The following is a 60,948-nucleotide window of genomic DNA, read 5'->3' as shown; positions in this document are numbered from 1 at the left end:
TGCAAAGTGCCTTGTCTGTGCCTGCATAATACCTTGTCTTTACCTGCATAGTGCCTTGTCTGTGCCTGCATAGTGCCTTGCCTGTGCCTGCATAGTGCTTTGTCTGTGCCTGCATAGTGCCTTGCCTGTGCCTGCATAGTGTTTTGTCTGTGTCTGCATAATGCCTTATGTGCCTTGTCTGTGCCTGCATAGTGCCTTGTCTGTGACTGCATAGTGCTTTGTCTGTGCCTGCATAGTGCCTTGTATGTGCCTGCATAGTGTTTTGTCTGTGTCTGCATAATGCCTTATGTGCCTTGTCTGTGCCTGCATAGTGCCTTGTCTGTGCCTGCATAGTGCCTTGTCTGTGTCTGCATAGTGTCTTGTCTGTGTCTGCATAGTGCCTTGCCTGTGCCTGCATAGTGCCTTGCCTGTGCCTGCATAGTGTTTTCTCTGTGTCTGCATAATGCCTTATGTGCCTTGTTTGTGCCTGCATAGTGCCTTGTCTGTGCCTGCATAGTGCCTTGTCTGTGCCTGCATACTGCCTTGTCTGTGTCTGCATAGTGCCTTGTCTGTGTCTGCATAGTGCCTTGTCTGTGCCTGCATTGTGCCTTGTCTGTGTCTGCATAGTGCCTTGTGACGCTTGTCTGTGCCTGCATAGTGCCTTGCCTGTGCCTGCATAGTGCCTTGCCTGTGCCTGCATAGTGCCTTGCCTGTGCCTGCATAGTGTTTTGTCTGTGACTGCATAATGCCTTATGTGCCTTGTCTGTGACTGCATAATGCCATATGTGCCTGTATAATGCCTTGTCTGTGTGTGCATAGTGCCTTGTCTGTGCAAACTTCAGCTTGTCAACAATGCACCATCTTGCTCTGCAAACCTTTGCACCCCAGTGGAAATCTAGGTGAAAATAAAGATAAATTATAACGCTGCATTTGAGCTGCAAAGCTGCAGATTTGTGCTTCATCATGGCCTGCTCTGACTCCATTTCCCATTGACATCTAATGTCTTCTTTGCACATTGCCTACTTGTCTCACTTATCTCTGCTTTTCCAGTTGTTACTTCATATGTACCTTTTGCCCCTGCCCCCCCCCCCCCATATCATACCTTACCACATGTTGGTCAGCCATTACTTTTCCTGAAACTCTGGAGGCAAATGGCTTCTCCACATCACTGCCTGACAGCTGCCCCTTCCTGCACTTACCTCTTTATTTTGTCTCACCTGCCTGGGCTGTTATGTTGCTTTGGTGGCAGAATGTAGTATTGCAGTAGAGATCTTTCATAATCACTCTTCCAGGAGCATTGTATGATATCATCATTTCACAGCTTACTGCATTCCTGCCGCCACAGTATCCCACCAGCCCAGGCATGTTTGACTGGGCTATAGCAGAGCGGTAAGAAGACCTTCAAACAAGCAGAACAATATACAATATAAAGCAATAGAGTAATCCTTCCTTAAGTCTCTGAGTATGACTAATATTTCTACAGGTCCAGCACACAGTCCAAGAATTAGCCAGCCCACAATAGTGCATTGTATGGTAGAGTATGTCATGGTTCTGGTTGCTCCCAGGAGAGAACCATTTGACACACAGCGTCCAGCCAAGCTGCTTAGTTCTGAGAGGACAGATCATGAGGCATTAAACTGACATCAATGGTTGGAGAAAGCAGAATCGTGAGGGATAAAGCTGAAGTTGATGGGCTGGAGAAGGTAGAATGGTGACTGGCAAAGCTGAAGTCAATTGGTTGGAGGCGGTAGAATCGGCAGGGATGAAGCTGAAGTCCATGGGCTGAAAAGGTAGACTCTTGAGGGATGAAGCAGACGTTGATGGGCTTGAGAAGGTAGAATCAGGAGTGATAAAGCAAAAGTCGGTGAGCTGCAGAAGGTAGAATGGTGAGGGGCAAAGCTGAAGTCAATGGGTTGGAGGCGGTAGACTCTTGAGGGATGAAGCTGAAGTTGATGGGCAGAAGAAAGTAGAATCTTGAGGGATAAACCAGGACTTGATAGGCTGGAGAAGGTAGAATCATGAGGGATGAAGCATAATTCGATGAGCCGCAGAAGGAAGAATCGGGAGGGGCAAAGCTGAAGTCAATGGGTTGGAGGCGGTAGACTCACGAGGGACGAAACTGAAGTCAATGAACAGGCAAACAAACATCAACAAGGAAATGCAAATTCAAACTTTGCTTAGACAAAACTTGGTAGGAGTGAGGTCTTTATAACAGGTACATACTGGTGAGGTCTCTTACTCCTGATGGGTCTTGACCTTTAGCAGAAGTGCTGAATGTACAGTAATTGTTATATAAGATTGTAGCATCATCCAGTATGCTTTTGCTGTATAAAGTTATGATGCCGCAGTTGTCTGTGCTGATGGCACTGCCACCTGTTGTCCATAGCTGGTATTGCAGCAGTTCCTCACTGATGATCCACTTCTTCTGGAGATGGACAGGGCCACCAAATTTAGGTTCCTAGTGGACCAGAAACCTGGGATTCTGCCAATGGATAAGGTATCTCTGCATGGGCACTGAACAAGCAGACACTATACTGTTCCAGTGTTACACACAGATATGGTATTGTCAACTCACAATATATAAATTACTTCTGAGTAAAGAGAGCTGCTAAATTTCAAAGAAATAAATGATTGTATAAGGAGTCTTTATCCTGTACTACAACATATCTGTCAAACAGTCCCGATATCTGAAGGACTGTCCTAATTCTGTGATACTAAAGAGGAGTGAACTATCATAATACAGATGTGGCTTTGCCCAAAAGTAGTGTAATTTGGACATATTAAGCCATGGTCTAATTTATCCCAAGTTTCCAATTGGGAATGGTGGAAGGAATATATGGGTTTTTAAGACTTAATTTTTCTTTAAATAAGAAGCCATAAATCATGCTGATCGTCAGGATGTATGCTACATAAATAAACTGAGAGAGAGGAAGTGGCTATTTTAAGAATGTAATTTTGGGAATAAAAACCAAATCACACAGTGAGTTCATACTGCTGAATATAAAATCTCTTGTGTTATTATGTGACTGCCTGACAGTGAAATATTTTGCTTTTTGTATGAACTCTATTTGGGCTAAAAATATGTTGGCTTATTTTAAGGCTTTTTTATCTGGTCCATAGAAATCCAGAAAGTTTTAAAATATTATTAACATGTATTTATTTATATTTTACGCACTTTGAACACTTTTAGCAGATTTCAGACATATAACAAATCATATTCCATGCACTATATATTTAGGGCGCTCATGTGCCATGGTTTTCCAGGGACTGTCATTTGCTCCCCATTATTTGGGACCTATAGGAATCCTAATGTAAGGCCACATGATTGTCCCGTTTCTTCATTTAAAATATATATTCACAATATATATTATATATATATATATATATATATATATATATATATATATATATATATATATATATAATGTAATATTATATATATACCGTATATACTCGTGTATAAGCCGAGTTTTTCAGCACATTTTTTGTGCTGAAAAAGCCCTCCTCGGCTTATACACGAGTGAACTTCTGTTCTCCCGTCCAAATGCCGAACTTCCTGTCAGTGGAACGCACATACGTTTCACTGCGGAGGTAAGTAAAAGGCTGAACACCGCTAATTTCATTTGTTTAAAAGGTTATTTCCAGGGGGGTTAATTGTCCTCTTGTAAATATAATAGTTAAATATCTCAACTGATAATCCAAGGTATCTATCTGCACGAGGAGGAATAGAGATTCCCAGATTAATAACTGCTGTGCTTCTAAACCTACTGCCTCTAATGCATGCAATACAATATGCGGGGGTTAAAAAATCCACTACCTCCTATTTGTGACAGACTGTCTTGGAATTGAAGGAGCTGCACATACTAATATACCGGTAGGTATATTATCTGTAGCTGTTATGCTATAAGTATCTATTTAGTCTTGAAAAAGGCCTTGAAAAAGCATAGCGAAACACTTAACAGATTTTAATAAATGTAACTGTTATGAAGATTGACTCTGCTAGTTTTCAATTCCTCTTAATATCGTCTGTGTTTTCTCTCCCCCATCTCTTCTCTCTCCCTCCTTTTTCTCTCCTTCTCCCTTCCTCTTCCTGCATTTCCCACCCTAGGCTTATATTCGAGTCAATAAGTTTTCCCAGTTTTTTGTGGTAAAATTAGGTGCCTCGGCTTATATTCGGGTCGACTTATACTCGAGTATATACGGTATATATATATATATATATATATATATATATATATATATATAAATGCTCAGTCAATAATATCCAGGAGGGCCATATTTAGGCGAAGCACAAAAAATACAATATTCCCTGACCATCTTTTCTTCATTTCTCATCCGGTTATTCTCTTCTTTCTTTACCTCTTTTGTTTTAATTTCAATACCTGCTTATGACTTATTGGATATTGTTACAGTGTACTGAATAATATATATGTTGTCATATAACTATATATGATACATACTCATGTATGGCTTAAAATGAAAAGGATATTTAAAAAAAAATAGATTATATCCAAAAGTGGGATACAAATTGGACATCCAGGTCTGAAACCATTTCATGAGGGCATCCATGCAGTCTAAAGAGCTCCTTAATAAAAATAAGAGCTAACTGAGAAGCAGTAGGAAGGCCGGACAGAGGGACAAAGTGTGCCATCTTAGAAAATATGTCCACGACCATACAAATAGCTGTAAAGCCATTACCAGTGGGAAGGTCCGTGATAAAGTCCATAGAATACTATGCCAAGGAGCGTCAGGAATGGGAAGAGGATGAAGGAGTCCCAGGGATGAATGTCTGCAATTTTTATGCTGGGCACTGACTACACAAGCTGCCACAAAGTTACGATATCAGCATAAAGAGTAGGCCACCAATAATGCTGACAAAGGAAGGCGTAGGTCTTCTTCAACCAAAATATGCGATGGTATATATCATCGCATATTTTGGTTGTTATATTTACATTTTTTGGGGTGCAGATCCCCAGCGCTGGTACCGTGTCTGAGCAGTCATCTTCAGTGCCGGAATAAGTTATATTTATTTGTAGGTCTTCACACTGGTGTTCCCAGCAAATTTTGACGACTGTGCACATTGTAGAGCTTTGACTCGTAAATGTGGCTCCAGGAACGAGCAACCCAAGTGTCTTGGTCAGAGCCACAATGCTGGCAGGATCCAATACGGAACGAGGTTCGGGTGGAACAGAACGGTCAGAATTATCGAAGGAGCAGAATAGGGCATCGGCTCTAAAATTCTTGGACCCTGGGCAGTAAGTAAGGATGAGGTTAAAACGAGCAAAGAAGGATGCCCACCAGGCTTGGTTGGGGTTCAAGCATTGAGTTTCTCAAATAAAAATGAGATTCTTGTGGTCTGTATAAACCGTGACTGGATAAAGAGAGCCTCTTCAAGGAGATGACGCTATTCTTCTAAATCCAATTTAATGACAAGGAGCTGTGAGGACCCCAGGAGATGACCTGAGCCTGAACCCAGTCAAACTGGGGGGTGTGGATTCGAAACCAAAGTAGGCCCAAAATAAGATAATTAATTGAATGGAGCAGAACTAGAAACTGGATCTACTCTTCATGTAAGGCTCCTACAGATAATCGCATCAGAGAAGTGATTCTGGAGAACGATCCGTTGCTAACTTGATTGCCATCAACCGTGGTAAGAGTAAGTGGCTGAGGCAAGGTCTGAGTAGACAAATGGAGCTGCTGGGCAAGAGTGGCCACAATAAAGTTTTCAGCAGAGCGCGAATCCACGAAGGCCACAGTCAGGAAGGGGCCAATCTGAGCCTGGTCCACCTCTTGTTGTTGAACACGGCGGGCAAGGTGCATAAGGAGGTCACGGGCGGAAGGTTCATCTGATCCTTCAGTAGACAAAGCTAGAGGATACTTTGTATCCTTATGTCATAATACATACCCCTCCGCGTTCCCCCTCTGCTCCGTCGGACCCGGAAACCGCACTTCCGGGTTCAGCGGTCACGTGACCGCTACCTAGGGCGGTCACATGATCGCTACCTAGGGCGGGGAATTCAAATGGGACACTGTATAAAAACATAGCTCTGACACTTGGTGAGTGTCAGAGCAACTTACCAGTTCCTGGCTCCTGATTCCTGTGTCCTCCTTGTTCCTGCTTCCTGTGTGTTTGACCTCCAGTGTACCGACCCGGCTTGTTCACCCTTCTGGATTCCGTTGTCCTCTGTGTACCAACCTGGCTTGCTGACCTTCCTTATTGCCTGTGCTCCTGACCCGGATTGCCTCACGCTCCTTTCTCTATACATTTATCTGCCTTCCTGTGTACCGACCCGGCTAGCTAACCACGCATCTGTTCTGGTGACCCGTGTACCGACCCGGTTTGATTGTCTCCGAGATTGCCTCCTGATTCTGTCTGCATTGCCTGCCTGTGTACCGACCCAGCCTGTCCGACTATTCTCATCTTGCTCCTACTCCGCTGTACTACATCTTGGGGCAAACCTGAGGACCGCGACCTGCGACTCCTGGCAGCAAAGCCCATCCCGCCTTGCGGCGGTTCTTGGAGATCGTTAGACTCCGCACCTCAGGTAAGCCAGCGTTAATCAAGATTAGTAGTGTATCCAGTAAATCCGTTACACCTTAAAAGGTTTACCTTCCGCCTGTTCCCTGGCTCAACTCTTTATAAATGAGATTTTTCATTTACATGGATGCCCAAGTGAAATAATGTCTGATCGGGGTACCCAATTTGTAGCTAAATCCTGGAGGGCCTTCTGTCATCTATGTGAAATCAAGTTAAACTTCTCCTCTGCCTATCACCCCCAGACTAATGGTCTCAGGGAAAGGACCAATCAGGACTTGGAAAAGTTTCTAAGATGTTATATTTCACCATCTCATGATAATTGGGTTGACTTATTACCCTGGGATGAATTCGCTCATAATAATTTATCTCAGGAGTCCACTTCTGTTTCACTCTTCTGTGCACTCCAAGAATTTCACCCAAAGCTTCCTCTATTTGCAGACCTTCTCCCCTCTGGAGTTCTGGCAGTTGATTCCCTGTTTCAAGATTTCTCCTCCCATTGGTCTTTCATCAAACAAAATTTAACTCAAGTTTCTCTCTCCAGTAAGAAGTTCTTTGATAAAAGAAGAAACCCTACACCCTTACTCTGTCCTGGAGATAAAGTTTGGCTGTCTACACGGAATCTCCGACTCCAAGTCCCTACCAGGAAGTTTTCACCCTGGTTTTTTGGTCCATTGAGAATCTTGCAAGTCATAAATCCTGTAGCCTTTAGATTGAAACTCCCCCCCACCTTGAAAATTCCTAATGTCTTCCATGTCTCCCTATTTAAACCTGTGGTTATTAATAAGTTTCTTCCTGTACCAAAGATCCTCCTGTCCTTTCTGTGCAAAACCAGGAATTTGAAGTTAGTGAGATCCTCAATTCTCTTATCTCCAGAGGAATCCTTCACTTTTTAGTCAATTGGAAAGGTTATGGTCCAGAGGAACGCTCCTGGGTTCTGGCCCGAGATCTTCATGCTCTTAATCTCCTTAAACGTTTCCACTAAAAATTTCCTGACAAACCTTTTAGGGTGTCTAGAGTCCACCCCTAAAGGGGGAAGGTACCTTCTCCTCGCTCCTGTCGGCCGCGCGGCACTTCCGGGTGCGCAGCGGGGCTCTGGTCACGATTCCTCTGCGAGGATTTTGAACTCCTTCTTCCTCCTGTATAAAAGGAACACTCTGACGTTAACCTATGTCAGAGAAACAGGTTAGTATATCGCCTGACTCCGGGGCAGTCTGCTTGCCTTTGTAGTACTTCTGCCTGCTGATTTACCCTCTGTGTACCAGAGACGACTTGTTTGCAGATTCTTCCTCGGATCATCCCTGTGTAAGGTCAGACATCTGAACTGTGTACCACAACCGGCTGTTTACTGACTATTCCCTCTGGATCACCTCGCTGCCAGATTGACTTTTGAACTGTGTAGCAAATCTACTCCTGGATCTCTTTCAGGTACTGCCTTTTGTTATATTGTTCACTGGTGCCACTTCTCCTATCTGTCATTCACGTCTACGGGCCGAACAAAGGGCCGGAAACCTGCAGTCTCCCAACAGCTAAACCCATCCTGCCTTGCAGCGGTTCTTGGAGAAGACCAGGAGGCTGTTAGACTCCGTGCCAATCTAGATTGAAGGAATACCTGTGAGCGTAACATCTACAGTAAGATGCAGCATCTAACGCACCTCCGGTCTTCTCCAGGAACCCCCGCAAGGGAGTTTGGGTAGGTCACGGGAGACGCGCAGGCCGCGGTCCTAAAAGAAAGTTACCAATGAAGCAACGGATGGTAAGGAAGGTCAGGCAATCCGGGTCAAGCCGTGTAGACAGAAACAATACAGGAGTAATCCAAAAGCGAGGTCAGGCACGCAGAGACAAACACAGGAGTCCGTAAAACACCAGTAGGGAAAGGCAGAAGTGAGGTCACAAGGAAGCCGAGGTCAATCACTGGAACATAATAGACAGCGCTGGAGTAGTGGTACCCAATACTCTGGCACCCTAATGGGGTGTCTCCCCATTACCTGGCAACAGGACGCGCATGCGTGGAAGCCCCTGCTCGGTGGCCAGGATCTATGCGTCTGTTTGCTGACCAACCAGACACGGTCGAATCACAGGGAGCAGGCGCCCATCCCTGTGCGGAAGCAGAGGCACAGTGTCTGATACACGCCTCCCTCAGCCACATCACGCCACCCCAAACCAAATTCCACCCTCCCAAGTCACATCATGCCTTCCCCTGCCACATCACGTTACCCCCCAGCCCCATCACACCAAACTGAGTAATTTAACATCATTCCCCAACCAAATCACACCACTCCCCCCATACACATCACAATACCCCCTCAACACATCATCACAACCCCCCCGACACATCACGACACCCCTGCCCCAGACATATTATGACACCCGCACCCTACGCTGGGAGAACTTCCCTACGCTGTGTTGGTGTCGCTGACATTCATCAGAGTGGAAATGTTCTGTAGAGTGAGCAGAGAAGATCTTAGTCTCGCAAAATTACCTAATCTCGTAAGATATAGTGCTCCTCGGCTCGCTCTGCGCGCTGTGTCTGACAGTGTGATGTCACACAATGTCCGGGACTGGGAGCAGCTAGCAACTGAAGTACTAGGCTGTCTGTTCACTCCTCCTCTCCCCTCCAAAACATTAATCATGCAGAGCAGCTGTGAAAATACAATACCTCCCTAATATCCCACCGATTGAGACAACGCTGTCCCGATCAGGATGGCGGGACACAGCCTTTAAATGTTTTCTTTTTTTTTTGTTATTTTTTCTTTTACATGCCTTTTACAGTTGCTGTATATCATTTTACAATGTTCTATCCCCTGTTATATATACCAACAGCATCACAGATTTTCTGATATATTTTTTTAAGCATAGAGGTAATTTGAAAATAATATATCCTGTACAGACTACAGAGACCATTTTTTATCTTTTCTCCTCCCTCTCCTGACTCTCACCATTTTTTTTATATAAAAGCCGCTAAAAACTCACCACAAAACAATGACACAAATTTTCACGCACCACGTACAAAAAAACACTGACAACCAAAACAATATAAAGTATTAAAAGGGCAAACAATGAAATTATATAGTATATGTATAGTCTCTGTTGTTGATAAACAACTCCCATGATATTATTATTCATTTTATATTTGGTCAGCATACTCCACAGAGCTTTACAATTGGGAACAAAAACCAGAAGTAAAACAAAACTGGGCATTAACAAACAAAAAATAAGAGAACTATAGATAGTATAATGATCCAGACAGATTGCAATGAGAAATCAATCTTAACAGGATTATATGATCCATTCACACAGAAAATTAGACAGATATTACACTCAGAAGATCTTGATTGTAGAGAGATAATAAGCAGGGGCAAACGCAGGATTTGTAGAGGGGGGTTTCCACACCACTCCACCAGTGGGCGTGACCAGCATGCATGAGGACATGTCTATAATATTAGACAGTGCTTGGCTGCTCTTCAACTCTTCCTATCCACACAATATACATGGGCAATGCTGCATGCACTATTGTTAGGTGTACGCAGCTCTCCCTTTTCAAGCTGAGCCGTGTGAAGTGGGGGCAGGGTCCAGCCACCTCAATTATACAGTACCCTAGGCTTGGAGGGGGGGGGGTTCCAGGCACCGGTAAACCCCCCTAGTTTTGCCTGTGATAAGGGTAACAATGTCAGAGACACACATGGAAATTACATGTTACACCCAGATAAAATTTGATTGAAGAAGTTAATACAGGTAATAATAATTGTGGATGTAATGTCAAGATCATATACATAAAGTGTACCTGTAATATATCAATGCATTTTAGCTGGTAGGTTAAGTGTGTGTGTGTGTTAGGCAATTTAGACTGTAAGCCCCAATGGGGCAAGGACTGATGTGAGCGAGTTCTCTGTACAGCGCTGCGGAATTAGTGGCGCTATATAAATAAATGGTAATAATAATAGATAATGAAAATTTGTTTCGGAAACCTATTGTTGTAGAGCTACAAGTCTGTGTTCCGTCAGCCAGTTGTCAGGACATCCTGGAAGTTATAGTTAATTGGCAGCTGCTACATAAGTAAGAATAAAACACTTTTTGTTTCTGTGTCTAACTAGCTAGGTTTTCTAAATGGCCGTACATGATTGCCTGTAACAGTGGTTATTTAAATCCCATTATGTTGTGTTATAGGTATGCTAATGCATGTATTTGGTTGGAGTGGGTGGACTCTGCAGCCCCCTATAGTCAGCAAGCCCTGGGCTCTCGTATGAGCGGCGCATGCGCAGAAGGGGGCTGTACTGATTGTGCTGGGCCTGAGCTGTACCGGGGCCTCGGCCTCACATACAGAGGAGGGCGGCGGGAGGTGGGGAGCACAGTACAGATTGCAGTCCGCCTGTAGGTCATGGAACATTGGCTTCGGAAATGCCCATCACCTCTATAGGGGCTTGAAGCAGGGATGAGGCATTGAGGACAGGAGGAATCCGCACTTACCCCAGGGGGCGCATCGCTAACATCATGGCTCAGGAGAAAATGGAGCTGGACGTGGAGGTGCCGAGTGATGGAGGCCTGAGGAGATCCAACAGTGCCCCCCACATTAATGGGCTGAGGTGAGAGGGGTCTCTGGGGTGCGGGCTTCCTGTACTAAGGGACATAGGGGCACATTGTACTGCTGTGAGCTGGATATTTGGGGTGCAGGGGGTCGTGAGATCATGCTGTATATAGGGGGTCGTGAGATCATGCTGTATATAGGGGGGTCGTGAGATCATGCTGTATATAGGGGGGTCGTGAGATCATGCTGTATATAGGGGGTCGTGAGATCATGCTGTATATAGGGGGTCGTGAGATCATGCTGTATATAGGGGGGTCGTGAGATCATGCTGTATATAGGGGGTCGTGAGATCATGCTGTATATAGGGGGGTCGTGAGATCATGCTGTATATAGGGGGTTGTGAGATCATGCTGTATATAGGGGGGTTGTGAGATCATGCTGTATATAGGGGGGTCGTGAGATCATGCTGTATATAGGGGGTCGTGAGATCATGCTGTATATAGGGGGGTCGTGAGATCATGCTGTATATAGGGGGTCGTGAGATCATGCTGTATATAGGGGGTCGTGAGATCATGCTGTATATAGGGGGTCGTGAGATCATGCTGTATATAGGGGGTCGTGAGATCATGCTGTATATAGGGGGTCCTGAGATCATGCTGTATATAGGGGGTCCTGAGATCATGCTGTATATAGGGGTAGGGGGTACTAGTCTCATCTTCTAGATAATAAGTATAAGTGAGGTCCCAGACCGCAGTGTGGGTAGGGGCCTTGTAATACTAGTTTCTATTAGGGAATTCACTAGTAAGGTAACCAATGTTGTACACTGTACATCTATCTACTCTGCAGTATTGTCAGCTCTGACCATCATCTTGCAGATGTACACTGAATTTCAATATTTGTGTACTAATTCTGTGAAACAAAATTATTGCTGTTGTATTCCTACATAGACTTGTGTATACAACTATAGATAAGTAAATGCGTTTTCTCCATTGTTCTTTCTGTATTCCCTCCATTTGCCTTGTATTAATACCACAGTAGCGATCAACACTTGGTATTTTAAATGTGTTAATTAATTTGTAATGTAAAGCATTTCTGTAGCAGTATTACATCATATGTTTCATATAGATGTCTTATTGTTTATGGAGCATTTTCTGTAGTCAGCTGTTGCATCAACCTCATCTTGGTACTAAGAAAGTGTCTCCTGTGCGGGTCTCAAAGACAAAATTTAATACAAGCCAAACAAAACCATAATATGAATGTTTAAAATGTAAAGTACAATTCTACTACTAATTCTAGACAGAATTGGCAACTATGGAAAGATTGAGTGCAACAACAAATCTCCTTTAATGCACAGTGGTTGCAGTACCACATGAAGTCAGACTGTGGCAATGGAGATCTTTCTTGTTTGCCTGTTATCTTTCTACTGGATGCTGTGACGTGGAGATTGGCCTACAGGGCTTGATCAATACATATATTTATTAATAGTTATTTGATATTGTGCTTACATATTATGAAGAGCTTTACAGAGAACATTTAATCTCACACACAGGTTCATTTAATCAGAAGCCAGTTATTCTACTTCCTGGAAGATGACTTTTACCAGGAGAACATACACTGTGCATTGTGTGCAATAACTAATTATGTTAGGGGCTTACATTTGGAGGGAGATATATATTGTATAGAGAGACACATTTATTTTAAATATCCTACGGATGCTTTGTTTAATGTATTATGCTACTTCTCCTATCTAAAAGGTGTTCCCTCCCTCCCCCTTTCCCCTCAGTGATCACTCGCAGGTATTTCAACCCTACATAGTCCGGGCACGAAGGAACAGCACTACTGTAGTTAACCGACAGAGCCTGGTAAGACAGGTTAGATTTCTGTAACCGCACATTTGCTGATGTTCTGACTTGTTTACTTTTTTGATGTACAGTGAACTTAAATATGGAATAGAACATGTGATGAAGTACTAACTATTCATATAGAGTGCATGTTCTCACAAGCAGTGTCCTGTTTTACTTTGTACATGTATGTAGGTGATACCTTTTTTTTTTTACAATGCTGGGTAATATGTTGGCGTTTCATGAACACTAGATAACCTTTATCTAAAATATTAGGCTCATACTAATTTTTTTAGTGTGTATGTGTGTATATATATATATATATATATATATATATATATATATATATATATATATATATATATATATATATATATATATTAGTGTGTGTGTGTGTGTGTTTTCTGCAGGGCAAAGCCCATTCATTTCCGTGTACTGCTTCTAGACTAGTAGGCAGCAGTGGAGAAACACAGGTGTGCCCAGCACAGTTCTGGAGAGCTTAGCATATAAAATATTCTTTGGGAGCATCAGATTTTGGGGGCAGCGATGGATAGACAGATTGAGACCAATGCAGTATTATACTGTGAGTGCAATATGGCATTCCCCCCTGCGCCCCCATTATATTTCTGCTGGCCTGTACTTGTTTTTGTTTTTTTTAAAGAAAATAAATGTCCCCAATAGACAGGTTCTCCCTCACTAACCCATTTTTTTCTTAAGACAATGGGACCAAAGCAATTTTTGTTATTCTTGTCAATGCTTCCAGTATATACAGCACATCGCTTCTCACCTTCACAGAGATCACTGGCATAAAGCCAGTGCAGTATAATGTGCACATTAATTACTTTTAAATGTATGAATAGATGCATGTGAGAATTGGTCATGAAGATTCAAAGCATTAATAGTAATTAGTAAAACCTGTTTGCAATGTACAGCTATTAACTCACACCTTTTATAGAGACAATTGGCTACGAAACTGTCCCTTTGTCTTGTACTTCCTGCTACTTTGCCTCAGTTTATGCTGAAAAACTTTCTTCAGCTTGTTGTTGCAAACAGTTTCTCATGCACATAATGTCAGTGTGTGGAAAGTTCTGTTTACTGGTTTGTTATGAGGATGCTATAGCTGAACTTGGGGGGGGGGGGGGGGGGGAGGTGAAATATAAAATAAACAGTACAACTCTAATAAATAATACATGTGCCATATATTTATGTATATGCTTATCTGTTTAATGGGGATGGAGACCCCAGTCCCAATCGTAATATTTATAGCAATTGCTTGTGAGGCCCTACTACGACAGCTTGGCTGAAGTGTTAGTCCCAGGATTGTATCTTAGTGTGACATGATCGGCTTGTATATTGGGACTCTCTTCTGTTCAGTTATTCTGCAGCCGCCAATTCAGTTGAGCAGTTCAATCCCTTTCAATACAGTGTTGGACATCAGGATAGGTTTTAAGGACCTTGCACGTGGCACATGGACCACTAAGGGATCTGCACCATTGCATTTACTCATATTATTAATAATTATAGTCTTCCTCTCTGACCTCACAATATCGGTAACATGTTCACTTAACCCAAATAGCTGATTAATGCATTATGGATTAGAACAGGAGGTGTGCATGCACTCTGCTTGCTATTACACGATAAAAAAGACAAAATCTGATTGACCTGGAGGGCAGCAGTTGAGCCACAAGTGTAGAAGCCACTTGTTGCCTCCAATGGTTTAAATGCGTGGCTTAAAACCCCTGTTATAGAGTTTCAGTGCAAAACTGTAATAGAGGATTTAATTCCAATTTTAATTGGTGTCATCTTCAATTTAAGAGATTTAGTACTTCAAGCAGGGTAGTATTAAGGCTTATTGCCTTTTGCAGAACTAAATTTGGTGTACAATTGCTCATTCATTCTTTCTGCACAGGTGCCATCCTCATCTCCTGTTCGAATTCCAAGCAGCAGACTGCATCAGCTAAAAAGGGTATAGTATCACATCTCAGTCACGTTTACATTTCAACAAAATTGAAGACTGTGCTCATCCCCCTCCCCCCCACCGATGTGTTTGTGGTCCGATTTGTGTTCTACCACATTGGAAGACTGCTAGGACACCAAAAGTTGGGGTCAGTGATCCCTTTGGAGTATAGATCTACAGTGCATGCAATCCTTCATAGAGTACATAGGAATCCGTGCATGTTGTATGAAAGGTGTGTCCAGTGAACTGTGGTCATTCTTCATAGGGACCAGTGACCGCTTCTTTTAGGTGCATTCTGCTTGAAGTGGAAATGCACTAAACAGACCATGGGCAATAAAAAGAAAAGTCTTAAACTGTTTATTTTGTTTCTTTTTTTTTTTTGGCCTGTCTATTGTTCAATAAAAGGTCTTAAACGATTCCAGCACATTTGGTAAAAATTGTTGAATTTTTATAGCTGCTATGTCAAAATTATAATTTGCAGCATCCGTTTTGTGGTTTCCATTGAAATCTTCAAACTTGGACTTGTTGATTAAGACACTTTAGTGCAGTTACATGTTTATTTCTGCAACAGTTTGGTGGAAGATGCAGTGTAGCCAGGATACCTCTTTATTATGTCATAACCAGAGACTAACCATTCAAATAAACCGTCTACAAGCAATGTACCTGCGTTGGTTAGATGCGTTGTAGCTGCAGCTGTTGTCTCTTGGTCTAAATGCAGAGGATTCTCTACTTGGTTCATAGCTACCTGATGATCAGACCAAAGTGGTCTGATGCATAGACACAAGATGCATAGACTATCAAAGTATGCCTAGAAACCTGGTCCTAAATACAGTATTTATTACACATATTGGAGTAGTTATTGTACATGTGGCGCGTGCCCCTCTGTAAACATGGCAGGGGATTCTATCCATGGATATCAATGAGTTTATTTAACATCCCATGTGCGTGTATACTGGCTACTTATTGGGGTTGCTGCCATTTGATATAATTCTGTTATTAGTCATCATTTTTGTTTACTGTCCTATACAATTTAAGTTCATTATTAAAATTACAATGAAGAAGGCATTAGGGATTTGCACTAAATAATGTTTTTGATAATTGTGTATATTGGTAACTCATCCTAAATGACTTGGTGTAATATTAACTGACGTGTTCATCATTCTTTTGGCTTCTAAAGGAGGAAGGAGCGGATCTAATGAACCAAGAAACAGCACGTGAACGGTAAGTGTTATCTGTTTTTGTAGGTGTGTGGTAAAGTCATCCTTGAGTAACACTGATCTAATTAAAACACACGCTAAGAAGGAATGAACACTTGGCATTAAATGGTGGTTTTATTAAATTGTATGACACATTTTTACTTGCTGCTTGTATGAGCTGTATTTAGCTTTGATGTATAACAGCTAATATAAGAAGTCACATTACAGTAAGTTGAAATTGACTTTGTCTCAGATCAAGCATCCAAATATGGCTGTATGTCTATATGTTGATTATATAACCTTAATTTGCCACGTCAGGCTAAAGTTCCCTGGAGGATATGTGCTGCGATGGTGGTAACGCTTATTTTTCTTTTTCAAATTAGTGAGGTCCAAACAGCAATGCAGATGAGCTTATCCTGGGAGGAAAGCTTTAGCTTGGTAAGAGTCTGATTTTTATTTTATTTATCTTTCTAGATCTGTTCAAACTAAGCAACAAATTGTACCGTTTTTTGTTTTTGTTTTTTTTTACTACAAAATCTAAAATGTTAAGGAATGTATGAACGTTTCTGTACTAAGTAAAACCTTGACCTGAAATGGAGAAATGAATTAACTATAATAACCTTAAATGGTTGGATTGACAGAAAAATAGCTGTAGTAAATAAAAACTTTCAGAAATATACAGACATTGGATTTTTTTTAAGCAGTTTTCTCAATATTTCTGCAATATGTCCCTGTTTCCCCTGTTTCCCTGTGCAGTTAGCACTTCTTTGACTGTAGGGATTGTCTGTGTGTCGTTATAACAAAGCCGGTGTTAGTCATATTATCGCCACTGACTATGCCGACAAACATTTGAACGACAAAAAAATAGCGATGAGTGCGATAGCGATAAGCCTATCATATCAGACAGCCACTGTTTCCGGCAGCTTAATTTATCTCCAGACCTAAAATGTGACTTTTACAAACTTCTACACTAATAAATGGACGTTGCTGGTAACGGCCCTAGAGAAAACTGCGCTTTTGAAGCGGCAATGGCCTAGACCCAACGCTTGGATTACATTATAAAGGCGTTGGGTCCAGGCCATTGCTGCTTTAAAAGCGCAGTTTTCTCTAGGGCCGTAACCAGTGACGTCCTTTTTTTAGTGTAGAAGTTTGTAAAAGTCACATTATAGGTCTGGAGATAAATTAAGCTGCCGGAAACAGTGGCTGTCTGATATGATAGGCTTATCGCTATCGCACTCATCGCTATTTTTTTGTCGTTCAAATGTTTGTCGACATAGTCAGTGCCAATATATCCTACCACACCCAACAAAGCAGCTTGGTTTTATCATAAAGATGTGTTGTTGCTATGGCAGGTTTCAACATTAAACAGTAAAGGGTACAGGAAATGAAACTTAAATGCTGACTGATGGTGATAAGGTAATGTGATGTGATGAGTGGGGGTAGGGTCAGGTCATGGGAAGGTATTGGACCCTCTTCAGTCAGACTGTCCTTCCCAACACTTCAGAGACTGCACAAAGTGGTCAATGATGTGATGACTGCTCACGTGTATCTCTCCTGGACCTCTACTGCATATGGCACTAGTAACCACACACTGCATTCTCCTGTTTTTCATCCTACTTATCAAACTGCTCCTTTAGTGTTTGTTTCTCTGGGTCTACATCTTCTCAGCCTCATCAGTTGGCAGCTCAGTACTGGGCCCTATCCTCTTCATACCACTTCTCTTGGAAAAGAATAAGCACTATTTGCATTTCCTCATATTACACTCCTGGGGCTAGATTTACTAAGCTGCGGGTTTGAAAAAGTGGGGATGTTGCCTATAGCAACCAAGATTCTAGCTGTCATTTTGTAGAATGTACTAAATAAATGAAAGCTGGAATCTGATTGGTTGCTATAGGCTACATCCCCACTTTTTCAAACCCGCAGCTTAGTAAATCTAGCCCCTAATCTTACACATTGACTAATCCCCTTCCTGGTCTTCCCCCTATCCAGACTCCTACCCCTACAATCTATTTTCAGTGCAGTGACTTAACTAATTTTCCTTGCAAAATGCTGTAATGCTTCACTGCTTCAGTCTTTACATTGGCTGAATGTATTTTACCAAATCCAATATAAAATACTACCACACAAAGCTGCATCCACATACATCTCGTCCCTTGTCTTAAAATATGTCCCAACGTGAGGGGGTTAAGCCGATAATCTATGGTCCCTTTCAACATACAGCACTGGTGAGAGCCTCAGTCCCAAGTTAGTAAGCTATGTTTTAATAATGTATCTCTCCCCTCCACCTTTCTCAAGGAAGCCCACTGAGCTGACATTATTTCTTCACAGCAGAATTTGTCGCATGGCATTGATTTTATTCTTCTGGGTTTGAGTTTTCTTAAAGAGCTTAGAGACATGTCGGTGGTGTGCCTTAATGTGCCTCCAGAATGTCTGCCAGCCCCTGCACCACCTCATCATCACCATTTATTTATATAGCGCCACTGATTCCGCAGCGCTGTACAGAGAACTCACTCACATCAGTCCCTGCCCCATTGGAGCTTACAGTCTAAATTCCCTAACATACACACAGACAGAGAGAGAGAGCGACTAGGGTCAATTTTGATAGCAGCCAATTAACCTACTAGTATGTTTTTGGAGTGTTCCTGAGTTTCAGACTATCCACACAGCTTGGCATAAGATGTAATTGCACGTGATCCATTTTTCTTCAGTAAAGGTTGATTTACAATTTGACTTAGTTTGCTAGGGGTCAGTTAAAATCTTTGACCTTTCTGACCCTGGACATCCCGTTTCCTCTGTGTTGCCCACCCCATTAAGACACCACATGATCGCCGAAAAATCTCTCCAAATTTACTGTTTTCATATTCCTAAAGGGACCCATAACAGGTCCTAGAACTATTGAGGTTTGTTAGCTGTTTATAAGTTTGAATAAAGATAATACAGATAGGATTGCACGTCCATCTACATGCTCCGCGTCATAAGACTAAACCAGGGATATTAAGTTATAAGTGACCCTATCAATATTTGTCTGCAAATTGAAAATTAATTCAATAAAAAATTGCTTTTGGCACAGTTTTTGCATACTTGATTTTTTTTGTAAGAAGTTGCACTTTTTATTTGATCTTTCAAAACTTTGTTTGCTTCTTCCATTTCCTTTACAGAGTGATAATGATTTTGACAAACTGGATAAACCTTCATCCCCAAAACGTGTTGATTTTGTCCCCGTGTCACCAGCTCCGTCACCTACCAGAGGAATAGGGAAGGTAATTTAGAAGATTAAATTACTACTATTAATTACCACTATGGTTTTACAGTAAATTCTTATACTAAAGCGGCCACTTATATTTCAGAGCTCCCTTCCATTCTTGGGGGTCAATATTATATTATCTTCTGCGGGCGAAATGGGGGCATCTGGTATGACATGGACTCTAATTGTGGTTCAGGATGTGCATGTTGGATTATTATTGTGCCCTCTATTCCCATAGGTCACATCTTCTCTGTACATGCAATATAATCACAAGGGGTAATCAGGGCTGCCAGCCTTTTAAGTACAGGCTGAGTGGTAGTATATTACCCCTACATTAATAATCAATTGAACCAGCACTTCTGATGTGGGTATGTCTTTAGCATTGAGAATGTCTGATCAGCTCTGTAGCCCTGTAGAACCAGCACAATGGTTTATGATGAAGCCTTTTCATATAAAGCTAGGTCTACGTGAATATGAAAGGTTAATGCCACAACAGATCTGGGGACATAATTATTACTTTGTCCCCCACAGCAATGCTTCTCTCCTTCTCTACAAATGTGTTTGAGCAGTAATGGCTTACCTCCCAGCCCTGTCCCCAGTCCTACAAGACGATTCACAGCGTAAGTATGACACAGTGCTTTGGTGAATGCTTGCAGAATGATAAACCTTTTTGGTATATACATATATCTATCTCATTACAGAGGCTTTGTGTCCCTGTCTTAAAATGTGCATAAAGCACACGTCTGTAGCTACTGTGTCAATAAGACACATGCCATATGTTTTGCCTCTAAAAATGGAAACATGATGGCTCTGTCTTTTTTTGGTTTTCTTTCCAATTACATAAAAAGCAATACGAACAGCGTCTATAGTGGCTGCCCACACATTAGACTAAAAATATACATTTTAGATCTTATAGCAACAGGACCACATTTAAAAAGACAAACAAAAAAAAGCCCCAAACATTCCCTTCCGTGGTGCAATTTTATGACCATTTTATAAGTGATAAAGTGGACATATATTTCAGAACTTGGCTTCCAGTTTCTCTCCGTCTTTCCAGACTTGTGGGTCAGTAGTGTGTTCTGTGGGAGGAGAGGGGTCGTTTGGTATAATGTGTGGTCTAATAGAGGAACCAGGCTTGGATTGTGCATGTTGGATTATTAATGTGCCCTCTATTCCCATAGGGCACATCTTCTCTGTACATGCAATATAATCACAAGGGGTAATCAGGGCTGCCAGCCTTTTAAGTACAGGCTGAGTGGTAGTATATTACCCCTACATTGCTTATTATTATTACTAAACTACTCCGTTAAATGTATATACTACTATCTGTTGTAGTTTGACACATTTGCTAATTTACTCTGGGGATCCGTTGTGGTTTATTTTCTTTACAATATGTTGCTTTAGTTTAGTGGTCCTTTAAACACCTTCTCTTGCATAAAGAAGCAAATTGCAGGATTTATTCAACCATTTTGTTAGCATTTGGTGCTGAGCCATTTCCGGCAGAGCTTAGTTATCTTCAGTTACATTACTGACAGTAAGTCTGTGTTGTGTGATAACATTTCCCTACGTAACCACACCTTTCTTACATATCTGCATTCTGATAAATTGCTGTTCCATATGTGAGTGCACATTTCTTTATGCGCAGTCATACAGAAGGTCATGTGATCAGAATACTGGTGTGTGTGTGTGTGTGTGTGTGTGTGTGTGTGTGTGTATATATCACTTGTTGGTGATAAAGTTCCAGTGTAAGGACCAAAACATCAATTCTTTTTTTCTGGTCCCCTAAGCTATTTGGTGTGTGATTAATTCTGGGTAGTTTCTGCATTGGCTTGCCCTTTTTAAGACCATTGCTATCAGTTTGTTTGGATAAGTGGACCGCTATTGAGCTACCAATTGGCATTGTCTAAGTTGGGGAACAGAGTGTAAAAGGCACTCTGTTATTGACTAGGAGCACAGATAAGCATACAGGCAACATTGTCCTGTGCTAACCCTATAGGGCAGTTGCTGTCTAGTCAAAAAATAAATTCCCTGGATAGACACAGGCTGGGGCATGCACATTTGGTTCCAGGTCTGGAAACGTGTAGTTCAATCTTGTATACACTTATTTAATGATGATTTTAAGGAACGTAAAAGAAAAGGATAATTTCTGTAAACTTTCCAAATGTCTTTATTAGTAGAACTAGCGATCTGATCCATACACTGTCCATGATTAGTTCTACTGCTTCTGTCATGGATTTCTAAAGCATCAATCTTCTGTAAAGACAGTTCTTTAAAAAAAAAAAACATTTTCCCCCCTCTTTTTTTTAGTATGTTGAGCTTAGTTAAAATGCCACCTCCTGTAAAGGAAGAGAAATTACCCAGTAGTCCTCTCTTCCAGTTGTTTTCCATAAACATGTAAGCCAAAAATACTTTCTTTTTTTTCCCCTAAAGCTTTACATTTTTGATCCTTTCCACTAGCAGGAGGAGCCAGAGTCCTATCAACTGTATACGTCCGAGTGCACTTGGTCCCATCAAGAGAAAAGGTACGGTATTATCTGTCCTGAATATCCCCGGTTTATATTAGAGATGAGCGGGCTCAGATTCCGCTAATCCGAGCCCACCCGAACAGAGCGGATCCGAACGGGATCCGAGCACTGTTCGGATATTTCCGGCGGGCAAAAAAATGAAAACGAGGCTCTGTCGTCCAAGTCTCGCGTCCAATCTCGCGAGGGGTGGGAGGGAGGGCCCAGAACAATTCCATCTTGTACCTCTTTTTTTGGGCATTATGTGCTCAAGCTACCTCAGTGCGACCTTTTGGCCTAAAAACAATATTGTGAGGTGTTCAGAATAGACTGGAAATTAGTGGAAATGATTGTTATTGAGGTTAATAATAGCGTAGGAGTGAAAAAAAAAACACAAAACTGTTTTTTGCTAAATAAATCGGAACCAAAACCTTTCGTCAGGTGTTTTGCGAAACAAATCCGAACCCAAAACCTCAAGCAAATCCGAATCCAAAACACGAGACACCAAAAGTGGCCGGTGCACATCCCTAGTTTATATAAACGGCTTCTGTCCTCCGTGCAGACTGTATTACACGTGTGCATGACAGATGTTACTCTTGCGCTCCATTCCATGGTGCAGCAATGTGTCTAGATCATGCTAGAGAAAGCATGTAAGGAGTCATCAGGGCTGCCAGTCATGAAGTACTGACTGAGTGGTAGTATATTACTCCTACACCGTCGTAATTCTGTATCTGCGCACTGGTACAGGATAATGTTGAACCTTGCTGTTATCTCCTGTATAACTACAAACATTCTCTCTTTAAATTTTCAGTTGAAATGGAAATAGAAAGCCAACCAAAGAGATTGTTTCAAGGAACCACCACCATGCTGTCACCTGACAGCACACACCTGTCACACTTCAGTTGGTAAGGATACGTTTGTGTTTGTAAAGTGACCTGTGATGTTTGCCTCCTGGTTCCAATACTTTTTAGATATTTAGCAACACTTGGGATGCAACCTAACTATCCAAATATAGAATAAAATGAATGTTTTTAGGCTGGTGTCCCAGCAATGTTGCAGAACACCAAACTTTGTTAGATGAGTAGCCATCAGGGAAGATCTGCCAGCAGTTATACAGTTTTTACCATGTTCCGCCATTCTCTCACTACTGTTTCTCCATAATTTTGCAGCATATCATCAGACCTTGATAGCAGCAGTAGCATCTGCTCCTCCTCTGATTCTGCCTCCAAGGAGGGCTGTGTGACCGACTCCCCCGTGGCCTGTTCCAACTCCTGCTCCTCGTTCATATCACTGGATGACCTCTCGCCCAAGTGACTGCTGCTTACCCGGACACGTTTCTCCCTCACTCCCCTATTTAAAGACTGTGGCAAAGTCATCAAGTACCCTGGTCTCCTCCGCTGCGTATTAAGTTTTGTCTTTTGTTTTTTTTATCATTTCTGTATATAATTAATAAATTCCCCTCCTAGTGGAAGGACTGTTACGGGACTTTGGAAAGAGGAAGCAGGGGACTGTGTATTTTGTGTACAGAATCGTATGTACAGTACCAGTGTAGATATTTCCTGCTTGTTCCAGGATTATTGTGTCATTTTGAAGTATTGTTTTTGCTCTGTTTATTTAAAGAGAAAATGTTTGGTCTACAGTCACAAACTAAGAATGTAATTTTATTTAGTTTGTCAACAATGTTGGCTGTCTATGAGGGAGGGTACACACAATGCCGCCTCCTCTTGTAAAGTGATCAGTGGCCTGAAGTTTATTCTCTAGTCTGTACCATTCAGCTGGATAACACATATGAGCTAATGTTCAATTATTTCAAGTGAACATGATTAAGTTATGAGGTTGCCCCTCTGGTAACCCGTAAAATATAGAAGCTGCACCACAGGAGAGGTTGTTGCTGGCTGCAGGTTACTTTCATGCAGTAAGTGCAACGTCATCTAGGTGAACATGTCTACCTGCTCTAGTGCCAGCTCTATTTTTGGCTGAAGGTTTTTGCAGCCCACTGATTAACTAGAAAGGAGTCTGTGTTGTCACCAGTAAAAGACTGCCCCCATGTTCATTTTCCCCCAACCTGAACTGGCTGCTTCACCTCAGTATAAGAACACGAGATAGCTGTTAGTCCCAGTTTACTTTGGTCTATGAGCGCAGGCTTGTACAGGAGACCTAGATCACATCACCGTGTGAGGTCACAGGATCGTCATACTAAATGAAGAAGTGTTATGTGCTTCCACAATAGACTCCTACAGCATTCAGTAGGAACTGAACCAAACGTCTCCTGGCATCATCGGGACAATGGGGGCTAGGACATCCATCATGGATATTTAGAAAAACCCATTTGTTAAGTAATTAAATTTGTTTTTGGTTGTCATCGTTGGTTCAGTCACATTGGAGTCTATGCAAATATTAAATTGCATATTTGACACCTGGGTGTGAGCTAGACTCTCCCCATCCACCTGCAGAAATCTTTCTGTATTCCCATTTATGGCGAATCTATTCTTGCTTTTATTTAGAGGGCGGGGGTACAATGCAGAACACATAAAAAAAATGTAATACATGTGTTTGGCAAATATTTTGCGAATCATTACATCCCCGACAATGCATATCTGTAAGTCAATATGCACTGAATTGCATGTTTGCACACAAACTATGTCCATTTGTTTTAGAATCAATTGAAAGGACCACACATCTAATAATAACAATAAGTGCCATATATTAAAAAAACAAAACAAAACACTGGTATTATTCAGAAATGTATATGCAAAACTTGAGGTGACCTGTAAGAGATCCTTTTAAATATCCTCTTAGACATGCTTTGTGCATGTGGTATAGTTTGACACTGGAATCACCCCATGTATAAGTTACTGAAAACAGCAGACATGTGAATCCATAGTACTACACATATAATGACCACTAAACACTAGTGCCAGGAAGGATGCGTGTTGGTGGCACAGTGGTTAGCTTTGCTGCCAACCAGGATTGGATTTTGAATGTGGGGGGGTGCATATGGGGCAAAAATTAACCTTGGTGGGAGTGTGGTTCAGAGTTTAGACACTAATCTCCAATGGGCCGGGGCTTTGTGAGTAATTAAACACTCAATGTAAAGCACTTTATATAGTGCATCCATATTACAAAGGATAATACATGTGGTAGTAATGATAGCAGGAGCATCGGCGTTTCGCTGTATTGACATCAGTGGTCCCAATGTCTGCTCTGTTCTGAATACACTATGCATGCGGAGTGTCCAGTGTTAAACTGCAGTACATGCATGACTATGATCGGTGAATGAGTCCTTAGAGGGGCTAGTGTGCATAGAAAACTATTCACCCATTTTATATAAAATATCTGTAGTTAAGAAACTACAGAGCCACTTGCAGCCTAAGAGCCAATAAAAAACATGAACTTCTAATCCACTATATAGGAAATTAGAATTAATGTAAACTATCTCACAAACTGTCATGTTACGAGAACATTTTACATATGTATTTATGAATGTTAGTGTGTGCGTGTTATCAGGTTGGATCAAAATTTTTTTTTTTAAAATTCATTTCAGTGGCCCCTTTTAAGTTAAAAATTATGTTTATAAATAGTGTACATTTTAAGGTTGCTGAGCATTTATTGTCCGCCTTTTTATAAATAGCCTCATATGTACTCAATTTATTTGTTAAAGCGGCTTTACGTAGGCTAGTCGTCTATTTTGTATTAAGATAAGATTTGCATAAATTCCTATATTTGTATAATTTTATTCTTGGATTAAATGTCTGTATGGTGTACCTGCAATTGTTTTGTCTTCTTACTGAGTCCTAACGTCTCCCCAGTTTTCACTGTGCTATTAAGGAGTTGGGGGCAGTGTTATCAGAAAATAGCTAAAAGGAAAAAAAACTTATTTTCGTATTATAAAGGTATTTAGACATTTGCTTTTTTTTTTTTTTTTTATAGAATATATATATATCTATATATTATATAGTCTGTTGTGTCAGCGACTATCCCATATTTCTTGACACATGGAAATACACAAAACATGACCTGTTCTGTGGATAATGAGGAAAAGATTGAGAGATTGTGGTGAAGCAAATCCCAAACATTTGCCTCCTGTTTTTCTGAAATTGACTCTTTTGCCCTCCTTTCTTGGTGTTGGACAAGCAGAAAAATGCATCTGCATGTGAACAAAAGACATGGAATGTACCGATTACTTTGTGTAAGGGATGTGTTGGTGTGATTGGCACTAATGTGAGCAATCTTAGGAGTTGTAATTGCTTCCCCCTTGGCTACTGTGTCATATTGTCTTACATCCATCTGAGTGATGCTCTTTATGATGTCAGACTTGTCTGCAACAGGGCAATGCCCAACAAGCTCTACTCCTGTGAAAGAGTATTGCATATGAATACTGCTGGTCACACATGTAACAATCAGATCAAATCTGTAAGCAATTAGTTCACAAGAAAGACCAGTCAGTAAGATTACAACGATCCAGTACATGTTATACAGTATAGTAAGGTTCTCTTCTCTGCACTCCCTCTATGATAGAGTTTGGGTGCTGCCAATATAGAGGAGTAGGAAAAAAGTCCCTGTTTTTCGGGAAGACAAGTAACATTGAAAGGAACACCCAAGGCGCAAGTAAAAAGTATGTGTGAAAGTGGAACATGTACAAATATCTGTGTCGAATGTACATCAAAGCATTAATTGGCAAAACCATGCCAAAAGTAAATCTGTTACTTAAATCCTCACTTGATACATATTTTAGCTTTACATGTGTGTTGTATCTGCACCTGAATGGTGCTTCAAATACTGTAAAAGCATCTGGGAAGAGCCACATAAACGAAATCCATTAATTCAGAAGCCAGGATGATTGCTGACAAGGATCACTATTCAAATATCACTTCTCAAGATATATGAACATATATTCATATTTAATCATTCAAAATGTAATGTTAAAATTGGAAAGTATAACATGAGTAAGATAACAAGATCAACAAATTGAAGTTAATTTCTGAGTTCTCCATGTAGCAACCCTATAAATCTGCAATCAATGGTAGTTCAATGTGAGTCACCTAGAAGGGTCTGATTTGGACTCCCTTTTCTGAAGTTCTATATATGTTTTTTGTACTTGTTTCACCCATGATTGGTTTGTGCTTCTTCAGGAGTATATTGGTGACCAACATTCTCCGCAAATTCCGTACAAAAGCGCATGCCCAACACGCAGGGCCCATGGGTTTGTGCACCCAGAGAGGAAAGGATATATCATCTAAAGCAGGCCTGTCCCATCTGCGGCCCTCCAGGTGTTTGTGAAACTACAAGCCCCAGCATGCTTTGCCGGTAGACAACCAGTTGATAGCTGGAAGGGCATGCTGGGACTTGTAGTTTCACAACACCTGGAGGGCCGCAGGTTGGACAGGCCTGATCTAAAGGGTGCCAATAAGAAACTCTCCTAGGAATGTTCTTGTCCACAATAGGCATTCTTCCTTGGGAAAAGTGGCATATGAGAGATTTCCAATTGGACATAAGCAGTGGGATCACAGTTACACATCCCTAAATCACCCCATCAAGATTACAAATAATTATCTGGTGGCAAGATCCAAAATTAAAAGACCATTGAGTGAATACTAGACGAGTCATCAGCCTCATCCTTTGTATTAATTCCCTAGTGCTTTCTCTGGACACAGAGACAGCCTTTGACCACATTAGTTGGCTGTTTTTGATAGAAATCCTTAAGTGATTTGGCTTTGATGGCAATTTTCTACAGGGGAACCGGGCCTTGTTTTCAGGCCCCTCGGACAGGGTCTTGGTAAATGGAGTACGTTCGTCCTCAATTCCAATTTCTAACGGCACTCGTCAGGGTTTTCTCAATTTGCATGACAATACAAGCCCCCGAGCACCAGTTTCACCAATCTGCATAGAGCCACATTTAATAGAGGTCAGGGTTTTCCAGATGTTCGCCTTCATTATATTGCTACTCATTTGGTTTACAAGAGGACATGGTCCGAGATGGATAGATCTGGAATCCTCCTAGTGCAGGATGTTGTTCTTGGGCATCCCAGCAGGTGGTAGACCTCCTCTGATAAGATTACATTCAGTCACTTCATTTACCTGTACGATCTGGGACCACTGTAAATTTAATATTGAAACTAATTCTGTCCCATTCCCAATAAAGCATCTCTGGGATAATCCAGACTTCCCTCCTGGGCAATATCTTCCCTGCTTTTTGCCATGGCAGGACAGAGAAGTCAGGGTAGTTGGAGATGTTCTTGCTTTTGACCAATGCATCCCTGTGATGACTCTAAGGGAGAAATTGATTTCCCATCTATCGGCTCATTTCCAAATCTGCAGGTAAGACATTATGTAGATTCGCTTTGTATGCTGATATAACGAGGCCTCTAACTCCCCTAGAGTCTCTGTGTGTTCACTATCCCCTTCAGAGGGGTGTTATTTCCATCCTATATAATCTCATCACCTCTAAAACAGACCACTGCGCATGAACTTAAATCGGAGGGTGATTTGGGCAGACCACCAGAGGAGGATAGTTGGACGACAATTATGAAAAGAGTCTCTAAAGCCTCTATTTCATCTTTGATAAAAGAAAATGCCTATAAAATATACTTTCGATGGTATCTGGTTCATACAAGGCTGAAAAGGATATATAGTGCCACTTTGGATCTGTGTTGGAGGAGTTGTGGGGAGCAGGGGTCATTCCTCCATATCTGGTGGTCCTGCCCAAAAATTGCTCTGTTTTGGAATGATGCGGCTTCCCTTATCAGTGATCTTACTACAGCTCTGATTAGTAAATGCCCCTGGTCTTGCCTCCTGGGTTCCCTGATGGATGTTCTTGATCAACACTATCACTATCTGTAAACTATTTGTACAGATCCTCAATATGGCCAGGTGTTTGGTTGCAAGCCCAGATTCTCCTTCTAAACAGCAATTTCTAAATAAATTTTGGTATCTGGTATTCGTGGAAAAAATATCTTCGTAATTTTCCCAAATTTTGTGTGATTGATTTATTTACCCTGGCTCCTATGCTTCTCACTCTTCCAACACTCATACCCAGGATGCCTCGGCCCTCTTCCTATAAATATATCCAGGTAATTGGTTTGATTGTTGTATAGTTTAACATTCTATTTCCTTTTAAGTGCCACCCTATCACCGGGGCCCAGTGATAGATCTCGGGTATCCCCTTCCTCCATCCCTGACCCTTTCCCCTTCTTCCCTTACCTCCCTCCCCCAAAAAATAACATCACACTCCTATATTTTTCCTGTAGAGATAGTTCTATCTGTACTTTTGTTTGGCCAATAACCTTAGTGTATTATCAGTCCATGATCCTACTGTGTATTTTTTTTTCCTATCCTGGATATTACATGCTCTGACTTAAATTGCCAGTTCTTTTGGCCCAAAATGTTTATTTTTCTGAGTTTGTGTACTGTGTGATGGAATCTACAAATAAAGTTCGAAAAAAAATAAGTAATGGACTTTATCTCGGAAACCAGAATGGGCAGTGATGACCACAGACTCCAGCTCAAGAGATTTGAGTTCTAATACAAAAGAGTATGGCTACAGAACGAAGGACATCTGCCTTCAATATTCTAGAAATTAGGGCAATATTGCATGCAATTCAGCATTTTCTACTCTTAAAACATAGACATTTCAAAGTAAGACAATCAGACAGTTGTTGCTTATTTAAATCAACAAGGTGGCACAAGAAACAGGACCATGGTGGCAGAAGTATCCATAATTATGTTTTGGGCAAAAAATAATTTGATATTCCTCACTGCATTGCATGTATTGGGCAAAGACAACAAGATAGCAAATTATCTCAGTCCATATTAAGTACATCCAGGAAAATGGGCTTTACACAAGGAAGGATTCAAGCTCCTAGTGTAGACATCTGATTAACTATTTGTTCTTACTGTAGGATCTCATCAAAGGCAAGCACCATCAAAACCTTATCATTAACATTATATTCTGGATGTGACATCTGCAGATGATCAGTTTGGAAGGGATATCTGTCAAATAGTTATTCAGTAAAACTATTTGCATTTGTGCTGTTATGAGCAATCTCCCTCTGTGTCATATAATGCTTGGGTACATGTTATTAGTGGATGGCTGCCATGGAGTGTACAGGAAACAAGCAAATGATTACCAATTAATTTATTTTCCTTGGATACTCCATGGCAGTCTTATGGGGTGTATTTTCTCTGCGTCTACTCAGCTGACTAAGGAGCTAACCCATTACTGGATGGCGTATTCAAGAAAAGGAACTTAACTGTAATGATTTGCTTGCTTTACACTGCTGGGTCAAAATAGGAAGAGTCCAAACACTTTACAATAGTCAGTCAATTTGATTGAATTGTGTGAGCAGCTTAAGATTGGTAGGGTGGCATTAAGAGAAAATAAGGTAATTATTGTATAGACCGAAACAATGGTTCTGTGGACAGGCTAAACTGTAAGGTCACATAGTATATATAACTCTTATAGAAGCTGAGAAAAGTGATCCATACATTAATATGTACTCTAGGCAAATACAAATAGGAACATAAGCTTAGCGTTTGCCCATGTCTTCCTGTGATAACTCAACCCCCTAAAATTGCTGCTGGGTGCGCTGGAGACTCCTATAAGAGGTTGTTCTTAAGGAAAGTCCAAGTCCTTTAGAACACAGGTGGATCTGGAGTGAACAGTTTTCCACTTTGAGAATGTATATAAGAAGGAGCTTGCAGAGCTTACAGCTGATATTTCACAGGTAAGAGACCAGGGGGTAAATGTATCAAGGTCCGATTTTTTTTTACCAATTTAAAATCGCGGCAGATTTTAGTCTCCAAGTCGCCAGTTATATGAAGCTGCAATTTTTACTCTGATCTTCAAAATCGCTGGTCATTTCTGGCGATTTGTTGCGATTTCAAACACTCCCGTGATTAGCAAACCCTCCTGTGTTTAGGTTAAAAATCCCATAGACAACATGCTGCTTCCCAGCTGTGTGATTAGTAAACACATCACTGTTACACTGCCTGTCTATAGAGCCGCAGGTACCGACGGATGTCAAAAGTTTAAAAATAGATAAATGTTCAAAAAAAAAAAAGTGTGAGGTCCCTCCATCCGAGCACTATTAACCCTAGTGCTGCCAGCCTACTGCTCGTTGCGCGAAAATCGGGAAAAATTTGCGTGGGATCCCTCCGATTTTCATGCAACCAGCACTTGGCAAACCAGCCTGGGTGAGTGGCACTATAGCAGGGGGACACGCGGCAGGTGTCCCTCTGCCATAATGACAACCAACCCCAGGCTATTCAGCGCTGGGCTGGATTCTCTAGGGAGTTGGGTCCGCTGAAAAAAACTAGCCCCCTCTAGGAATAACCAGCCCAGTGCTGAAAGCACTAGGGCTCTTCCTACTCCCATGGGCTGTGGGTAGTAGGGTAATATTGGCGAAAATAAAGGGAAAAAAACAAACAGACGCCATTATGTTTTGTGGAACTACAAGTCCCAGCCAGCCCGGGCTGCTCTAAACAGTTTGTGCATGCTGATGCTTGTATAACTACAAGCACCAGCATACCCATGGCAGCCAGGACATGCTGGTACTTGGAGAACCACAATTGCCAACATGCCCACAAAATGTTAAATAAGTCGCAACTCCTTGTTTAAACTACAACATTTTAATAAGAATAATAATACCCCAATAAATACACTAAACACCCTCATTCATGCCACATACATTAATTATAAATACTAAAACCCCAATATATTTACTGATCGGAATTCTTCCTCTTTTGTCAGCAGCTTTTAATCCAAATGTGTTTAAAAACCATGTCCCAAATAATTTGTAATTCCAAATGTCCATGTTTGTAAATATCTTCTCTTCTTCTAGACATCAAGACCCCCTAGTTGCTTGCAGTCTTCTTATCTTCAGGCAACAAGGGCCCCCATATTTGTAATCCAAATCCGGAACATGCTTGAATAAAATCAGAAACCCAATTTACAAACGATGCAACATCTGCTTGTACAGTGAACAAACAGACCGATGCTAATGAATAGAATCCAGCCGCGAGGTCTATTTATAGTCTATGGGGAATAGCCAAACACAGACAAGGACCTTTCCCACTGTATGCCAGCAACCCAAAAGTCAAGGCCTAGAGATGTTATTTCTAGGTTTATTATTTTAGGATAAAATATTTGATAATGGAGAAAGCCAGACACTTGGACATAGACTGTGATACAGATCTATCTGTATATCTCTGAGCACACACTCTCCCAGTTCTGTAAAGGCTGATGGCAAACAGAGCATACTATTTCTGGGGGTACCCTTCTTAGCTATGCACCAAAAAGTAATTTGGTGGGGTGGTGGGTACTTAGAAGTAAATTTGTAATAAAAACTTAAAGATCAAAATCTCTATCCAGAGTATATCCTTGTTACACATAATCTCTGTATAACACACAGAGGCTAAGCCCACTATTATTATTGCTGCAACTTATGAGGTTTAAATACTCTTGACCTTTTTGGTGAATGTCCTGTCCCCATTGGAAGTAAAAATTGAGGGGACATACTGCCTCTTCGATATATCATGCTGTAAATAGTGCTATGATTACTTACTCCCTTTGTCACGAACATGCTCCCAGCTTCCGTGACTTTTGTTGTTTACTGTATGAGGCTACACACGATACCAGCATTCAGTCTCTCTTTACCTATCACACAGGTTATAGACCTGCTGAATCGCCCCACAACAGCGCTCTCACACCCCTACACACTGCAGGTTTGCCACCACCTATTGAATACGGGCAATAGAATCCCGATATACTGTCCCACACTGGCACACAAGGCTTCTGGCTACCCACAGGTAAGCAAAGCCCACACCAGCAATCAAAGGGTTAACTCGTCACACCTCCAGACTGTTACACAAATGTAAATGCAAGCACACACGAAGGCTTGTTAGCCAAATGTATAAACAAAGCACACACTGGCATTCAAAGGGTTAACTTGGTTGAGCTATATTCTTCTTAACAGGCTAATGGATTCGTTAGAGTATCAAAGACGCCACTTATTAAATTTATAGATTGATTATACAAAGGTACAGGGCATTCAGATACAAAAAAAAAAAAATAAACAATTGACATAACATACTCAAGAAAAACAGTTTAAAATAAAAGGGATCGAATTCAGAGTATAACTTTCATGAGTTGTATAATCTGTGCCATGGGAAATTGGCTAGGAAGATGGACATCTTATCAATGTGCATTGATTTTCCCAAAAGACTGACAATTTGGCCCTTCCCAACACAGGTTTTTTTAAGCAAAATGAAATGGGACGGCCTTCACAGGGGCAGTGTTGATGCTAATAGGGAGGCAGGGATGTACCCGGGGTGTGACTATAGTTTGCTCACAAATATTCCAAAAGTTTTTACCTTTAGTAACTCTTACAGATATATCCCAGAAACATAACTCCCCCTTCAATAAACTGGTCATAATCTCCCGCACATTTAAATACCAAACATGATGGAATTATGACAGTGTGGCATATCTTTCCCAAAGACATGTGATTATAGCTGTTCCCTAATACTGCTAGTACCTGTCATTCAGAACCCTGGTGTGACTTCTGCTCCTCAGTATGGAGTGGCAGACAGATTTCCCAAAATATGAAATATGAAGACGTTTTCTTTGAAGTTCATATTTCTAAATACCTGTATAGGCAGCCTTCAACTGCTGCCTTTGTCTGCAAGGATGTCAAGCTGTGAACGGCTTCATAAAGTCTATTCAGGTGTCCAAAAAACTAACTTGTGTTAGGATATAGCTCATCGCTGGGGACTTTGAAGTTGCCACAGGTGACACTATCTTCTAACACAGGGATGTGCAGAGTCACCGCATACACAAACAACAGACTTTCTGACTTCACATTTTACACTTTAGTAGCTCAATTTATCAATGTATTCATTTGATATACCATATTTCCACTGCAGTTATGCTTTAGGCCTTATTCCCCACAATTATGTGATAGGTTAACCCTTATAAATAACTGTAAGTTCTCTATGTTCATGACACCCTTCGAGACTCCAAGAAACTGTTTTATCAAAATGTTGGGCAGCAGGTTTAAAATTTCTTACGATACATCTCAGAGGACTTTTAAATACACTTCCTTTTTATGGTTGTCTTGTCCCCATAGTAGAAACAAATTTGTGATGCAAACCTGAAGGAGAGAATGTTGTCCAATCTTTCCATGGGGCTTTAGGCATTAGTTGGAAGTTCCCCCTCTTTCGTGGAACTAAGCAGCTTCCTTGAGCTCTCTGTGTAGAGTGGTAGTTTCGTTATTTTTTTTAAATTTACTTTCCCCCTTAGTTCACCTATCCCCCTAATGGTCGAGTGGTCTTAAAGGTATGTTATTGATCAGCTTATCCAAATCCTCCAAGGCTGGATGCTTTTCAAAACTAGTATAAAAGCCACGGCATTTGCCGACAACTTGAAAAAAATAAATAGTTGTTTTGTAGTCAAAAAAAGTCATTTATATTGGCAATTTTCTCCATTACAGTTTTTTTGTCTTTCATTTATTGTTTTCTGGTATAACTTTAAAGACAAATCTATGAAAGTCGAATATATCTGGATTTATATTTAAAAGAAAAGTTGATTTTGCGCATACTCCAAATTTATAGGTATGCCTCAAAGTAGGTGAGGACTGTGTCCTTTTTAATGCTATGCTTAAACATAAATATAACTAAACTATGTGTGTCCCTTTAATCATTGCACTATATGCAAGTCCACTAATTATGACATAGCATCACCTAGGTGACTGGATACCATTTCAAATCATTACACCATTGTTACACGTGTGAAGTGGTCTAACTGTCTGCACCTGGGCTGGTCATACCCATTACTTTCAGCAAAGTGATGGAGTGGACTTCATCCCAAGCAGAGCTGGAAAATTATAATGACTTCAATTCTTTCAAGTATGTTATTTAGCTCACTAATATTCTTAAATGTATATTAACGTTCAATAATAATACAATCAATAAGCACTATAATACAGTTTATTATCAACTGGCCATTCTGTAATATGTATTACATAAATATTATACATTATATTTATAACGTTTACTTATATCTGTTTTTCTGTCTCTAGGGTACCGCAGCCTCCGCGGCCTTGGTAAGTATAGTTATATGCCTCACTTGAACTCCCATATTAGTTGGTAAATATTTCTTACCATCTGGTAACTTTTTTTGGAGTTAGAAATGAGCGTGGCTTATATATTCCTCAGCATAGAGACCGTGCACCCTCTACTAATATTATCACCACCAACTGCCAGCACCTGCTCAGCTTCCGCATGAGCCCTTCCTTCTAACCAATCAGACGGAGGCTCAGCTTCTATATATGGTTAGTGTTGGTACTGTCCAATTAGATTTTGTGTTCTAGAAAGTTAAAGCTGCTTCACGGTTGGTATCACCATACTTGGGATAGAAACAAAAGAGGACACTTTGCACCACACGAAGCATGGTGCTGTATAAAATAGGCCATGCTCCTTTAAGCTATGCCACACCATTTTAGTCATGTTGCACCCTCAAGATGCTGGTTTCGGTATAAAATATAACAAATGGATAAATTTGTATGGAGAAAGGTCAGTGTAATAGTAAAATCAACACTAATGGCGTACAGTCAGTGATTATTATATTGGCAATGACAACTTCTCCATAAAGACAAAACATCTGTGGGTAAATGTATCAAGCTGAGAGTTTTACGGTGGGTTTGAAAAGTGGAGATGTTGCCTATAGCAACCAATCAGATTCTAGATATCATTTTGTAGAATATACTAAATAAATGATAGCTAGAATCTGATTGGTTTTTCAAACCCGCCGGAAAACTCTCAGCTTGATACATTTACCCCCTGGTTTGTTTTGTTTACAGCGTATATATATAGTACATTATATAGTGTCTTATTTTTTTGACCAATAATCAATGTTGAGTTCCATCTGATGATTATAGTATATAACGAAGAGTTATTATCATAACTAAAAGCAGTAACCTGCCAATGAATATACTCATTATTAGCAGTAATATTCCCTGCCGCAAGAGTACTTTCCCCTGGTGAGTCCAAGGTGGGAGTTCAATTGCTGGCGATGTGGTGTGCAGACATCTCATCGCGCACATTGACCGTGATTATGGTAGAAATATCCGCTCACTTTTCAGTACGAGGAAAAATGAGACGAGATTTCTGTCAAATCTCTGCTGCGAAGTGTCTCACGGCCGTTCCGGAAACACTTTGTGGCTAATTGAAAGCCAATTGTTAGGGCATTATCTTTCACTTGCTTCCACAGCTCATGGGGATGAATACTTATGCAAGCATCATTTTTCTTTTCTTTTCTTTTTTAACTCTGCAGAAAAGTTACTTTAACAGCCTACTGGTCCACAGTACACAAATACTGTCTGAAACAGTCTGTGCAAGTATCATTTGTAATACAGACAAATCTGTTTACTTGTTAGTGGGTTGAATACTTTTGCAAGACACTGTCTATGTTAACTGGTTTTTCATTATGTTACTGCTGTTTTCTGATATTGTTCTGTGTTTTTTTGCTGTTGATTATTGTTACAACATTTCTAGCTGTTGTTACTTTGGATATGCTTACAAATAAAAATTTAGTATATAAATAAGTTATCTTTTAAATTTCATTGGAACTATCTAAACACATTATAAAACTCTTTGTGTAGTATATATAAAACTTAATAGAGGCTAAATCAGTCCTCAGATGTTGAAGTTGCCACATTACTTGTCTTGTAAAGAAAATTTCCACTTGTTATACAAATTCTTTTCATCGAATATATTTGGCCCAAACATACATAGCTGCCAATATAACATGGTTCCTGGGAGCTGTAGTTTAGTAGGTGCAGCAATGACTGGCCTCATGTGGTGGAATAATATATATAAAGTCATATGTCCATAGCTCCCAACATTCAGAATCCCAAAAGCGGGTCAAAAGAAGCCCCGCCCAAACACTACCCAGTTATGACCAAACTCCGCTCACAAATGGCCATATTTTGTCACACCCCACCCACTCTACCGTTAAGCCCCATGCTCTTTTCCAGGCCGCCAATCGGGACGTCCCGCCAAAATAGGGACAGTTGGGAGTCTGGCCCAATTGTGTGTTACATTTTTTTAAACTGCTAGCTCTGTGCAGACTGGATTCAAACACTAGCTGCTCCAATCAGGTTGCAGCCATTATTTTGGTGATGTCCCCATGCATACTCAGTAGAGCAGAGTGGGAGTCACGGGAGGATACTGCCTCCAAAATTTAGCTATGGGGCCCGGTGATGTAGTTTAATGCCCCTGGTAAGAGCACATAGGAGCCAAAAAGGCAGAGGCCATCTCTGACTGCCTGTAAATAGCCATTTCGAGTTCTGAAGGACCGGGACCAAAGATCTCTGAAGTCTGAGACTTCAGCAACTCTCTAAGTAAATGTAATAATTAAGTAAGTTGTCCCTCCATCCCAGCACTGAAAGTCCTCTGAAGTCTTCAGCTCCAGTTTGTCTTGAAAATCAATTCTTGCAGGAACGGATCGGACAGGGGGAGGGCCCCTACACCAGTTTCTTGCCAAGCGCCCCATAAACTCTAAATCATGTATGTACCCTTAACAAAATAGTTGTGTATTGTGGAAATGTGGATTAGGCAGACTTTTATTAAACACAAAATACTGTATTTTTTCCTGAGACAAAACACAAACACTCCCTGGACGGTTGGCAAGATCGCCAGGAGGGCAGCGATGGGGAGGAGGCACGGGCCTAGGGGATGTGCAGGAGAGGAGGTGACACGGACAGCCACTTAAAAAGAGTGGGGACCAGACTCTATAAAGACTCTGGTTTCCCACGTCTAGAGGGAGTAGAGAGTGTGATGCAGTAGCCCTGGATCCAGGACTGGAGGGAAGGAGGTCTTGGGGTTCACCGCTGATTTCCACGTGGGCAAAGTCTATAAGTCTCATACAGAGAGAACAGCCCCCAACAAGAGACCCCCCCACACCATGAAGCATTAAGTTTGGCAGAGGAGACAAGGTCCTATATTAAGAGTTCTTGCTATAGGAGGAGAGAAACCTTATAGAGTGGGGAGTGCTACTGGAAGCAGTGTGGCTGCAGAGAGGAGAGTCCCTGGATATCAGGGATGGATATAGCAAAAAGGAGAGTCCCTGGTTTAGAGGATGGTAACAAGTTGGAAGGAGAGTTCCTGGATTAGGGTATGGTGTTGAAAAGTCTATGTGAATCAGCCCATAGTGTGCCTGCAGACATAAAAAGCATGGAGAGGCTGTTGAGTCGTGTGAGCAGTTGTGGAACTACCATACCCAGCAGATATTGGTATGTAACTTGCCATTGTTGAAACGTGCTGTGATAAAGTACTGTGCAGGAGAAGTGAGTAAACTATGAATATAAACAAAATGCATTTAACATCTGCTTTAGAACTGTGCTGGAGGAAGTTGGTATGAAGCTGTGAGTGTAACCATTACTAACTGTGCAGGAGGAGATTGGCGTTATGGTCTGGTGCCTGTCCACACCTGTGCACACATGTAGGAGTCATTTGTGCAGATTAAATTCAACGGAGCGGACGCCAGGGGCGGGCTGCGCCGGGGGGCAGGGGGGCATCGGCCCGGGGGCCGCTCAGAATTACAGCTGTTAGGGCCGGCCGCCCCCGTAAGAAATATATCGCCGGTAAAAACCGGCGATAAATATGATGCATGTGTGATGCGGCCGCGTCATCGATGACGCGGCCGCATCCCGTGTCATGCGATGCGGCCGCCTGTGCGGCGTGCGCCCCCTCAGGCTGACATCTGCCAGCCCGCGCCTGGAGGACGCGGTAGTCTCTGGACCAGTACGTGGAACAGTTTTTACAGAAATCTAATTTTCTTTCGCTTCCCATAGAGATGCAAGGGAAAATGAGCTGAGATTTCTCTACCACATTAGCCTGCAATCTGCGCATTGAGATGATGTCCAGCAGCACCTTGCTGCTAATTAAATCTATCCCATTGTGTTACTTATGGGTTTATTTACTAAAGTTTGGCTATCTTTTCCCATTCATCGGGCAATGCATTTCAATGGACATTCTCCTCCCACTGAAAATACATTTCCTATTCAAAGGAATGGGAATAAACAGAGATTTTTCTCAGCAGAGTAACATTGCCCAATATTGCACGGTTTTAAAATAAATCAGTGTTTAATAGATTAAAGCGATTAGGGAATGAGTTATTGATCTATTTATCACAATTTAGGGTGATTTTATTTTTGGAACAAAACGGCCCATTGTGGATCTCCCCCCTAGAAGTGGGCCGGTGTATCACTGAGCTAAGTAATACAGCAGCAATTACAGATTTATTTAGACTAAATATTTTCAGCATACAATCTGCTCTAGCATAAAGCCAAAATTTTCAGCAGGGTGGATAGAGGAGGAGGACGCACAGGGTCAAAGATATTTAGTACACACAGACACACACACACACACACACACACGTATTCAGTCAATAGTGAGGCTTAATCCACAAAATATAGGGTGTAGATGATATATGTATTTTTGCTATCGCCCAAGCTTAATTCATCCTTGAAAAGCAGATGACCCATCCCACCTTCACTCCTAGCAGGGGTGAGCTGCTTGTGACCGTACACTAAGTACAGGCACCTGGCGGCCGAGAGACTGATGGAGGATGCTGCCCGGCAGCTCCAATTGTGTTTAAAACACCCGATCGTTCCCCTCTAGATCCGTACATAGGAGCAGTGGCCTGGCTTCTTAGAGGGTTAGGACTTGCTATACTACATGAAGGCTCTGTGCATTGCTGCAAACTGAGGTGGTGTCATCACATTACATCGACATACTGAGTCACCACACATGTGCAGAGCAGCCCCCCGAACCAGGAGGGAGATGTGTGCAGCAGGACCAGGAACGGCTGAATCAGCAGCCAGCCTAGGAGCACCACAGCCGTCAATAAAAATTTGGGGCCCAGGTACAGCAACTTTCTGGGCCCCTCTCCACACACAGCAGGAGCTTTTGACAGACATTTCTACCGTAATTGCCAGCAATGTGTGCGCCACATATCCGTACGCCACATCAACGGCAACTGAATTCTCCCCATTGTGTATTAAAATGGTGTTGCTCTCACCTATCTGTTATTGCAGCTGTCACAACCTGGTACTGGATTCTTTTATGGATACTGGAATGTTGGGACCTGTTTGGAAAATGTACATGAAGTATGTAAAATAATTAGTGAACACAGTACACAGCACAAATCACACAGTATATAATTATATTACAAGCAAAATATGTGTGATATAAATAATCATAGATACCTATATGTTTGGAAATGGTCAGATAATGAAACACAAGTGTAACTGTATAGGAGAAATGTCTGCTTCTAGGGGCTCTGCAACCCCATACAAAGATAAATACACAATAAAAATTAAAACCCTTAAACATAAACTCTATAATGATCAGAGAAAATTACATAAAACACAGACACAGCATAAATCCCCCCTAGAAAAGCGTAACTTCCCCCTAGACATAGTGTACCTACCCCCCAGACACAGCATTAATCACCCCCCCCAGACACAGCATAACCCCCCCTCCCAAACACTGCATAACCTCCCCCCGGACACAGCATAAATCCCCCCCCAGGACACAGCGTAACTCCCCCCTCCCAGACACAGCATAAGTCCCCCCATACACATCATAAGTCCCCGCCAGACACAGCTTGTCTCCCCCCCACCAGACACAGCGTAAATCCCCCCCAGACACAGCATAAATCCCCTCTGGACACAAGCATAACCTTCCCCCAGACACAGCATAACTCCTCCCAGAAACAGTGTAAGTCCCCCCCCCCAGACACTGCATATATTCCCCCCAGACACCGCATAAATCCCCCCCAGAAACCGCATAACCTCCCCCCAGTCACAGCATAACTCCTCACCCAGACACAGCATAACTCCTCCCAGAAACAGCGTAACTCCCCCCAGTCACAGCATAAATCCTCCCCCCAGTCACAGCATAAATCCTCCCTCCAGACACAGCATAAACCCCTGTGACACAGCATAACTCCTCACCCAGACACAGCATCATCATCATCAACATTTATTTATATAGCGCCAGCAAATTCCGTAGCGCTTTACAATTGGGAACAAACATTAATAAGACACTACTGGGTAATACATACAGACAGAGAGGTAAGAGAACCCTGCTCACAAGCTTACAATCTATAGAGCATAACTCTACCCACAGACACAGCATAAATCACCCCCCCAGACACAGCATAACCCACCCCCCCAGACACTGCATAACAGCACCCGGACACAGCATAAATCCCCCACAAAGCGTAACTTCTCCCCCCTCACAGACACAGCATAACCTCCCCCAAGACACTGCATAACAGCACCCGGACACAGCATAAATCCCCCACAGACAAAGCGTAACTCCTCCCCCCTCCCAGACACAGCATAAGATCACCCCAGACACAGCATAAGTCCCACCCCCAGACACTGCATATATCCAGTCACAGCACAGCATAACCTCCCCCTAAGATACAGAGTAACTCCCCTCTGACACTGCATAAGTCCCCTAGGCACAGCATAAATCCCCCCCAGACACAGCATAAGTCCCCAACCTAAGATACAGCATATGTCCCCCATGACACAGCATAAGCCCTCCCCCAGACACAGCATATGTCCCCCCTGACACAGCATAAGACCCCCCAGACACAGCATAAATCCCCTCTGGACACAAGCATAACCTTCCCCCAGACACAGCATAACTCCTCCCAGAAACAGTGTAAGTCCCCCCCCCAGACACTGCATATATTCCCCCCAGACACCGCATAAATCCCCCCCAGAAACCGCATAACCTCCCCCCAGTCACAGCATAACTCCTCACCCAGACACAGCATAACTCCTCCCAGAAACAGCGTAACTCCCCCCAGTCACAGCATAAATCCTCCCCCCAGTCACAGCATAAATCCTCCCTCCAGACACAGCATAAACCCCTGTGACACAGCATAACTCCTCACCCAGACACAGCATCATCATCATCAACATTTATTTATATAGCGCCAGCAAATTCCGTAGCGCTTTACAATTGGGAACAAACATTAATAAGACACTACTGGGTAATACATACAGACAGAGAGGTAAGAGAACCCTGCTCACAAGCTTACAATCTATAGAGCATAACTCTACCCACAGACACAGCATAAATCACCCCCCCAGACACAGCATAACCCACCCCCCCAGACACTGCATAACAGCACCCGGACACAGCATAAATCCCCCACAAAGCGTAACTTCTCCCCCCTCACAGACACAGCATAACCTCCCCCAAGACACTGCATAACAGCACCCGGACACAGCATAAATCCCCCACAGACAAAGCGTAACTCCTCCCCCCTCCCAGACACAGCATAAGATCACCCCAGACACAGCATAAGTCCCACCCCCAGACACTGCATATATCCAGTCACAGCACAGCATAACCTCCCCCTAAGATACAGAGTAACTCCCCTCTGACACTGCATAAGTCCCCTAGGCACAGCATAAATCCCCCCCAGACACAGCATAAGTCCCCCACCTAAGATACAGCATATGTCCCCCATGACACAGCATAAGCCCTCCCCCAGACACAGCATATGTCCCCCCTGACACAGCATAAGACCCCCCAGACACAGCATAAATCCTCCAGACACCACATAAGTTCCCCCTGACATAGCATAAGAACCCCTCAGAAACAGCAAAAGTCCCTCCCCCTATACACAGCATAAGTCCCTCCCCCCGACGCAGCATAAATCCCCCCCCAGACACCGCAAACCCCCCCCCAGACACCGCATAAGTTCCCCCCCCCATCCCAGAGAGCAAACACAAGCAGACAAAGTCAGCACACCAGTGGGTGGAGCATACTTGCCAACTTTCCCTTGTTGGCTTCAGGGAGATCCCAGGGGAGGTGGGCATGTGTGGGCAGGGCTTGATGAATCACATCATTTTGGCCCCGCCTCCTAAACGATTGTCACAATTTAGGCCAATTACAGCAGGGGGCGGGGCGAAGATGACGCAATATTTGTGTAATTAAACCGTGAGGTTGCCCTGCTTTCCCGAGAGCCGGGGAGGTCTCCCAGAAATGCGGGAGTCTCCCGGACATTCCAGGAGAGTAGGCAACTATACATTAAAGAAAAGCAGCTAATGAATCTCTAGAGACTGAAGTGTCTTTTACATTTCTGTCTCCATTACTGAAGTCATGTTGTCTTACCTGTCAGTCTTTGATTAAATCTTGGTCTCCATGAAAATGGCCACCTCCATAGGCATCAATACGTGGACATAGGTGTCATGAGCCGCGGCGGCTCCGGGCACTGCCGCGACTCTCTGCCCTTGCGTCCCGGCCGTCGTCATGGTGACCGGGACGTCACTTCCGGGTTGTCCCGGCCGTTGCCAAGGCAACGGTCAGGGCGCTTTCATTGTGCAGCGCCGCGCTCCGGCATTTAGAAAAGGGGCCATCTGGATAATTATCTCCCCTGGGACTGCCTCTCTCCCATTGGGCCATGCTGCTATTTAAGGCAGGAAGGGAAAAAAGCCTTCCTGCCGGTTATAGATCCTGCTTGCAGCATACTAGCCTGCTGTGTCCTTAGCTCTCTGTTTAAATTCGATTCTGATAATTGTTGCCGACCCTTGCCTTGTTACTGACTACAAATGATTGCCTGTGCCCCTTGACCTTCTGCCTGGACTCTTATGCTGCTGTTCTGCCTGTGACCTCTGACCTCGGCTTGTCTATTGGATACTCTGTCTACTGCCGGCCCTCGTCCCTTGCCTGGACTTCATTCTGCCTTCCTGGGTTCCCCCCAGCCAGTACAAATCTCACGACCCTTTGTTAGTCTGCAGCCAAGTCTGTCCCCACCACTAGGGGCAACAGTGAATACCAGACTCTCAGAGCAGACTCCGGGGTTTTCCGTACCAGTTTGAGGGGTTCCTAACAATAGGACACAATTTCTGAACTCTGTCATCATGCCACAGATGACGAAGCCAACCACATCTTGTACTGGCTCAGCATCAGGGAGAATGCCAGACTCTTCAGGGAGTGAGGGAGATCACCCCTATTTCATGGAGTCTCCCTGACATTCAGGGAGAGTTGGCAAGTATGGGGTGGCGTACACATATTGGTTATGTAAATGGAGCCACTTAATCCAGCCGTAGGTAGTTCCCATGGTTAGCATTAATTTAATAGTAGTTGGGTCTCTGACCGATTCAAAAGACTAGCAGTATAAATAAAATAAAACACATTGCCCCTGCCTAACTAGATGCAAAACTTTAGGGTGTGCCAACCATGGTGGTGTGTTTACCATATTCCCCAAGAAGAGGTCCCTCCCAATCCCTTCTATACCTCCATTGCACTCTGTACGTCTTGGGGCATGGTGGTGTGTTTACCATATTCCCCAAGAAGAGGTCCCTCCCAATCCCTTCTATACCTCCATTGCACTCGGTACGTCTTGGGGCATGGGTGGAATTTCAAAAATTAAAAAAAAACATACTTTTATATATAACTGTCAGTACTGAGCACTAGCATGAACAATTAAAAAAAATCCTTTCTTCAAATTATATGAAAACATGGATCTGCCATACAAAATGTATTGCAAGGCTTATATTATTCTGCATGATAATTTGGTCATCCTAGTGACCATCTTACAATACAAATAGCATTATTGTGTTTGCCATAGAATACAGAGAGCATCCTAGTGACCGCCATATAATACAAAGATCATTTTTATGACTATTCACAATACCATCCCCCTCATCATTAATAAAAATGAATCGCCAGGTAATCAATTAATTCCATTCATATTCATTAAACCCCTCATTACCTCCCTTAGTCTCATCAAAAGACTGTAATATGTGCCCAGTGTGTCTGTCCCTGTAAATGTGTGTCCAGAGTATATGTCCCTGTATATGTGTGTCCAGAGTATATGTCCCTGTATATGTGTGCCCAGAGTATATGTCCCTGTATATGTGTGCCCAGAGTATATGTCCCTGTATATGTGTGTCCAGAGTATATGTCTCTGTATATGTGTGCCCAGAGTATATGTCCCTGTATATGTGTGCCCAGTATCAGAGGCGGAACTAGCGGAACTGGGGGCCCCGACCCTCTGCATCTGCCATGCAGCGGGCCCCGTTATCTCCAAGCCGCACCAATGGTAGTTCCGCCTCTGCCCAGTGTGTCTGTCACTGTATATGTGTGCCCATATTGTCAGATAAATGACTTACATAAGTCCATGGGGAAGCAGCAGTTTAAGTCACCAGAGCAGAAGAGTCTGTCAGTGTTGTACAAGATGGACCATTTGTGCCCCAGTCACAGCCACAACACGGAGGGGTGTAAGATTGTAGTGCGGAGGAAGTGTGTGTGTGTGGGGGGGGGGCAGGGCGGGTACTGCTGTGGTGTGTAAGAGGGTGAGGAATCCGGAGAGGAGCTAGGGGGCAGTGTGCTCTAGCCAAAGGCTGCGCGGCGCCTACCTTGAAAATAAGACCTAGCAATAAAATATCCAGTCGGCCATGGACCGACCCCTATGAGTCAGCCCACCGCTGCTGAAGAATATATATATTTTTTGAAATTGGAAGGGGGAGAAAAAAATGTAAAGACAGCAGGTGGCCTCATGAGGCCACTGGCCTACCCGGATAAGTCAGTGTGAAATGTAAGCCTCAATGGGGCAGGGACCGATATGAGTGAGTTTTCTGTACAGCGCTGCGGAATTAGTGGCGCTATATAAATAAATAGTAATAATAATAATAAATCGATGGAAAGCCAGAGCTTGTGCTATTGACTTGCTAGTCAAGGAACTGACAGCATATTGCTGGATTGATGTACAGTAATGTTCTATATCAGCATTACTTTTGATAGCTACAGCTATTTATGGTGGAAAGAGAATAGATACTTAATTAAACTTTACTTTTTACATGTTACAAATAGTCAAAGTAAATTTACATAACGTATTATAGTCTCAGGTTCATATACATTTTCCTTTAAGGGTCTAGTGATATTTCATAGTACAACTGAATGACAATTGTATGTTTCCCAATTGCATTGTTAACACAATGGATCACAATAAACTTTATCTTATCAACTCAGAAGATAAGGGTTAAATATCCCATGGTTTAATGGCAGGGCTTCCATAATTGTCTAATGGAAAACCAGTTTGCTCAGCTCCATGTCCATCCACCCCATACTTAATTTTAGATTCCAAATACGATAAACTGGTTAGAGGAGCGTATCCCCTATGTCATGTTAATTTTGGTCTATCAGAATGTTAAATTATAAGAAAATAAGTGTTCTAAATTAAATATATTGAGTGAAATAAAAGAGGACTATCCTGAAAACTGGTAAACATACCGAATTTAAATAATACACTAATTCCAATTTATAAAGATTATTATGTATAGTAATACAGAACGAAAATTTAAATCACTGCACCATTAAATCAATAAAATAATAATAGTTTTGTGTGGAAAATCAATCTAGGTGGTTTAGATTAGTAATTGCCATTTTTTTAGTCACTGTACATATATTTAAAAGTTGTTCAACAAGTTTAAAGCGTACCTACAAACATATTCATATAGATTCTTCGATATAAATGTAGATGACATATATCTGTTAGTGCAGAACTGTACACAAAACAAAAGACTATATGTTCTCCTTCAGGCACAATATGTGTGTATGTGAATGTGTTCAGAATGATGTGCACAGTGTGTGCCCGGGTGTAGTTGTTGTGTTATTGTGATGGTAATGTAAGTTGGTGGGAGGGAGATGCTGCTGGTGCATCTGCAGACACATATATATTTATATATATATATATATATAGCGCTCCAGCCCTGGGCGCTCACACAACGCTCAGCTTTGCGCCTGCGCAGAAGCCGCTCGGTCTATGCAGGGCTGTGCTGATTGTACTGGGCCTGATCTGTCCCGGGGCCTCGGCCTCATACACTGAGGACTGCAGGGGAGAGGGGCAGGACTGTGGACGGGGAAATTGTTTCCCTTCTTAAAACCATGGAGCCTTGACGTCAGCCTGGGGTGTCCATCTGTTGTAGCGGGGCCTAAAGCAAGGATGAGACATTGAGGAGGGGGGTGAGGGACCCGCACATCTCCCAGGAGAAGAACATCATGGCTCAGGAGAAAATGGATCTGGACGTGGAGGTGCCGAGTGATGGAAGTCTGCGGAGATCCAACAGTGCCCCCCACATTAACGGGCTCAGGTGAGAGGAGGGTCTGCAGAGAGATAGGGGTGCATTGTAATGCTGCAAGTGTGCTGGGGTGCATTGTAATGCTGCAAGGGTGCTGGGGTGCATTGTAATGCTGCAAGGGTGCTGGGGTGCATTGTAATGCTGCAAGGGTGCTGGGGTGCATTGTAATGCTGCTGGGGAGCATTGTAATGCTGCTGGGGAGCATTGTAATGCTGCAAGGGTACTGGGGTGCATTGTAATGCTGCAAGGGTACTGGGGTGCATTGTAATGCTGCAAGGGAACTGGGGTGCAAAATCTTTGTATGTCGTGGGGTCAGAAAATAGGACTACTATGTTCATGCTTTGGATAAGAGGTCTAATTGTGGTCACAGAGCACAGTAAATTGTAATATCCATCTGCAGTGTGATTTTGGGCTTTTACTACTAGTTCTCATAACTTGTATAATTGTAGGCTCTGTGCATGGGGTGTAACAGATAAGTAGGTGTGTTGTGTTCCCTAGCTAAGTGATAATTCAGTACTTTGCACACACCCTCCAACTTGCAGTGCGAAATGTGCTTATGTTGACAGGTAGATTGAATGGAAACACTTGTTCATTGAAAAGAAATCCAGTTTCCTGTTAGGTTGTGCATTGTATGCCTGTTTTATTTTATGCACTCTTGTGTCTAATGTTGTAAATAGTAGAAGCACATGCATTGCATAACATATGCTACAACTAATAGGTGAAGTCAAAATGCACTGTACAGTTTTTCCAGTATAGTTCTGTAAAGTGTGGTAGAGTATATGTTCATCCAAAAGCAAACAGTGACTAAATCTAGATTCTACATACAGTAGCTAAAAGGGTGCAGATATAGGTCAAATATGTTATGCTCACAAAGTATACCAGTTGGGCTTGCTGTGAGACCACTGGCCCTGCCCCTGTATATTAATTCATCAAGATCTATATATTACATACTGTGTTAATTGGAAAGTTCATAGTCAATAATGATTGCTGACTTTTGCATTGATTGGGATCCCCTCTTACAGTTAGAGAAGTTGAACCAGTTTTTATGTTTTCGCAATTCTTTTTTTGTCTTTTTGCAAAAGGATGGGATGTATGTTGCACAGATTTAGTTAAGCAAAGCAAATGTTTACTTATTTCGGGCATATTGGAAACTTGCACATTGCAAAACCAAACTGTTTTCTCCCGTAAGGCACTGGGGCAATACCATTTATCCATGCAGCTTTGTTGTTTTTTTTTTGTAATGCTAAACATAAAGTTTGAGTATACACATTGAAATTACTGAAATACTGCTTATAAAGAATTTTAATGGCAACAACTGCTGTACAATCATCTTTACAAGTGAGCTGATGACAACTGTGATGCTCTGTAATGTAAATGTATGCTCTCTGTTGTGCCCTTTTAATTATACATGGGTGTTACTCCCTACTCTAGAGTAATAATCAAATATTAAACTGCACTTTAATCTGACTTTTTCTAACTTTTTTTTTTTCTTCTCTTCTCAGTGATCATGCACAGGTGTTTCAACCATATGGCATCAGGGCACGCAGGAACAGTACAACTGTAGTTCATCGCCATAGTCTGGTAATACAACATAAACCATGTACACACTATTTGGCATTCATGAAAAACATTTTTTTTTTTTATATGCAACAATAAAACTTAAACATCTCTAACACAGCAGAGACAGGTTTGTTTAAAATTGCACATAAAAGCATAATATATGCCTGGGCCATGGAGAAAGTACCATTCCGCTTTACTGATCCAATCACAAGTGGTCTTTGTTCCCAGAGACCATCATACCCATCATACGCTATTTGCACCAGACCCTGAGTACCCAAAAATAATATGGCTTTCTTAAGCGTATATGTACATTTTTTTTATTTATTTTTTTACCCCAGGTCTGCATCCGTTCACAATTGTGTGAACACACACTTGCTGTACTCGGCCTACATTCGAAAACTCCCTCCCGTCCATCCAGGTGCAGGCTGGCGTAAGTGGCAGATTCGTGCAAATCTGCATGGGGCGCTTATGCTTGCGCCCACATTCTGGGCATGCACAGAGAAATTCCATGCAAGATACTCTACACCAGGCCTGTCCAACCTGCGGCCCTCCAGGTGTTGTGAAACTTCAAGCCCCAGCATGCTTTGCTAGTAGACAACCTGTTGATAGCTGGAAGGGCATGCTGGGACTTGTAGTTTCACAACATCTGGAGGGCCGCAGGTTGGACAGGCCTGATCTACACAAACTGGCCTAGTACTCACGGCATCAGCCCCCATCAATGACAGAATGTGATTGATTACGACACCTTTGTCCAAGGTCTTTCATATTCTCTCTGCTTTTTTTTTCTGTTTTTAAATTAAGTTGATTTTTCAAACTGTTTTAAACAAGGCAAACAAAAAGAAAACAATCCCTGTATATACAATGACACCCCATCACAAATGGGTGTCGCAAAGCCACCCATTAAAATGATTGTAGAGTTGATCTATTCTGCAATTTGTGTTTCATTCATGCAACAGTCTAAGAACATTTAGAGCATGATGTTTAATAGAACATGTTCAGGTGAACAAGCTGAGATACATCTATGCAGAATCTAGTAAAACATACTGCCCAAAAAAGCACTTGGAGAATTGCCAGGGTTCTCTAATAATGCATACTAAAATACAAGTGGTCCAACTTTATCAAATATCTTCAGTTTTAAGCTCTTGAGATGTATATTACATATATGTAATTTTTGTGATTGCTACAAGTTTTTACATAAAAGATGGCTGCAAATATTTCAGTTGCTCTAGTGATTGTATTGATTCTAACAGATGCTTAGATTCGCTCGTCCCTTGGCCTTCCCCTTAGATCTGTGCGTTCCTGGGCTTCTTTCTTAAAGGAAACTGAATCATAAACATTTTTTTATAAGGCGTCAGCAATTGAGATCAAACATACTAATAAAACAATATTGGGTATTATAGACAGACAGGTAAGAAGGCACTGCTTGCAAACTTGGTCTATAGGTTAATGGAGAGATGGTCACTTGGCATTTAGATGCAGGGACCACATGAGTTCAGTTAGTGTGGTTGGCAGATGACCATCGTCCGACCAATTTTTCTCAAACCACACACTTAGATGTTTGTGGCCAACCCGTCTTAATTGGACATTGAAAGTAATGATATCTCCACCCAAAAAGTATATTGTATTATTTATTGTGTGGCGGAGCTCTGCTTAAAACAAACATAATACATCATTCTATTTGTTTGGGGAGGATAAACATTTTAAATCCTAGTGTTATAGTTGGGTCATTATGATTGCTTATGTCTATTTTCTGTCCACAGATACCTACATCCTCTCCTATCAGGATTCCAAGCAGACGGCTGTATCAACTAAAAAGGGTAAGAATTAGAATTCTAGAAAGGATTTAAAACAGTATTTTTGTCCTATATTCTGAATCTTAAAAATGGGTCCAATATGCTAGAAGGACAATAAGAATAATATTTGTTGCACAAACAGCTTTTTAGTGTAAATTCCTTAACAAGATCTTTCATTCCATAATTTATAACACAATATTTAAGATCTATATCCACAAATGAACAATGTGATTTCAATGCAATCTATACAAAACCTACTGCCATATTTTTGCCTGTGGCAAATGTGTGAGTGATCTAATGTAAATAAAACATTGCCTCTGGCACATTTTGATAGATAATAGAAAGGTACCGGTATTTACAGGAGTTTCTCTCTGTTTGCTTTCCTTTAGACAACTCCCTTTTAGGCAGTTTAAGTTCTATATCAGGAGGACAGAGATATATTTTTGTGTTTGTATCTAAACAAACATTTATGAGAGAGGTTTCCCAGGGTGCCATAACTTGTAAAATGAACTTGCATATCATTGTAAATAGATGTTAATGGAGCTTGGTTAGCCTGATACTGATGACAATGCTTTGTAACCTTTTTATCCTTGTATTATATTATTATAAAGGAGGAAGGTGTGGACTTGATGAATCGTGAAACAGCACGTGAGCGGTGAGTGTGCCCTTTAATGTATAATATTTATAGGTTCCAGCTTTTATTTCTTTAATCTTCTGTAAATATTGAATTGAAAAGTGTCAGCATTTTCTCTGCACATTGTCTAATTTCCAATTCTTATGGGGGGGCTTTTGTTAGTTGATAAAAGTATATCAATATTGGAGCTGTTCTAAGAACCAAGGGATGGTAAAATAAATCTACTGTGACACCAGTCACAGTTGTCCTCTAAAACAAGCAAATTATTAGATGTGTTCCTTTCAGTAATGTGAGACGTGTGTATTGTTTCTGTTTCATCAATATTGCTTGTGCTTTGTGATTTATGTAGAGAGATCCAAGCTGCGATGCAGATGAGCCTATCCTGGGAAGAGAGCTTTAGCCTGGTAAGATTCTGATCATTTTGGATATCTGAACCAATACCTCCTGTTTTTTTCATTTTGCTAGATACATAGAAATATACAGTGTTAAGGATAAGCGCTGAAAAGGACTATCTTTTTGCCTTGTATACATATAGGGCATTTATACAGCCGTACGGCTGGTATCATCTATAATATAAATGTCTAGTGGCGTGTGTTAGTCTGTCTGTGTGTGTGTGGAAAAAATAAAACCAAGCTGCAGCGCCACCTGCTGGGCGGAGTTATACACTGACCTACTAAATTCTTAGAGTGTGTGGGGAAAAAAATTCAGAAAGGGCTGAAATTTGGTATACTAAGATGTTTTTAATTTGTTAATTGTTAAAAGTGTTTATAAAGATTTTTTAAAAAAAATATATATATATTTCTTTAAGGAGAAGTGACAGTGGGGAGTGGTTGGTGGTTGCCGGGGGTGACAGTGGGGAGTGGTTGGTGGTTGAGGCCTGGGCTATGGCCCAAATGCATGACAAGAACCTTTTTAACACCTTAAGTAGCTTGATTTGACTAGAATGCACGAGTATCATGCACGGGTTAACTTGTATATAATATGGGATTAACCAAACACCGTTTTATTTCTTCTCTGGTTATGTACGTGTAAGGTCAAATCTCGCAGATATCTGGCCGCTTGGCACAGAGCATGGCCAGATTTACTTTACACAGAGAACTTTTTATTGTTCATATACAGTGTGTTAATTGACATACTGACATTGTTTTGTGTGCTCATGTTTAATTCATAGAAAGCAATAGAACCGTTATGGTCTAGTGGATCTCTGACTTTGCTCAGTGGTAGAAGATGTGTCAAACCACATAATTCAAATAGAAAATTGTTTCACTATAATGTCTTTTTGAAACAATAACCGCTACTGGGGGGGGAACGGAGCCATTTTACTGACTCCATTAGTGATAGAAGTGGTCTGGTTTGTTAAAGTCGGTGCCTTTATTTTCTTGTCTCATTTTTTTTTTTCTTTTACAGAGCGATAATGACTTTGACAAGTCGGATAAATCATCTTCTCCAAAACGCATTGATTTTACACCAGTATCGCCAGCTCCCTCGCCTACCAGAGGAATAGGGAAGGTAAGAGAGAGATATATCTATCTGCAAAGCTTTACCATGATTATTTAGCGCAACAACATCTCGTTATGATAGTGCCTGTTTTCTGTTTATAGTCTTGGCAGTAATTCCTTTGCATAACAGTCTGGTGTCATGTGACAGTTAGCAGAGTATGTTGGTGTCTTAGTGTGTTCCTTATTTTCCTACCTCTGTATGTGTAATATAATCATAATAAGGGTATTATGTCTGCCAGCCTCTTAGTACAAGCTGAGTAGTGGTGTATTACTCTTACAATATTGATAAAAAATAATTGAACTTGTTTCCTATTCATTTTTGCATTGGGCATGTTTTAATAACTGAGAAGTACAAAGTTTGCATCGCAGACCATTTCTAAGGAGGTCTAGATTTCAGTGGGTGGGAAATGTGACCTCCATATGTGGCAATTCTTGCATAGCACCGATCATGGCATATATCTGACCCTCCTTTTCACCCACAGCAGTGTTTTTCGCCGTCTCTACAGATGTTTGTGAGCAGTAACGGGTTGCCTCCGAGCCCTATCCCCAGTCCCACAAGACGATTCGTAACGTAAGTGAGATACATTTGTTTTGTGACACACCACTGACGCTCTCCCCACTACATCTCCCTGCTGAGCTGGAATAGTTTGGCAGGGTTAGGTTTAAAGGGTGTCTCCACATATATGTAACCTTTCGTTCATTCTTATGCAGCGGTGAGCATGGCAGCCCAGGCTGAGGTCCCAGGTGCCCACTTTATCTGCATAAGGACTTTCTGCTGACCCACGCTGTGGGGCCTTCAGACTATAATTGTGTATGCCTAGCATTTTTGTAGTAAGAGTCTGCAGACACCTCCGTACAGGTCACCAGGATGTACTTATGCTAAGAGCCTGGAATCCAGCCTGCGTTGGCTTGTTCTCTTGGAAATGGAAATAAAGTGTATCTGTTGTATACATGTGAGCCATATTGTCAGCTGAACCAATATTCATGAGAATGTAGTTCAGGCCAGGCCAACTTGTGTCAGATGCTGTGAAACTACCAGTCCCAGCATTCCCTTCCAGCTATCAGCTGATTATCGGTTGGCATAGCATGCCAGGACTGGTAGTTTCAAAATGTCTGGAGAGCCACAGGTTGGCTAGACCTGGGGGTAAATGTATCAAGCTGTGAGTTTTCTGCTGGTTTGAAAAGTGAAGATTCTGCTCATAGCAACCAATCAGATTCTAGTTCTTTGTTTAGTACATTCTACAAAATGACAGCTAGAATCTGGTTGCTATAGGCAACATCTCCATTTTTATTTTATTTTTTTCAAACCTGTAGCTTGATTAATTTACCGCCTGATGTTTTTGTTTTTATTTTAAATAAAAACAACTAATGGATTCACGCTTTGGATCTTCTTATTTATTGGCCATCTTAATGTTTCGGGATACAAGAACTGCCAGGGGTATGCTACAAAGATTTTGGACCCATGTGTAAAAGTTGTTTCAGCCTTTCTTATGTATTTGATTTTTTTTTTTCTGTGGGACTTATGTGAGTGGTCAGACACTGTCAGTTTTGAGTTAAGTCATTTAAATAAGGTGCCACGAGCGCTATATATGTTTAGAAAACAAAACGTAGAGCGCCATTTGGGCCAGTTCTGAGTCAGGGCACTTGTGTACATTGTTTACCATTATCTACTACCCCCCCCCCCCCCCCTCCCTGGTCAATGAGAGCACGGGGGGGGGGGGGGGTCTAACATGGTGCACATTACAAATTTTTGTTTTATTAGTGTATAAAGTGTATTAATTAATTCAGGTTCTCTGTATATTGCTATTTTGACTGCTTATCTGCTATACTTGGTTCACAAACCCTCATGTGCAGCCCTCCAGGATTACACAAGCAAAAGATAAATAAATAAAAAAAATGTTTAATAAATTTATTTATTTTATATTTTCTCGCCATTTGTTTTTATCTAAAACCGTATGTCTTTTCATTAGCAGGAGGAGCCAGAGTCCTATCAACTGTATACGACCAAGTGCATTTGGCCCCATAAAGAGAAAAGGTACGGCATTATCTGTCCTGAATATCCCTGGTTTATATGCACGTTGTCTCCGTGTAGACTGTATTACACGTGTGCATGACAGATGTTACTCTTGCGCTCCTTTCCATGGTCTAGATCATGCTAGAGAAAGCATGTAAGTAGCCATCAGGGCCGCTAGTCATGAAGTACTGGCTGAGTGGTTGTATATTATTCCTACACCATCATAATTCTGTATCCGCGCACTGGTACAGGATAATGTTGAACTTTCACTACTTAAAATTCATAGTGCAAACCTACTACTGGCACAGGAACTGGGAGTCTGATCTTATGCTGCTTACTAAATATTCTTATTTCTCAGTGTTTGTAATCTTATTTTTTTTTTTTTTTCTTACCCCTCCACTTTTTCAGTTGAAATGGAAATAGAAAGTCAACCAAAGAGATTGTTTCAAGGAACAACGACCATGCTGTCACCTGACATCACACACCTGTCAGATTTTAGTTGGTAAGGTTAACAAAATAATAACTTACTTAAAATGTATAATGCATAAGAGAGACCCTCACATTTTTATATATGTATATACTTCTATAAAATATATTCTCAGTGGCCTTACGGCCGTTGGAACGGAACAGAGGTAATATCACCTTGCTCTTGCGCTATAGCAGACAGACCTAACAAGGGCCAATCTCTTGTCGCAGTCTCTCTTCCACCTCATTGTCGGTGTCGCTTGCTTTTTATAAGGAACATTATAATCTGAACATTTGGGTATTGGGAATCGCCCGAGTGTTGCTGTGACAAATGGCCATAAACCAAGTGTTCCTGGGGTCTTTTTGGGGATTATGCTGTTCCTTATGGAACATTATTGTATGCACTGAATTCTGATTCAAAGATATCGCCATGTCCTTTACATTAATGCTCCACTGTCTTCAGTCTATGGGAGGAATTCAATTCCCCCAGAATAGCGCTGCGATAAATGTACTACCGTTAATACGGTCATTTTAACCCTGCTTTGTGAGCTGCAAGCAAAAAGCCAGCGTTGAAATTACAGTATTAACGGTAATTACGCGTACTATTACTGTACATGTATTATGGTTCATAGATGTAAGCTCTCATGAGCAGGGCCCTCTTTCCTTCTGTGCTCCTTCTACTGTTCCTTCACCCCCTGTACCTCTTGGCCTGCTTCGCTAGCCCTGGTTTCCCAGTTTTCTTAAGCTTCGGTCTTCTCGCTGATTTCTACCTTCCCTTTCACTATCTGTCCCAGATATAATCTGATTTGCTTTACCCTTTCACCTGTGTTTGTATAGATTTTTGCATCATGTTGTGTCTTGGTTCTGTTTTCTGTATATGTAATGTACGGCGCTGCGGACCCTTTGTGGCGCCTTATAAGTCAGAGATGATAATAATAGTAATATTACTACCCCACACAGTAGAGTCCAGTCAGATGGGATATTTCGCCCTGTAAAGATACAACTACAAGATACAACTACAAGATAGAACTATAAAAGGAATGCTTTTATAGAGGTCATAATTATCTATAGTTCTAATTACATACTTTACCATTAATATTTGCATTTCGTTTACAGTAAGTGCTAGAACTCTGCTAACGAATTATATTTTATTTGAGATCACACCCAGCATTCTCTGGTTTTAAGGATTTCAAAATTCTTGCAAACTACGTTTGCAACATGCTCTCCTTCTAGCCAATACAATAACCAATGTCATGTGAATCCTGGGTATTCTGTTCTCACTGGGCACCAAGACAATTGGCTTCTAGGGCCTACTGTGAATAATATTTGTGACCTTTATATGGATACTATGCAAAGACTTCTAATTCAAAATGGCAAATCGTATATATGTCACTGTGTACGAAGAGTTGTACTTTAAAAAACAAAACCCACTTTCTAACGTCTGACCTGTCTAATTTTGCAGCATATCATCAGACCTTGATAGCAGCAGTAGCATCTGCTCCTCTTCCTCCTCTGCCTCCAAGGAGGGCTGTGTGACCGACTCACCCGTGGCCTGTTCCAACTCCTGCTCCTCGTTCATATCACTGGATGACCTCTCGCCCAAGTGACTGCTGCTACCCGGCCACGTTTTTCCCTTACTTCCCTATTTAAAGACTGTGGCATCAAGTGCTTTGGTTCCTCCCCCTGTCCTAAAATCCTGTGTGTTATTATGTTTTATTTTGAATAAATGTGTACTTTTAATTCCCTCACCTGCCTGAAGGACTGTTACGGGACTCTTGCTAAATGGAGTGGGCTCTGTGTATTTTGTGTACAGAATAGTATGTACAGTACCTATTGCCTGCTTGTTCCAGGTATTTATGCAAAACATGAATTTGAAGTATAATTTCTGCTTTGTTTATTTATTTTTGATGACTTTTTATGTGTGGTCTGCGATCATAGACTAAGAATGTAATTTAATTTAGCTCACCAATAATAGTGGCAGCATTTTCGTGGGATGGAAAGAAAAATAATTCACCTTTACCGTTATTTTTACCAGTTAATGTGTAAAGAGAATGTGCTGTTTGGTTAAGTGATTTTGTACAAGGTTGTCTAACATGCCGTCATTTCACCCAACAATATCTCTTGCATGCTCTTTGGCTTGATTTTCATGACTTTTATTTTTAAAGCGCTCCTGTTGCCTACAGTGGAGGCAGCCTTTTTGCTAGGCTGAATATTGGATTAGCCCATAGCTGGTCTGCAGGCGACTGGTACAATTTAATAGCATCTGGCCCTACAGCATGTAAGCAGGACATATGTAGGGTGTGCACAATTTCACTACGAATATACTGTATATGTCAGATTTGCATCAGCGTTTTGTTTGGCACAATAACTTCAGCTTGACTTTTGTATGAAAATGATTTTACTTTGTAAAAACTGATTTAAAAGAAAATGTATTGCTAAAAGATTAGTCATTGTGAAACTCAGATATACATGAAAATGTTTCTCCTCTGACAGCACGTTCAGTTCTAGAACACCCCAAATTAGTTTAAGGATGTATAGTGTAAAAGTGGACTATGTCCTTTAACCTGGAATTCTTTGTACTTTTTATACAATTACATTTTCTCGTGCAGTTTTTGCTCCATGGAATGTTAATAGAGCTATTGCTATCTATGGAGATTTGCATTTCCATGTACGTCAGTTTACAGTACAACACGTGTATGTTTTACTCGCACATATCTCCTAAATCCATTATCCAAAAAAGTAGCTGATATAGTGTGTAGAATTACATGTAGCTGAACTTCCCAGTTGACCAAACACTTTAATAGGCTGCAGTAGTGACCCCTGCTGGACACAAGAGGTTACTAGCCAACATAATGAGCAAGGTGGAAATTGTCACAAACTAAGGTCCATAGTTCGTCATTTTGCCCAATGTAATTATTTATATAACAAAGCACACCCCCAATACACTGCCTGTTCATCTAGCTGTATGAACCAAATGTACCAAATTCTGTAGGAAAAGGCCTGAGACAGCATGTATATGAAAGTGAAGCCATCCCCTACACTGAGTTGATGCTACGTTAGAGCCGAGTCGGTATCAATGCCCTAATTCAACTGGCTAGTTCGCATTGATGCCAATGAGGTGCAACAGTAAGCCATAGTGTGGACTTCATGTCACTGTTTCCTAGTGAGTTGACTGGTTGCCGTTGTTAGTGCATTGGTTTATCTCGTAAGTGTGACCACGTTGGATACCGGTCCTGACGCTTGTCCCAAGTGGCAGAATCTGCCCATATAGCCAGCATTGGCCTAATACATGTCCTTAATGTATAGCTATAGGATCTGTTACACTTTTAAGCTCTGTCATTAACCATTCTTTTCTATACAGATCTGTATCTTTCTGTCCCGTGACAACAGGAATACAGAAAACAGCGAACAGATAAGCATGTTGGTGCTGGATACCGATACTATTAAATTGTACACTAGTTCTGCAGAGTTCTCATTTACTCTGATCAGATGTACACTTGGCAGCAATGCAGGTTACAAAGTACAAAACCACTTTCTGCTCCTTGTATAGGAATAGAGTTTTATATGCCAACTTAAAGCACATACCAAAACCGGTGTTCTAACCAGGATGGTGTTGCCAGGAAGGGGTATACATAATAGAATTAATAATAAAAACACTCCTCTGCCCATAGAATGTATCTGGTGGTATAAAGGATACGTGTAAGCTTTGTTTTTCTTTTGGTTTTGTTTTTCTGGGGTATATTTGCGTTACTGTATATAATAATTGTACAAAGTGTCACTATATTTAACAAAGTGAAATTTCATATGCAAGAAAACCGACCAATGTGTTTTTCCCCTAGTATGAAAAAATCTATTTTAGGTGGATTTTGCTACCAGTTGTATTTCTACTATTCATTTTATTTTTATTTTTTATTCTGCCTTACATTTATATTGTTTGTGATGGTTTTCTTAGCCGAGAAGGTAAATAATCTAAAATGCAAGTGGCTTTCTATAAATGAAGTAAGCTGTCAAAACGTAACCAAGTGACATTTATTTTTCCCTTTTTAATATACGTATTCTATTTAGAGCTGCCTAGTGTTGATAAACTGTCCAATAAGTCATGTAGTTAACACAGTGAATTTCCTATTTATAAAAAACAATCATCCTGTTGCTATGGTGACCAGCCATCTTTATTAAAAAAAAAAAAAAAAAAAGCTATAAAGGAGACGGACTGTTTCCTGCATTCTCTTCTGCTAACCAATCTAAACATAGGACTATGGTGTGTAGGTCTTGCCACATACTAACCCTTAAATGTTACATTTTCTTGGTAAGGCGAATGAATCTGCTGTTGTCTGATGAGGATTCTGTGCTGAAATTGGGGTTCAGCCTGATTTGGAAGCCTGTGCCCAGATGACGCGCACACACATACTTATTCAGCATCTAGTTATTTGTAATTTCCTAGAAAAGGATGACTTTATTTTTACAGAGCGATCGTAAAGTACTTTTATATGGTTAACATGGCTGTGCCCAACATTTCGATAGCATGTCTCCGATCAACTCCTGTGGTGCCTTATTGCATTCGTTGTTTTATCTGGCGGGCAAGATTGTCTCCAGGTACACAAACCATTCCGTGCCATGGTTGCGTTGTGCTGCTTTATAAATGCCATTGCCACTTAATCACATTGGCTTTTCTGCTAGTAGTGCCAAAATGTAACGTGTGTTTTTTATATAATCGCAGTGACCTGTTACTAAGAGTGTGGTGGAAGTCCTTTTAAGATGAATTGTGCAAATATTTTTGTACCTATGTTTTGTGTATTATATTATATTTTATTTTAAATTTTTTTGTGTGAGGGTCTGTCCTCTGTAAATTAATAGGAATTGTTAGACTTGGCAATTTCTTAATCTCATTTATTGTACAGTTGTTCTGGGTTACTGTCACATAGTGTTAATGGCCTATGTACTGTAAAGTATCGAAGTATTGTGTATGATTTGTATTGTACAGATCTGTTTAAGGCAGGAGTGCTGCTTCACCAATAAAATGTCTGCATATTTACGTCTTTTGGTATATTTATATTCCTTTTCATTTTCTTAGAAATGGCACAGATGTTCTGCAATATTATACTTTTGTCATATCAAATGCACATTTTGGGGTAGATTTACTATGACTTCTATAAAGTGATGGCGATGCCCATAGCTAGAATCTGGTTGTGATCAGTTTATCTAGTGCATTCTAGAAAGTATAGCTATAATCTGATTGGTTGATATGGGCACCACTTCCACTTTTTTCCTTTTTTATAGAAGTTGTAGTAAATCTACCACTTTATTGGGTGCATCTACTTAATAAGTTATTCAGGCTGTTCTGAGTAACTTGCTAAGGCATGGACTCGCCAATGCAGCAGAGGGATCGGGAGTCATCAACATTTATTTATATAGCGCCAGCAAATTCTGTAGCGTTTTGCAATTGGGAACAAACATTAATAAGACAATACTGGGTAACATAAATACAGACATAGAGGTAAGAGAACCCTGCTCGCAAGCTTACAATCTATATCCCTGTCTCAGCATTGTGGCATTGAACATGATCTTGTGGTGTTTCATAGTTGGGTTACACAGCAGCCATGCGATGGATAAACCCTCTCATTGGTTGCAGTGCTCCAATACCATGCAGGAAACTAATGCAGACCTTAACAGCATACCCCACACCATTACACCAATGTGGTTATCACTATATCCTACTCCAGTGATGGCTAACATGTGACACTCCAGGTGTTGTGAAACTACAAGCCCCAGCATGCTTGCCAGCTATCAGCTAGTTATCTACTGGCAAAGCATGCTGGGGCTTGTAGTTTCACAACACCTGGAGTGTCACAAGTTAGCCATCACTGTCCTACTCCCTCCTTCAACATGAAGCAGATAAAATGATGGATCTAATAAAGATTTTTTTTTTTTTTTTTTCTCCGTTGCACCGTTTTGTTTTGTTTTTGTTTTGCATTCATAAACCCCCTCCATCTACACCTGTTTTATTGCTGATCAAGGAGAAAGAGGGTTGGGACA

General features: G+C 41.5%; 2 protein-coding genes and 4 non-coding genes across 12 annotated transcripts; all 6 read left to right on the top strand.

The window, feature by feature from the left end:
* Positions 1-10,769: 10,769 nt before the first annotated feature.
* On the top strand, positions 10,770-25,549 carry LOC142102396 (PABIR family member 2-like). Of its 4 annotated transcripts, none has more exons than XM_075187261.1 (10): positions 10,770-11,097; positions 12,823-12,901; positions 14,790-14,846; positions 16,015-16,058; positions 16,417-16,471; positions 19,192-19,293; positions 19,809-19,897; positions 21,738-21,799; positions 22,590-22,683; positions 22,948-25,549. In XM_075187261.1, the coding sequence occupies exons 1-10, from the start codon at positions 11,006-11,008 to the stop codon at positions 23,090-23,092; spliced, it is 819 nt and encodes a 272-aa protein (XP_075043362.1). In that variant the 5' UTR covers positions 10,770-11,005; the 3' UTR covers positions 23,093-25,549. The 4 variants fall into 4 exon arrangements, with proteins under 4 accessions (XP_075043362.1, XP_075043361.1, XP_075043364.1 ...); XM_075187260.1 differs by having other exon boundaries at positions 21,735-21,799; XM_075187263.1 differs by lacking the exon at positions 14,790-14,846.
* On the top strand, positions 19,477-19,614 carry LOC142102666 (small nucleolar RNA U109). Its single transcript, XR_012679318.1, has one exon. It is a non-coding gene; the product is annotated as a small nucleolar RNA U109 (small nucleolar RNA).
* On the top strand, positions 20,420-20,557 carry LOC142102664 (small nucleolar RNA U109). Its single transcript, XR_012679316.1, has one exon. It is a non-coding gene; the product is annotated as a small nucleolar RNA U109 (small nucleolar RNA).
* Positions 22,355-22,495, top strand: LOC142102665 (small nucleolar RNA U109). The gene has a single exon (XR_012679317.1). It is a non-coding gene; the product is annotated as a small nucleolar RNA U109 (small nucleolar RNA).
* Positions 25,550-46,598: 21,049 nt separating the features above from the next.
* On the top strand, positions 46,599-59,951 carry LOC142102397 (PABIR family member 2-like). 4 transcript variants are annotated; one of them, XM_075187267.1, is made up of 10 exons: positions 46,599-46,962; positions 48,453-48,531; positions 50,271-50,327; positions 50,915-50,958; positions 51,287-51,341; positions 52,345-52,446; positions 52,943-53,007; positions 54,410-54,471; positions 54,859-54,952; positions 56,378-59,951. In XM_075187267.1, exons 1-10 carry the CDS (start codon positions 46,871-46,873, stop codon positions 56,520-56,522), a joined length of 795 nt encoding a protein of 264 aa, XP_075043368.1. In that variant the 5' UTR covers positions 46,599-46,870; the 3' UTR covers positions 56,523-59,951. The 4 variants fall into 4 exon arrangements, with proteins under 4 accessions (XP_075043368.1, XP_075043367.1, XP_075043366.1 ...); XM_075187266.1 differs by having other exon boundaries at positions 54,407-54,471; XM_075187265.1 differs by having other exon boundaries at positions 46,600-46,962; positions 52,919-53,007.
* Positions 54,543-54,671, top strand: LOC142102667 (small nucleolar RNA U109). The gene has a single exon (XR_012679319.1). It is a non-coding gene; the product is annotated as a small nucleolar RNA U109 (small nucleolar RNA).
* Positions 59,952-60,948: the final 997 nt, after the last annotated feature.

Source organism: Mixophyes fleayi, chromosome 9 (assembly GCF_038048845.1).
Source record: "Mixophyes fleayi isolate aMixFle1 chromosome 9, aMixFle1.hap1, whole genome shotgun sequence".
NCBI lineage: Eukaryota > Metazoa > Chordata > Amphibia > Anura > Limnodynastidae > Mixophyes > Mixophyes fleayi.
The sequence above is the reverse complement of the archived record's forward strand: the minus strand, read 5'-3'. Positions and strand labels throughout refer to the sequence as shown.

Bases quoted from the DNA above. Each gene is read 5' to 3' on its own strand.
- LOC142102396 (XM_075187260.1), top strand. From the start codon at position 11,006: ATGGCTCAGGAGAAAATGGAGCTGGACGTGGAGGTGCCGAGTGATGGA. The intron at 12,902-14,789 runs GTAAGACAGGTT...CTTTCTGCACAG, and splicing joins TAGTTAACCGACAGAGCCTG to GTGCCATCCTCATCTCCTGT. The intron at 21,800-22,589 runs GTACGGTATTAT...TTAAATTTTCAG, and splicing joins TGGTCCCATCAAGAGAAAAG to TTGAAATGGAAATAGAAAGC.
- LOC142102397 (XM_075187264.1), top strand. From the start codon at position 46,871: ATGGCTCAGGAGAAAATGGATCTGGACGTGGAGGTGCCGAGTGATGGA. The intron at 51,342-52,344 runs GTAAGATTCTGA...TTTCTTTTACAG, and splicing joins GGGAAGAGAGCTTTAGCCTG to AGCGATAATGACTTTGACAA. The intron at 53,008-54,406 runs GTAAGTGAGATA...TCTTTTCATTAG, and splicing joins CCCACAAGACGATTCGTAAC to CAGGAGGAGCCAGAGTCCTA.